The 72,089-nt window shown below is 39.8% G+C and overlaps 1 protein-coding gene across 1 annotated transcript; it reads left to right on the forward strand.

The window, feature by feature from the left end:
• Positions 1 to 36,757: 36,757 nt before the first annotated feature.
• On the forward strand, positions 36,758 to 46,713 carry SYT4 (synaptotagmin 4; the record flags this gene model as incomplete). The annotated part of the gene is made up of 4 exons (XM_082012860.1): positions 36,758 to 37,321; positions 40,121 to 40,935; positions 42,482 to 42,602; positions 46,406 to 46,713. The coding sequence occupies exons 1-4, from the start codon at positions 37,288 to 37,290 to the stop codon at positions 46,711 to 46,713; spliced, it is 1,278 nt and encodes a 425-aa protein (XP_081868986.1). The 5' UTR covers positions 36,758 to 37,287.
• Positions 46,714 to 72,089: the final 25,376 nt, after the last annotated feature.

The raw sequence follows: 72,089 nt of genomic DNA on the forward strand, positions 1-72,089 counted from the left end.
CGTTAAATTGGCATCAACTTGTGATCGGTCCTGTCATTTGATTTCGAAGTGATTTATTTTGTTAATCTGTTTCTAATTTGAACAGAGACAAAAAAAAAAAAAGTGGTTTTGCCAAAATTAATGGAAGAGTCTGGATCGATATAGCTATATTGGTTTATAATCAGACCCTAAATTACACTGGTGGAAACTTCCTGTATAAAGAAGCTCTTTTTATGGATTTGTGGAAGTATGAGATGTAGGCTGCAATATTTCTACTGTCGTGATATGAGGTCTTTTAACAATCTGATTTATGTCTATTCCTTAAGATTAGCGATCTGCCAAAATCATCTCAGCAAAGCATCCAGGGCTTTTCAAAAGACTTGGGGTTATTAGTAACCTTCTAACACCACCGCCTCCCCCCACTTATTTCCAATAAAATGCAAAGAAACTTCTTCTCACAGGAGACCACCAAGTTTGGTAGCAGGTAAGTAACCTCCAAATAATGCCCCACTTGTGTCAAAAGGTGTATTACAAACTGACTGCATTTATTAGTTAACCAATAGACACAATATCTAGGGTAGAGATATAGTGCTTGAAGCCATCCCACTGACTTTGAAGTACAGCGCAACTTCAGAAAGTGTTTCCAGTTCATTATATTTTGTAACTGCGATATTTTTATTACAGAGAATTGAACTTAACACTCATCAAAGGTGTCAGATTGACAGTGCTGGAAATGAGAAGCTTTCAGTTTAATCCAGAGAAGAGCTGGAATGAAGGAAGAGGCAAAATCAATACTGTCTTCCCAGAGGGATGTGCATCTCCTTCTGACTCTTGTCTTTGGAGGGAGAACTTCAGCGCTGGGGCAACCTCCCCACCACTGCTTTACAGTAACCACAGCAGACTAAATTGCTCTGGATTCTGCAGCTACGAGAAGAATGGTCATGTGCTCTCAGTTTCTAATCTCTCTTTAAAAATGGTCAAAGCCAAAAAATGTGGGAAATCGCATATATTTGCTGAACTTTGTCCAGATTTTTCTCATCAACACTCCATTGATTTGTGTTTGTTCCAATCCACCAAGTCTGCTGTGTAAATCAATGTAATAATACTGACTCCTCCCCTTGAATGATTATGTTCAATTATAGTTATGCCTCAAAAAAAGTGCAAAGATTATTTCAGAGATAGGTAATAAGAATGAGCAGACATTTGGCTACATAAAGCGAGAAGTATTTATAAAGCACCCATGATAAAAAAATGTAAAATAAGTAATATAAAACAGAAAGTACATCATCAGAAATCTCATAACCTATTTTCAGTTAATTCTTCACTCACCATCTTAAATTAGCATCTTTGTCTAAGAATACAAATATCATACTAGGCTAAACTCAGAAGTGATATTTAGGGGCTTTAAGTCTTTACAAACTCTTATGCAGAGCACAGCCAACACTGGAAAAGGTAACAGCGATGTGACTCATAAAAAAGTTCATTTTCAATATCCCATGGTATTGGTGAGTGTCTGAGTCAGAATTTACAGACTTTAGTTGGCTAACGTTAGGCTGACAGTCTAAAAGATGGTACAAGTTATGCCATCTTTCCCATTTATTTAGATCCCTGTTTCAGTTTGTCCCAATGAGGCTATCCATGTAAGGATGAATCTGGTTATGAAAAACAGAACTGTGTCAACAAATGACCACAGATGTTAAGGTTAGAAACCTCCTTTTTCAATCCCAGTCCTAAGAATCTCTCTGCTGATTCTTTTCTTGCTTCATAAGAAAATGTATTTCTGGAAACATCCATGTAGGCTAGTGACAACTAGGCTGAGTTGGGAGCTAGAGCTCAGTTGCAAGGAGTTCCTTTTTCTTTGTGTTCATACACCATGGTGAAATTTTGATCCATGAATTCAACTTTTTCCTCTTATTTCTCTGTTCTTCTGTCAAAACTATACCAGATTTGAAGAGCTGATCACTTTCCGCTATGTATATATATTTGAAAATGAAAGAGAGAACAATGATTGTTGAAGGGGAAAATAGAGCAGTTTGTTGTATGGTCTCCTCATGTGTGAAATACCGCTACATGCAGCCCTGGAGCCAGCAGAGTGTTTGGACTCCTCAGGGCTGGAGTGCCAGTAAGCATCAGTGTTTCTGGTGTGGAGCCAACGAGCTGCACAACATGCAGACTGCTCACTGGAAAGACGGCCACCAAAGTCAGCAGGACTGGCATCGAGAGCTGCGTGATCAGAGTGGTTACCCTCCTTGGGCACTGACTACAGCTCTCCTTTCGGCACTGGCGAGAAGTGACATCCGCAGTCTGCCAGGACAGATGGATGTTCTCTTGCAGATGGAGGTCTTGGGTATGACTTGCTGGAGAAGGAATGTCCCATGGTGGCATGTGTACAGCCATGTAAGCAGGCTGGAAATCAATTATGAGAGACTGCAAATCACCTGCCTTCTTTAGCATATATACAAGCTTTATTTCCAGAAGGCATTATATTGTCTCCCAGATTACATGTTTGCACCACTAAATATGACAACAACAAAAACTTCTTCTTTATTAATCCCCCTATAGAGATAACATAGCAGGCAGTATAGCTGGAGAGAGAAATCTCAGTTGCTTAAAATAAAAAAAATCAATATTCAGCAACTTAATTTAAATAAATAAAACAAAATGTAAAGACTCTATTGTGATTACATCACATATCATTTCTATGCTTTAATCTCTGTACTGCAGTATTCCTTTTGTTTCTTAGTTGTTGTTTTTTTCCCCCTCAGATGCTTAAATTATACCTGATTCTTTTCGTACTAGGGCCTCAAAGCATAAATGTAAGATCACAACACCTCTGTTGTGCAGGGAAGTATCAGTCACATCAATTTTGGCACAAGGCAAGCAGAAGCAGAGCCTTCAAAGGAATTGTCCAAGGACTGCCAGCAAATTAACTAAGTTATTACTAACTTAAGAATTGTTACTTGCCGGAGCAACAACTCTTCTTTAACCAATAGTCGGAAACAGAAGTTATGTGATGACCATGTCAGTAGAACTGTGCAACCTCTAAGTTGTAACAATATTTCAATAAACTACCAGGAGTACACTAGATTGTGGAATCCTACAAATGTTACTTGTTGTGTCAATATATTCCTACATATAAGGGATATTTTTTAAAAAATTTATATAATGAACAATTTAAAATAAGGAATTGAAAATTTGGACTAGTTCTGTGAAATAAAAGTTCTAAGTTACTTATTTTGGAGTGGAAACAGCACTGTATAAGTTACCTCCTAATTTTCAGAACAGTGTCCATTTCCAATGATTCATTTTGAAGCACGCTGGATAATTTGTATTCTGTTCAAATTCTGTATCATGCTTAAAATGAGATCTGGAGGGAAGGTGCCAAAGAAGAGCCTTTAAATAGCCATATGGAAATACATATGCACCCAGCTGCAAATAGAGGTACAAGATGATACAGACTGTCTGGAGCTCAGGATCAAATGGGAGTCTGGGGAACAGAGCGGCCCAGGTATCAGACAGCATTAGGCAGACATCTTTCTATACATGTTGAGTGTTTGTATTCCTTACAGCAGACCTACTGTTGAACAGAAATGTTCAGAAACAGTGAGACCATGACATAGATTTGGTGGGAGCAGACAAACAGCAGTCCAGGACTGTAGTAGCAGATGAATACCCTTCTCATGTATATGTATAGTTTAATGTCACAAAAATTATTGCAGAATTAAGAAACTGTGTATGGTAGCAGTGACATAAAATGAAAAAAGAGGAAATGCAAGATATTCACAAAATGCATCTCAAAATGCAAGAGATTCACAAAATGCATCTCGAAATGATGATTTCTTCCTGGTTAACCGAGCAGGTAAAAGATGAAGAAAGCATAGCCTTAATCTTTCTTTTCAATTCCACCTTCTTTATTTTGGTTAATTACTGCTTTGGTGTATACGTTGTATACCATTGTTATCACAGTGGTTTTCTATATTGTGATCTGGAAACAGTGCAATTCTACAAAGATGTGTGGTGCTAAAACGCAACATATAAAACACTGCCCCTGTGACCAGCTTCCAAATGCAACTCTTCGGAAGCAACCGCTCCAACCTTATTGGAGCAGCAGGAGTTGCATTCTTGCAAACATGGTTTTGGCATTTCCTCTCAAGGAACTAAGGGACCTTGCTGTTCCAGTGGCCTGAGCATCATTTTTGTGTGCAACATCAATAGGTCCATAAAGATTACCTGTTAATTAAGCTGACATCATTCACTGTAGTTCCTTCAATAAAAAAGGAATTTCAGTGAAGTCACACCACATTTAAGCTAGCTGAAGATCAGGTTTAATCTGCTGATAGAGTCTGTAGAACCTACCTGCAATCTTAGTTAAATACACCCCTTACTGGAGACCAGAAGAAAGTTTATTCATAACTTCTTCTGAGCTTTAGAGGCTGTAATCTTAAGTAAAGCTAAATACAAGGGTGATTTTTATCTCCCACATTCATTTAATTAAACAGGGTTCATAAACTGCCATCATTAATACTAAATCACCATTTTAAAAGTCTCTCTAACATTAAATTAACCTTTGATTCTACATTTTTCCTTTTATGTCATATTTGATAAATCTTGCAAGGGGATTAATGGATATGATTTGAATAGAGACAAACAGCCATCTGCAAAGTACAACAGGAAGTACAATTTCTTGCTATATGATTCAGAGAAGAGTCAGTAGTACAGATAAAATGTAGTTGCTAGAGGCGTGCCGATTTTAAGATGTGTGTTGAGCTTCTTATAGCATGCTATTTCTGTGATGTTCAAATAATGGAGTTTTATGACAAATTCTAGTTCAAATCAAGCCAAATCCCTCAATATTTAACTATGGATCATTTAATCTGACTTTCTGTATCTCTCTGACCTATTCATTCTGTGTCAATCACATTATCCTTCATCATTGATCACTGATGATGATTGATCATCATTAGCCTTCAAGATGGAAATTAGTCACAATTTTAAAAGTGAAATTCTCTGCTTTTGTCTTCTAGCCACTGTTTCTTGCCATCGCTCTCACTAAGCAAGAATCTCCTGTTACGCGCTATGCTCTCTTGACAGGCTTACAAATTGGAGATGTCACCTTTCTCAATCTTATTTTGATGAAGTAGTTCATCTAAACTCTTACACTGTCCATTGTAAGGCACATCTGGTAGATTCCCAAAGTGGTTTGTTCCTTTTTTATTTCATCACCAGTTTATAACTTCCTCTGTAAAGTATAAGCACAACAACTCTATGCAATATTCCATCACCTGCTTCAATACAGCCACACACAGAGGTTGTATAATTACCAGTTATCTGCTTATTAGTCCACTCCGTTATTGTTAACAATTTTTGCCACAAGATGGAGGGTGGAGAGAGAGAGACAGAAGTTTGGGTTTGACTGTTCATAGTAGTATCTAACTCAAATGCACGTCACTAATTAACCAACTCTCATCACTCTGTTAGCTAGTCTGGCCCTCATCATAGAATCATAGAATCATTTAGGTTGGAAAAGAGTCTTAAGATTATTGAGTCCAACTGTGAACCTAACATTGACAAGTCCACCATCAAACCATGTCCCTAGGCACCACATCTACACACCTTTTAAATATTTCCAACGATGGTGACTCAACCACTTCTCTGAGCAGCCTGTCCCAATGCTTGATAACCCTTTCAGTGAAGAAATTTTTCCTAATTTTCCCGTCTCAACTTGAGACCATTTCCTCTCGTCTATCTCTTGTTACTTAGGAGAAGATATTGACACCCACCTCACTACAACCTCTATTCAGGTAGTTGTAGAGAGCGATAAGGTCTGCCCTGCTTATGCGCCATCCCACCTTTACTAGCTTTTTTCTGCAGTGATTCCATTTTCAAGCAATGAATATGAAATAAGTATATTGAATTTTGGCACATCCAGTGATGATTTTCCATTAACAAACACTTATAAGTTTTTGATTAGCAAATTCACAACCCATTTAACATGTGACCTATAGATATTTGTATTCTAAGAATCACCTCTTCATCTGATAGAAGTCAAATGCCACACCAAAGTCTCCCTGTATTACATATACACAGCTACCTTTATCAACCAAATTTGTAATCTTATCAAATAATGAAATCTAAAGTATTTGACAAAACCTGTTTTCCATAAAACCACATTGACTGGCATGAATTACAGTCCCCTTTTTCTGATTCTCTATTAATGGAAAATCTTATTGACTTTTCCATTATATTGTCCGAGTTTGATGTCTGGGTAACTGGCCTATAATTTTTAGGACTATTCAGCTCATCCTCTATGAATATCAGTACCATAGTAGCACTCTTTCAGAACTGTAGGTTTTTCTAGGATTTAAAGTTTTTCTTTAAAGTGGCTATTTATTTCTTTATTATTTATTTCAGTCACCTACTTAAAAATTCATGGATGCAATTTATCTTAGTATGCAGAGTTTAATCATTTTTATTTCAGATTGATTATAAAGCTGTATCATATGATGCAGGCATCTCATTCTCTGCAGTGATGTTGTTGAACAAACTAATATTTATTTTGTCATTTCTTTGTTATTTTTATTTCATGGTTTTGAGTTCTTCCCCCCCCCCCCGAATCTGGATGGTTCTGTCATGAGGGCTATAATTTTTCTTGATAGTTAACACCATGTTTTCTAAATACCACTTTAATACTTTTCTTTCTATACCTTTTCTTGCCATCAGTTTCATATGGAATCTTCATGTTTATATTTGTGTGTATGTTCATTTAATGGTAAATAACATAATAATCACAAAGTTTTCATTGTCCAGTGGAATATTCTGATTTCTGAATATTTTTTCCTTTCATCATTGGTCTGTGTTACTTCTTCATGGCGTTTGTAGGAGTAATTAGGAAGTAATAATAGATATCCCAATGTTATCAGACCTAAGAAGGGCATGCCGTGTGACTTGCAAGTGTTTCTCCAATTTCTGTACAATTTTAGTCAGGAAACTTGTTCAAACTATGATGAGGAAATACAGATGTAGAACTCCAACACATTAGATCACATCAAAACTCAGAAACTATAAATGCACAGTTCATCTCTAAAAGCTCTTGTAATTGTTTCCTCCTTCTCTTGAAGGAAAGCTAATTTATCTCATGTTTGTTAAATGGAAGCACTGCCTAAACATGCAGTTACTATAACAACAACTGCATCAGAAATTCACACCCTGATTTACCCCAGTAAGGTGCTTATTAACCACCTTTTTTACGGTAGACTGGATTATGAGTGTATTTTCAAATGACTGGAGTGTGTAGCTATTCACAGACTATGCACGAGGCCATGCAAGGTCACCGTTTCAGCATACGAAAGAAAATAAATAACTCTCTCTCCACTCTCCTTCACCACCACAAATAGAGCCTCCTGCCTCACCATCCTCCCTTTTCATGTCGTTAATCACTTACCATGTTAGAATCCATTAACAAAGTTGTGTTTTCCACTGTGTTTGACAGCTGGTTTGTTGCACTCATATACCACTTGCTTTAGCTGGTTGAGTGGGTTCTCAGTTCTCAAGTTTGGTTTTCTGCAAAAACCCTGAACCTTCACACGTGCACAGCTGGGCTCTAGGACTTTGTTTTACACCGGCCATTCTGATCTTACCCTTCTCCTTGCTGCATGTCGTCTCTTGCATGGTGCTGCTGCCTCCATTTTCACCTCCCTGTCTTCTCATGAACCTGCTTTCTATCACCCTAAGTCATGGCCGTTTATGTAAGAGAATGGCTGGCTGGCTGGTGCAGGGAGAAGGAAGCTGTCCTGGCAAGAGGAAGGGCTTTAACTAGAGGAGGCTTTACTTCAGGACATGGTTTAGTGGGCACGGTGGTGTTGGGTTGATGGTTGGACTTGATGATCTTAAAGGTCTTTTCCAACCTTAAAAATTCTGCGATTCTGTGAGGCTATCGCGATCCACCACAAAATAGACTATCTCAGGCACTTGCAGTTTAAGGAGCAGCAACTCTGGTCCTTCTTTTCCTCGGTGACGCTGTTCTGGAAGCAGCCCAGCTTCGTGCCGGACAGATGTGGCTCAGCACCTGCATGCGACGCACGGAGTGGCTCCCCTGGGGTGCAGGGGCGACAAGGCTTGTGAGAGACCCAAGGCAGGAGCCAGATGTAAACATGGGAACCTGTATTTCTTTGGTTATCTCACCTGCAAAGACATTTTTTGGAAGAACTTGTTTTGGAACATTCGAGTTAAGCTGATGGTTTATACGAGGATAAGGAGAAAACGTTAGAGGCGAAGGGCTCCGCAGCGGGGGGTCGCGCCGGGGGCCCCTTCCTACAGCGGCCGAACCGCGCGGGCCAAAGCGCGGGCAGAGGGAGGCGGCGCCGGCCCCCCCCGCCCTCAGCCGGCGGCGCGAGCTCCTGGCGCGCGGCAGCGCTGGCTCCGCGCGGGCGGGGACGGCAGCGGCGGCGGCCAAAGCCCCGCACGTGCCAGCGCAGCCCCCGGCGGCGCGAGCGACCCGCCGCGCGGCGAACGGGGCGGGCGCACGGGGCGTGGCGCGGCAGCAGCGCGTGGCGCGGCGGTTGGCGCAGGCGGGGCGTGCGGGGAAGGTGTTTCGCCGAGGAGACCGGCTCCAGTGCAGACCCAGACGGGCGTAAACGCGCCTAACGGTCACTCGCCGAGACACTTCCCCCCCCCGCCCAAAGAAGCCCCGAGGCAGCGCAGCGACGAGGTCGAGCAAACAAAGCGGTGAGGGGGCGTATCCGGGCGTCACCCCAAGGCGCTGCAGGACGCAGCCGGCGGCGCGGGCAGGCGCTGGCAGCTCTGCTAGTGCCAGAGGTACGTTCGGGAAGTTCCCGGTCGGCGGGGAGCGAGGCGGTGGCCTTCTCGCTGCCAGCGCTTCCTCCGTTAGCGCGAGCGGGGCGCACGGGAGAGCCCGGCCGTGGCCAGGCGAAGGCAGTGACCGCTGCACCTGCCAGGGTGGACGTGGGAGCCCAGGCAGAACTCCCACGCAAACAGGCGGCTGCCCAGGGCACAGGCCGTGGGGAGTGCCGGAGCCTTGCGCTGACAACAAGTGGCAGCGAGGAGAGCCACTGGGTCTGCTGTGAACGGGTGGGCGACCCGCTCGGCCTGGTGGCAGAGCTGCGCGAGGAGGCTGAACAGGAGACAGACTGGTGGAGCCAGGCTCTGCCCTCCCTGAAACAGAATTGGGAGCACCAGAGAGCACCCAGGATCAAGGGGCCTCTGCACCCTGCCCCTGCCAAGCCAAAGGCAGAAGCTTAAGTAAAGAGAGCGAGTGGAGGCAAGTCCACAGTAGGGGCAGCAGGTGAAATCTCCTCTTGCCCACCTTGTCCCCCAGGTGCCTCTGAGCAACAAGTGCGAGGCTCTGGTTGAGAAAGAACAGCCAAATGAGGATGTGGGCAACAGGCAAGCTACACCAGAGTTTTCTACACAGTCGGACAGGCCTACTGCCCGTATCACCACCACATAGAAAAGGAAAAAAAGAAAGGTTGTAGTTGTACACGACGCTGCTCTGAGGGGAACAGAGAGCCCAATATGCCGTGTAGACCCTCCTCACAGCGAGGTCTGCTGTCTCCCTGGAGCCTGGGTGAAGGACATCACTAGGAAACTTCCTAGCTTAGTGAGGTCCACAGATTACTACCCACTACTTATTTTCCATGTGGGTGGAGAAGCAGCAGCAATTTGTAGTCCACGAACAGTTAAGAGAGAGTTTAGGGCCTTGGGACAGTTAGTGAGAGAATCTGGGGCACAGGTTATTTTTTCTTCCCTCCTTCCAGTTGAAAGCAGTGACACTGGAAGGAACAGGAAGATCCAGTCCATCAACACATGGCTCTGTGGCTGGTGTTACCACCACAATTTTGGGTTTTTTGATAATGGGATGGCGTACACAGCACCAGGAATGCTGGCATCAAACAGGAGAAACCTCTCTCAAAGGGGGAAGAGGGTCTTTGCCCAAGAGATAGTGGGGCTGATTGACAGGGCATTAAACTAGATGCGAAGGGGGAGGGTGATAATAATATCAAGATTGTCTATGACAGTCGATTGACTCCCTTCCTGAAATGCCTGTACACCAACGCACGCAGCGCGGGGAATAAACAGGAAGAACTAGAGATCTGTGTGCGGTCAGAGGGCCATGATGTCATTGCAATCACGGAGACATGGTGGGATAGCTCGCATGACTGGAATGTTGTCATGGATGGCTACGTCCTGTTTAGGAAAGATAGGCCAGGAAGGTGAGGTGGTTGTGTTGCTCTTTATGTACGTAAACAACTGGAATGTATTGAGCTCTGCCTAGGGGGGGATGAAGTACCTGTTGAAAGTTTATGGGTAAGAATCAAGGGGCAGGCTAATATGGCCAATATTGTTCTGGGTGTTAACTATAGACCACCAGACCAGGAAGAAGAAGTAGATGAAGCCTTCTACAAACAACTAGAAGTAGCCTCAAAATCACATGCCCTGGTGCTTATGGGTGACTTCAGTCACCCAGATATCTGTTGTAAAGTCCACATAGCTAGGCCACACAATCCAGAAGGTTCCTGCAGTGCACTGATGACAACTTTAGTCATCTCATTTTGCAAGGATCTTGGCTTACCAGGGTAGTAGATGCAGTAACTCAGTTACTCTAAAGAGCAGTGCTACTCATACTAGAACCCAGCACACTGAGCAGAGAAAAGAATGTGGTCCAGAAAGCCCTGCCAAATTCTGTTTTCACTCTGTCAGCCATACCCAAATGCCATTCCCAGGGTCCAGGCTTGCTTCTCACTTCCTTGTACCTATTTTCCCCCGCATGCTGTGATGCTCCTTCCCCTCTGACACAGTGTTTGTCTCTTCACAGTCCACCCTCTCATTTTCTACTGTTCGGTCTCCCATCCTCCTCTCAAGCATTCTTATGTGTGTTCATTTTTGTGTTTTAATACTCCCAATTGTGTTGATTTGGTGGTGTGCTCAGATTACAGTTCCCAGAAAGTCCTCTGACAGAGGCGAATTGTATGCCACAAACAAGTGATTCAGCCTTTCAAGAACCAAACGTGATATGTCTTCAGCTAAGCATTGAGGGCTGAGAGCTACTACATAAACCTTCTCTGGTCTGCCTTGGATAGAAACTCTTATCCTCAAAAAATCTCTACCTACACACTCCCTGTATACAACCCACTCCTTTTTTTTTACTTTTGTTTTAACTTCCCCCAAAGGATAGGAAATACACACAAAAGATGTAATAGTAATAGTGAACAATAGAACAATTTGAAGTGTAATTCAGATCTGGACAAACCAAAGTAGTTAGAATTTGTCAGCTTTCTTCAAAACTAATGGATTAGATCACTAACGAACTTCCACACAATATTATAATGTTGTAGAGTGGTTACAAGCAGCATGGTAAGCTTCTCCTTAATTGCTCATTTCAGACTGCTCTAAATGGTGAGTAGTTAAACTCTTAATGGAATTACAGCGTGTTATATATAAACACATGTTCTGGTTTCAGCTGCGATAGAGTTAATTTTCATCATAGAAGCTAGTATGAGGCTATGTTTTGGATTTGGGGTGAAAAAAATGTTGATAACGTGCTGATGTTTTCAGTTGTTGCTGAGCAGCCAAGGACTTTTCAGCCTTCCCTGCTCTGCCCTGCCAGGAGAAGGCTGGGGGTGCACGGGAAGCTGGGAGGGGACACAGCCAGGACAGCTGACCCAGGCTGGCCAAGGGGATATTCCATACCATACCACGTCATGCTTGGTATATGAACTAGGGGAGTTGGCTGGGGAGGGGCCGTGGCTCGGGAACTAACTGGGCATCGGTCAGCAGGTGATGAGCAATTATGCTGTGCATTGATTGTTTTGTATTTTCTTTCATCATTATTATTATCATTATTATTATTCTTTTGATTTTCCCTGTCCTATTAAACTGTCTTTATCTCAACCCACGAGTTTTACCCTTTTTCTTTTCTGATTCTCTCTTCCATCCTGCTGCAGGGGGAGAGTGAGTGAACGGCTGTGTTGTTGTTTTGGCTGCCTGCTGGATTAAACCACAAGAACATATAAGGTTCCTCAGTTGTGTCAGTTCTGTGTTTAAGCACAAGACTGAGGTGAGAAATGGGTAAGATTCTTCCCCACAACCCTTTCTGCCAGTAGTGGCACTTGTTCTGGTGTCCTTGCCCATTAACTGTGTCAATACTGGGAAATAGGATGAGCCAAGGACTTTACAAGGTGGCACAGATTGCACTGATATAGCTAGACTCTCTTTTCCAGATGCTCTATCCCAAAAGAGAAAAGACTCATCCAGGATAACTGCTGGGAAAAATTCCTGTCCCTTTCTGTTTTGCAGACTGTGCTTGGGCACTGGCTGGAAAAGCACTAACTGGCACAAGCTAAAACCATTCTGGTATTGTAGCAATTTTTAGTTTACATCACGGAAGCATAAACACAGGGATTTTCACCAGTAGATCCATGGGTACAGAAACATGCATTTGGAAAAACAGACATTAAAGAGATTTTGCTGGAAAAATTAGAAAATATCACATCTGTTCCTTAGGTGTCAGTCAGTTTTTAAAAATGTTTAGCATTTTCAGGTAATGTTGACCAGACCTGGGTGAGCCATTCATCCCTCTTCTTCCCACTCTTAAGAGAGATTGTCATCCTTAGCGTTATACATTTAAATACCATTTATCCAACACAGAGGGTGTTTTTCTTTTACCCTGTTTAATTTGAGCATCCTTGAAAGGTAACTTGAAAAGCTTCTAGAATACCTTCAGTGTTGTGGAGAGTTCATATTTTTCATTTTTCTTAAGCAGCTGAACTCCAGTAAATCCCATAGTTTTGGTCACTTATCCATTTTTCTTAGCCTGCTTTTACATTTCCAGATCCTTTCATATTGCCATGATTTGACAATATGCAATTATTTTATTTGTTTTGCATGTATATTAACCTGCAGGCAGCAGCTTTGCATCTAGTAAATGATTCTGTCAAAGAGAGACTTGGACAAAACAGACTTTTCTGGCAATATTCGTTGCCTGTAAAAAAGAATTACACAACAAACAGACATTTATTCCAGATCTAACTGCCTATTCATACAGTTCAACAGACTGTCAGATTAACTGTAATGGTGCCTTCTGGTGACTTTGAATAATACAACAGTCTGTGCCCTCTCAGGTTTTTTCGCCTGTTTCTGTTTAAACTGGATGTATTGGCTGTCCATGTTCAGGCTTTTGAAGTGCGGGGCTGTAGAGGTGGCCTCTGTGAGAAGAGGTTGAGGTTTCTCCCTACACAAATCTATTTTAATTGGCAATAAATTAAATTAATTTTCCCCAAGCAGAGTCCGTTTTGCCTGTGACAGTAAGTGGTGAGAAGTCTCCCTGCTTTTATCTTGACCCATGAGCTTGCTTCTGTTTTCCCCATCGTCCCGCTGAGGAGAGTGAGCAGCTGGCTGGGCTTCTGGCTGTTTGCCATGGCTAATCACCACAGTGCAGTTAAGACATAGCACTTGAAAGCAGAATGGATGCCTTTCTCCGATACAGAGATGTAAATTCAGCCCAGTTCACTTTAAATGTAAGCTCCTCCAGGTAAGCTTTAAGAATCCCTGAAACTCAAATCCCCTGACTATTCAAGTGGAAAAGCAAGCAAAGAAACACTATATGCACACTTGAATAATACATATGCATTTTATGTATGATGCTTTTTAAGAGCAAGAGAACATACCTTCATGTAACTTTTAGACAGAAAAGACAATTTTAGCTTTGTCATTAAACAATTTAAAAGCAAAAATTAACAGTCAAAGAAAAGGTTATACAACCCTTTACTGAATAAGAGGAAGGAATAAAGCAGCCAAGTGAACAACAAATGCAACCCAGCTGTTCCCTGGATTGTTCCACTGTGAACAACTTGCCCTCTGGCTTCTAATAATTACATTGCATATAATTTGGCAAGTGGCGTTTCTTCTTTAACTGAAAGCCAGAGAAAATGAGTGCAAAGCCCTATACACCACACAGTCCCTGAGAGTAAGTGGTCAATAGTGCAAGAGAAGTCTTACCTTCTGTACATAATCAAAATGAGAATAAATTATTAGCTTGACAAGTTTCAGAAGAACACAAATGATTTAGGATCTGAAGCTCCTATAGGCTTTAAATGAAATTTAATTTCTAAGTAAAGCTGTGTCTTGCTTATCAGTCAAAACATGTTTTATCAACCAGTACATTCAGATTAACTGAAACAATTTGTGAATTCAAAACAATTTCAGCTAATTGGCTGAATAGGAGGGAAAAAAAAGAATAGTTCTTCACTGACATTTCCCAATGGAGAAACAGTCATCTTTTCCAACTTTCAGTTACTACTGTTACTCATACTTTAAATATGAAAATTCTCAAAAATTTATAAGAAAATTCTCAAAGATTTTTAGGGTAGTTCTAATAATTTTCCTAATGTGTATGTCTGGGTTTCTGGATGTGCTTTTTCTTTCTAACTGGGGAGTGTGGGAAAACTTGTATTTAATTGCAAAAGTTTTTTCCAGATGTTTAATTTCCTTTTCACTTTTCATACTATTTATATGAACCATATATAGTCACACAAATGCAATTTTAATCTTACCTAATGCAAAATGTGATAAAAGTTTGTTTTGAAGCTTACTTTTTCCCACTTTTTAGTACATTTGTGAAAATACATATAAATTGAAAATAAAAATTAAATAGGTGTCTATTTCTGAATCATATGTAAAAATATTCAGTTCAATTAAAAGTCAGTCATCACTCCCTTTCTTTTGGAAAAATGTTAGTAACTAAATAGTTGGGAATGTTTATTCCAGTGGTGTAAATCAATCAGTGGAGCTCCGCTGATTTCAGTAGAACATGCTGATTAACTGTGAAGAAGACTCCAGCATTTGCTTTCCAAATCCAAGAGTGATAGGCTTTTGTAGGAAAAGATAGTTTCCCTGTCTGCTGCAGATATGGAGTCTTATACATACATAAAACATAAAAACACAGACCAGTGTGCCAACAGGTTTTTAATTATTTATCACACTCAGAACACAGAGTGTGATAACATTCCTGAAGTCACTTTCTGATTTGTTATAGCAGGTTTCCTTAATGAATGTTCAGCATTTGTTTGCTAAGCATGAATGTAAAATGGAGCAAAATAAGATCCTTGTCAAGGACCATTTAAATGGTAATGCCAGTATTGCAAAAGGTGATAGTCTGTGTCCCTTGTAAACGATTTATTCCTACTTGCCCTGCATACACTGCTTGCAAAGCTGACTGATTTAACACCTGCTGTTTTGGACTAAGATTTTTTTCTAAATGCCTGTATAAGAGGTACATATATTAAAGGTGTGCTTGCACCAGGGTGTGGATGCAACGGGGTCTTTTATAATTTAGGAGCTCTGTGGAGTTCTGTTTTCTCCCTTTCAGAGAAGATTACTTCAATTTTTTTTTTTTTAATATATGGTACAGGACTCGAGTTTTCAAACGCCAGGTATCTTGTGTGTGACACGCGGAAAAGTGCATGGGGGGCAAATTTATTTTGACACTGAGTGTGTCATCACCCAAAGTTACAGGTCTCTTCTGAAAAGACATATTATTTTCCTGTTCAATACAGGTACAAAATGAGATCCAAAATCCATGTGTGTCCATTGCCTATTTAGGCTATAAAAGTACAACTACAAAAGAGTTAATACTTTAGCTACATTTAAGGCATCTAAATATAAAAATGACCTTATTAAACTCATGTTCAGTTGAAATCCCAGGGTACCCAAGGGTATTACTGTATGGATACTTATTTTGGCAACCACTTGTCCAATGCCGCTCAGCCATCGGTCCCTTAGCTGTTCGCTGTTGTGCACAGGTGTACCAACTGCAGTGTTTGTTGGGTAGGTTATATTAACTGGATCTTTGAAATGTGCAGTGGATTCCTGTACATCCACTGATGCACAGGAATGCCTTTCAAAGCACAAGAAGAAAAAAGAGGATCTGAGGAACAGTACAATGTTTTTACATTTTGCCATTCAAATATTGCTGCTTGACAGTGTTTCTGGTACTGTACTGTGGCTGGCAACACAATTCAAGTGGAGTGGAAAGGGATGTTGGCCCCATGGAGCACATGAAAATTGCTGAGTGACTGGCAGCTTTCTTTTGCAAGAGATGCACGCAGAGAATCTCTGGATCTACCAAGACCATGCTGCAGCTATCATTCCTTTGCATTTCCAGTAACTGCATGTAGCACATGCTTTTTCCCTTTTTCAGGACACAAACAGCAGTGCATGTAACAGCAGTTTCCAAATTTTTCTCTCTCACCACATTTCAGAGTCATGACTCTATTCCTATTCCTATGTTGTGGCTTTAAATTTGGAAATGGATGAACTATACATATTTTGAGCATCCTCTTCCCTTCTGCTTTTATGCAGCCCTTCACTTGACTGTGATGCTTTCTTTTCCATCTTTGCCCTATGTACTTAAAGAAGAGAAGGAACAGATCTTAATTTATTAGCTAGGTCATAATTTTTCTACACAGCAAGGTTATCAACAAGTGTTGTTCCTCATTGCTTTTTGTGTAATCTATTTTCAGATGTCTCTAGTGAGGAAGGTATCGTTGACTCCTAGGTAATCTTTGCCAAGGTTTCAAAAATATTACCTTATTATGATCTCTGACACCATGAATAAATAATTTCTTTCATTTTCGCAGTACACTCTATGTAGTTGAAGGTTGTTGTGAGCTCTTTCTACTGTTACTCTTACAGCAAAACAACTGCAAGCTGTTCTGTTTTTCCTCCTAGAAAATGTTTTCTGAAATTGTGCTTGTTTTCTTGAATCCCTTCAGCTGGTCGACATTTCTTTTGAAATTCAGTGTCCCAAAGTGGATGAGCCTGCCCTCCTTTCTTAACTTCTCTGCCTTTGTTCCCAGACTTGAATATCTCCAAACAAGAGGTGATATGGAGGTAAACTGAAGCTGAAGCTGAAAAGCTGTTTTTAAAGGTTGTCTATTCTCTGATCTTTACAATAGAAAAGACTGCTCACACACCTTTGAAATGTTGTGTTCCTTTATGGTGGTAAAGGATGACTTGTGGTTCATATTTGCAGTTGAGCAAGAAGTTCTTAAGATAGCTCTCTCCTCTCTGAATAGAGCATTTCTTCTTACTTTAGCAAATTGTAAGATTTTTTTCTGATTATCTTGGAGCTTAAAACAACACTTTGATTGTTTTTCATACTCAACTTTTAACCAAACCAGAGTGCAGAAACAAGCATTCAATTCTGGGGGAACCTTGGAAATGTTTAAAAGAAAAGCTGTGTTTTGGTAGGTTTGTCTCAGATATTCAATATACTGTACACAATGAAGTTCATAAAAGTAGAATTTCTGGCTGAGAGTCACTCACTTTTAATTTGACATTTCTGGCTTAAGAGGACCTGGTTTGAACTTTTATGATTGCTGTATGCTCATAGGTGATAATTTCAGTGTCTACTTCTATCATAAATCTAAGAATGACTTAGTTGGGTCACTGTTTCTGGGTAGCATGTGTGTCTGTGGTAAGAATATATTAGGAATATTGCAAATAATTCTGCAGAAACTCAGCACATTGCTATGGAAGTGTGTCAGGTGAGCAGGAGTATGAGAGAAGAAAGGATTTGGGAAAAATAAAAGGATTTTCAGTCTCAAGTTAGAGGAAGAAGCAAGTATAGGAAAAAGAAAAACAGAGAAGTGTGATAGTGGCTCTAAATTAAGCATTTTAGGGGCTTTAATATGAATCTGTCACTGTATGCGTGATCGTTGTCGGTTTCAACTCTTGTATGAACCATGAGTTTGGGAATTCCTCCTTCTCTGAAAGCATCTAATTTTCCTAGTTTCCCCACTCCCCCACAGTACTGAATTCCAACTGGCTTTGGGACATTTTTCACCACTGAAGGGGGTCTGACCCCTCCTGTTTTCTCCAGACACTGTCTCCCATGTAGAGGAGAAAACCCACTCCTTTGGACTGAAACTTCATCCATCGAGGATCATGCATTCTGACCAGGGCAGAGTGAAGAGCACATATGCAAGGTGCACATCATAGGTACAGAAGCATTGATGTTTCTGAGGCACCAGTAATAGAACCAGCTCAGGTGACTGAAGCAGTTCACACATTTAAAAGCTGCTGCTTCAGACTAAATTCATCTCCATGCAGTTTTCTCATTCAGCTGGGAACATTTCATGGAGACAAATTGGCCACTTCACACTTCTGTGAACCTCCTAAATTACAGATGGATGTGGAGAGCCCTTTGCTTTCATCCTTCCTTTTAAAAGTCCTTTTTTCAATACTGGCAATGTCACTATGGCAAAAGCAGTGTTTTGTGATTAATTTTATATAGTAGTACACTGGAGAACTAGACTTCCTATAGTTAGGCTGAAGAAGAATTTCTGTCTTCTGCGACCCTTCTGAGGTATTTTGCAGTCTGGGTGACTGACAGGATTGGCTTAAAACTTGTTTCCTTTGGTAGTGATGTAAGCAGAGTTAAGAATTTAGGATAAGGGCTCCTGAAACAAAGTCCTCTCAAAAGTGAGATATATCTATTTTATAGTATATACATATATATTTTCTATATACTTATAAATATGAACATCTACATGTACATTAATATACATAATTCAGGATTTTGATATGTTTATCTGTGTGCATATAAAATAGTTCATAAATTTTGATGTTTTTACTCTTTTTAACAGCCCACTGGCTCTGTCTGCCTCCTTCCCAATGCACCCCAATTTGTACAGTCCTTCAGAGACATAGTTTGGAAACATTTAAAAAATATTTTGGGTAATAGCTTATTATTACTTTGGGTGGGAAGAAGAAGAAAGTCTAATCGGTCAGTTCTGCTATGTTCCAAGCAGTTCAATAAGACGTGATTTGGGCTTTTGTGCACACAGGCAGCACATATTTTAACCCTACTTATTTCACATGTCTTTAAGGAAAAAGAAAAAACCATCATCAGAGGACAACTGTTTGTGCATTGCTAAAATCTGTTCTGCATTTTATTTCTGGAAAATTAAATTGTAGAGAAATGTAGAATTAAGAAAAAAAAACAAAAAATGTATACAAAGGATTAATCTGACAAGATGGAAGAGGGGCAATTAAGGCTACACTAATGTATTTGTGGTTTACAGGAATGGCACTAAGTAGAATCGGCTGTGAAGGGAGAGAAGATTGTAAAGGTGTAAAGTGGGAGGAAGTGGAAGGGGTAAGAATAATTAGTCATGGAAGAGAAATAATAGTTTACATGTCATGGGTCATAGAAAGTCAGGGAAGCTTCCCAACACCACTTCCCTTTCATTTTTTGGGACCTTCAACAATGTAAGAATGAGGTACAGCTAGGTGGGGAGAGCATCTAGAACTTCACAAAGGAGTTCTAAAATTCCAAAGGTACATCCTAGATATATTTATTCTGTTCAAGCAGTGGAGAGCAAGACCTTGGATCGAGGCTGAAGTTCAAGTGGGGATGAAGATCCCAAGAAATACAGCTGTTAAGCATGCAGGTACAGAAGGTATCACCTTCATGAACTCAAACAGCAATGGGAAAAATTTCTAGTGAACAAGTTGACATTATATAAGAAAAATCAAGAACAGAGAAACAGAACTTAAGTACACCTAATTTCTATCTGCTGTGTCAGAACTCACGGTAAAAAGCCAACCCTGGAGACATGGATGCGGGTGAGCTACAAATTTTTTTTACCTCAGATACACTATTTGCTTCTATCCTGATATAAGGATATATAAGATACATATAAAAGAATATAAGAAGGAGCTGATTTTAATTATTTATTGCAGTGTAAGCTGGTTGCATCGAAAATGATTATCTGACCCAGAAGGATTATTAAATAAAACAATGCCTCCAGTAAAGTGTCTTGTGGTAATTATATATATCATTTTATCATGGGCTACTTCCAGAAAGTGTGTTTTCCAAATCAAGGCATTTAGCAGCATTCAGAAAATAACCTGCCTACTTGAGAAAAAAATTATTTAATCAAAACCTTCATAATATAGAAGCAGCATGAGTACAGATTCAAATTTTAATTCACTGCTTGAAAAATAAATAAGTTGTATTCAGGGAATGTTACATGAGGGATCCAACAGCTTATGCATACCACTGCAGGAAATAGCACCATATGAGATCATCCACTAATGGTTTCTTGCAGGAAAGAACCTAAAGTTCTACTAACTGCTTGACTAAGAGGGTTGGGGTCTTTTTTTAATGTGTTAGACATTGTTTGATTAATTTATTTCAAAATGGCATAAGCTGTAAAATGTGCAGAATATGGGAAACTCAGTTGTCATATACCTTTAATACAAAAGAAGAGTCACACAAACTACATTTCCCAGTGTGCATTTCTCCACCTTTCATGCATGGTCAGGCATAAGTTTTTTCTTTCCCTCCTCTCAACCCAGAATCATCAGCACTTTTGTCCCTGCATCCATCCTTAAGCTATTTATGTGAAATAAACCTACTTGGCTCCTTCCAGCCCTCAGACACATACACAACAGAAAGCACAGGAATGCTTAGTTAGAAAGATGTCTTACATTTTAGAGAAGTAGCATTGTTTGGTAGTTACGAGTTTAGGGTACCCAGTTTTTTGTTACGAAATATTGAAGAAAAGTATGTTTTCCCAAACGTTTGTCTGCCCATAATTTCTTTAACTCCAAAATCTATGCATCCTTAATATCCTGAAGACACCTGCTTGCAAATTTTTGCTGGACAACATCCTCATCTGTCACAGCACTGCTTTAACCACCAGAATCAGCAGAGATGCATCTTGACTGAAGTGTGGTCTTTTCCTTTCTCTCCTCCTATGAGTCCTTAAAATATGAGTCTAACCTTGTTCTTGTTTATACCCTATACAGAGGCTCAGGAGACCTCAGTTTTGCGGTGGCCACTCAATGCACAGTGACACCAAGAATTGTCTCCCTCCTACAGGAAGAAGAACCCCACTGCTGATGTGGATGCCATCACATAGATGGACCCTTTAGACTGTGTGGTTTTTCTTCTGAGTGATGTTGCAAGGGTCACTTCAGCTTCTCTCTTTGTTCCACCATAGGAATGGAAAACAGCACTTTCAGACTGAGAATAGCTTCATTTATACCTCCTTCGAAAAAGCAGAACAGCAATAAAACCAAAAAACTTTGGTTTCAGCAGGAACAGTACACATTTTGAGTCAGACTAATATTATTTTATTAGCTCTGACTGCAAGTCAGTGCCAGTCTGTGCGTCTTATTTCCTTACCCATTTCCATGTTGTTTTGCTGGTTGAAGTCACCCTATGCTGCTCCTTGCTTTCTCTGCCCTCCTACCCAAATTAATCAGCTTCTGCTTTTCCTTTCTACCTGCTTGCCTACAAAGCAAAGAAATATAGAATAACAACTTCTCAAAGCCTGACCTCTGAGCCAGTGTCAAGGGAGATTAGGAAGGACGATTAGTAAAAGCAGCATAGGTAGCAGTATGTCTCAATGTGTATGAGAGGGAATACCCATGTCTAAATGTTATCCCTGGATTTTGGCTGGCTTTAACAGCCACTTCAAACCCTTGCCTAGACTCTCATGATAATTCTTGTGTGATGAAAATTCTTATATGGTGAGCGTTTCTGTATAATGCAGACTCATAATGGTTGGAAGCCAGAATGTCCTTGAAAGACAGCAGATTTTTATAAAGTAACTCTTAGCATTTGTAGAGAACACATCATTTATTATCTTGGTTCTAACGTTTTTTTGAACTGTGGTCCATGAATCCTTGAGGTCTACTTCTTAGAGCTGCTCAAAAGATAGCAAGAACAGCCAACTTTTTGTGAAGAAGCTATTCAGTCTGTGCCTCCATAAGAATATTTTGAGGATTGACAAATCCTCACAAAAAGTTGATAGCTACTTCTTTAGTGTATTAGTTTCTAGCCAATATAGATGAATTATATCTATTTAATGATTTGAAACTTTCTGGTTCCATGGCATTTTCAAAAAAATGTGGCATTTTTTTCAGGTTAGTCACTGATGAGAGGCAGTGAAACCCCGTGACTCATAGGAAATTTAACTATGATGCTAGTGCTTCATTTGAGAGGTTCTCTTTCGTTTCAGTAAGTGCAGAATGAAACCCTTGCCTCTTAAAAAGTATTTGCAACTCTTACGTTGTAGTATTTGGCAAGTTTTGCTTAAAAGTTCATATTTGGCAGTTACCAGAACTGCTTTCTACTTAATTCCCTGACTCTGAGACTTGAATACCAATATCTAATTCAAATTTTAGCATTCACAAAACAGAGCGTACATGAAAACAGAGAAGTACTTAGTAATAATCTGATTCTGATTACATTAAGAAAACAGCTGACCAACCCCATACCCCTGTGCAGCATCTGTTCCACACATAAATGTATAAACCTATCAGGACTTATAAAAAGACAGACAGCTTCCAAAGGGTTGTTTAGAAACCAAAACCTGAACTCATACATTGCAAGGAATCAATCAGTGAAGCATTGCTTTGGTTCCAAAAGAGACTCTGAATAAGGGGTAGGCTATGAAATTATTCCTGCCACCAGATGCTGTTTGTCTGCTTCTGTGCTCTAATTGCTATCAATAATTAAACACAGGTCTCTGATTCATATGCACAGAGGCAGAGATTCTTAAATTAAACATTTTAAAGTCATTATAGTACATTTTATATGTTCAGCTAAACACTGCACTCAGGCTGATTATGATTAAATATACTGATACTAAATTACATATTGATTCCATAAATATCAATGGATACGCAGAACAAATAAGAAGATTCTTGGTAAATAGAAGGAACATTTTAATTTCAGATGACTAACAGAAAGCAGCTTATATTTATTTTTATATGTTACATTATGTTGCCCCTTGTGCAAAGAGATGGCATCTCCCAGTTGACTTGCAGAAAACACAAAATAATTTCCATCCTTTGGAAAACAACAAATGCAGACAATGTAGTATGCCCAAGTTTACGTGACAGCCACTTGAAAAGTCAAGTTTGAATGCAAGTGAACCTTGCACTTGTTAATCAGTCTGTGACAGGCATGATTTTTTCCAAAACTATGTCCCCAAGGTGATTCTCACTCTCTTTAATAGAACAGTCTGCAGTATGTCTGGAGAAAAAAAATCTACACTCTTTGAAACTGCCTGTGTTTACCCTTTGGCAGGCTGTACAATTTGATGACATATTTTCTTACGATGGTTGCTATTAGTCATACTATTGTCCTGCACAAAGGTTTGGCAGACTTTCAAACAGAGGTGTGATGATGAGCCATCTCTGGTGATTCACTCTTTCCACTATAGCCAGAGAGGTCAGTGCAGTATGACCCCTATCATCAGGTTTGCAAAGTACAGGTGCTCTGGAGTCTGATGCCACTGTTCAGATATTCTTCATCTGCTTGTCCCAGACCTTTGCAACTGTTGTCCTCTGTTTCCAGAATCCCACGAGTTGCTTTCTGTGACTTCTGGTCAGTATGAGAAAGGTTTAAACCACTCAGATGATACCTCTTGGATTTGAGATACAAGTTACTATCCAAGGCAAATCCTCATTTGAAATGTGCAGCTAAAAGTGAATCCTATTCAAGGTTGTATTAACTCGCTTTGTTTCCTTTGATAAGTTGCCACTGAACAACTCTGGGAAGATACAGATCAGGGGAACAGAGTCTGTTGGACAAATGTTACTGAAAGGCAACAATTTAAGTTAGACGTTGAAGGCTACATTCTTTTTGCAGAACAGCTCCTGATTTTATAGAGGCTTCACCATTGTACACTGTGGGTTGGAGATGAGTAGGTGACTTTCATTCTGAGACACTAGCAAAAAATCTTTGTAAAAATTATTTCATTTAAATTTCTCTTCCTTAACTTACACTCCCAATCATTTAAGCTCTCTCCTATAGGTTTTGTTGTCAGAAAGGGAAAATTGCATCTTCTGAAAGATTAGTTCAGAACCTACAATGACCAATGCAAATCAGCAGTTGTTTCTACAGTTAACCATATTCTGAAAGGAGCTGTTGTTGCTCAGGGTATGAGATAATTTAACTTTATTGCTTAACATGATATGGGTACTTAAACATAATTGTCTAATGTCGTTTGTCTTTTTAGATGCACTACGGTTTTATGTACATGCCTCCAGCTGCACGCCAAAAGGGCTTAGGTCTCTCCTAGGTCCTGTGTCATACTGACAAGCCCAACTGAATGTCTCAGATTTCTAGGATGTTGCAAATGGCATTTATGTTTAAGCAAACTGACTCATTGGCACACATCCCTTCTAGTTTATCGGTTGCTAGTAGAGTCCCATAAGAATTAATGTTCATCAAATATTTCAAACAATAATGTGCCACACAAACGAAAGTGTGGCATGTGTCATGACATAGTTAATAAAACTGGAAATCCTCAATTAGCTGTTGTGCGTTTTTGCATTGTAGCTAGACACTTCTGTTAGGCACTTTAAGAGGAAGAACAAGCAAAATGTGATGAAATATGGCTGAAATTCTAACACCGTCACAAGAATCTTTCTGAATAGTTTTAAAGTTGCAAACTTAAAGCACTATATATTGTTGTAAAACTAAGATATATTAAATGCTGGAATGTTTCTTAATGACTAACTCAGTGTGGCACTCTTATTTTACAATAGTTCTGCCATACAAAAAATTGCCAAAAAACCTGCTAGGTTTTCTGACAAGTTGATATTATTGTTCAGAACAGCTTAGTTACCTGCTATAAAGTTCAACTGACATTATTCATTTTAAGACCTTGTTTACTGCTGCTCACAACTCTACAAGCCTATAATTCTTTGGACTGAGAGACTTTGTGTACATATGGTGCATTGTGCATGGACTGAACACATTGTCACACCATACTAAAGTACTGCTGAAACTTTCTGGCCAAAACAACTCAAATACCCCCTATCTTAGGCAAGCTAGAGAAATAGGTACTGTGTTTTGTTCCCAGAAACCTCATAGTTAAAATCATATAAATGCAATCATTTTCTTTTCATAGTTGAATGTTCTAATACATACTGTGCATTTGGCAGGGATATGGCCTTTGCAAACTGCCTGAGTCACCTTAATTCAGTCCCTCCCTGGGAATGAATTAATGATGGGATTATGTACCATGGGTTCCCTGTCTGTTTCAGAAAACTGGTGTATATCCTAGGGATCAAGCTTGTGGAATAGTGCAGACTGCTGTTTGTAGGAGTCCATCTCATTTACTGAAAAAGTTGAAAGGTGAGCAGTAAACAAAGTTGGAGACTGAAATGAGAAAAAATATAACCTGAGAACTTAATGAAGTCCTGTTTGCAGTAGATTGGTGATTAATTACCTTTTATACAGGATTAATTGAAGGCTGGAAAGTGAGCTCACCTCTTTGTAGACCTAATAATGACAGTAGACCTAGTAATGACAGAAGGAAGAAATACCACAAAGGCTTCAATCAACAGATTTCAAGCATATTAGACATACTCTTAATGGTCAAAAATCCATTTGGAGACAAATCTTGTTTGAGGTGTAAATTCTCTGAAGTGTAACGAAGCACAAAACGTGTCCCCTTCCTCCTCCTGTGTTTAGGACATCTATAGTGGTAGTAGACAGGTGAATTTTGTAATTTCTGAAAGGAGATGAGTTTACCATCCATCTTTTTTCCTCACTGAAATATTCCACCTGTCCTATTACTTCTGTCTGGCCACTCATTCTAGAACTACATTCTTATGAGTTAAAAGGTATGACCACCTACCTTCCCCTTCCAAAGACGAGGCTGGACTTTCATCTCCTCCCCCACAAGACCTTCCTCCTTTCTGCCCCGTGCTTCCTACTTGCCAAAGATCATCTACTGCCTCCCCACACCCTTCCCTACGATTTTCCGTGTTCCTATTTTTTTTGGCCTGCGTATTGGGCAAGAGGCACCACAGGCAGTACTGTGAATGTGGTGACTGGTCATCTGCCTCTCAGCAGCTGAACTGGCCAGGCAGAACGTGTTCCTTTTTAGCAGCCACATGTAACCCTCGGGCTGCGTTTTTGTTCAGCTCAGTTGGAAGTACTTTAATATCTTCAAGATTTCTACTCCTCTGTCCAGTTTTGCTGATATTAGCCAAAGGGATCAAAAGTTATTGTGAGAAAGAGGGCTGACAGAAAGACTCAGTCATGGAGGTAGAAGTGATGCCATCACATCAGGTTTGTCCCCTTAGGAAATCAGACTAAAATGTGGGATGCTTTCAGTATTAAGAAATTTGATTGCTGCCCTGGAGAATTTCCTCACTGAATCTGCCACAGCTTTCTTACATGATGTTGGGCACATCACTTCAATCATCGAAGTATGATTTCAAATATGATATACAGTGGAGCTGATCTATGGCAACTAGAGCTGCAGTAACTAGGGGTTGTGCTTTAAAAACACATACACTACTATATAATTCTGAGAACTCTGAAAACATGGGTCCTTTGGGACTAGTGTGGGATACTGAAGTAGGGCAGACTCATGGCCTGAATTTTTCTAGCAGGCACTTAAGAAAACATTTGGGATCCTGAAATGATATTTGGGTGAAATTTAGAAGCTGAAGTTTAGCAAGACAGTTCTGAAAACCTAGGTTTACATTTTACTACTTGCTACTTGAGTGAAACTGGGGCCTTTAGTAAGATATTAAGAATTTGGGGGTTCTGATTATATTTTTTTCTTTTTGATTTCCAGTGATTTCTCAAAGCAAAAGACATGACCAGTCCTTGAAGAAAACCATTCCCGAGAACAAGGGCTCTCCAAGCATAGCTTGGTGGTGGGACTGGAACTGGTGTCAGTAGTGTCAAGGTCAGTCACAACGGTAGAAGCAGGAGGTTGTGGCTATCTGCTGGTCTAAAACTCATATCCTCCCAGTTCTTACCACAGCCTACAACCAATCAAATTATAAACACAGTCCCCAGTCCTTTTGCGTGCTCCTGTCATACTTTTCATGTTCAGCTTTTTATACTTTTCACTCTCATGAACTACATAGAGTTCATTCTGCCTTGTTGCTGTTGATGAGCTGACTAGGGTTAACAGTCCCTGGGCACATGTTTACACTGAAATTATTCTAAGAATACTTCTTTTTACAAGTTTTCTGTAGATGCTCATACAGTAAATGCTGTTGTCTCATCCCTCTTTGAAAGCAAAATGTACAGTAGACAATTGTAGCTATTGAGAATCTTACTATATTCATGTCGTCTTTTTTCACTATTTAACTTTTCTTGATTGCCATTGGAAAGAGGAGAGAAGATAGCTAAGGGAAAGGCATCCATTATTAGCAGCAAGAAGTACATGCTTTGTGCCTTTTGCTTTCCAGAAAGATAAAGACAATCCAGTTTCTATTGGGATTCCTTAAGAAAACCATTCCAAGTTGAAGTCATATACATAGGGCCGATTAGACAGAGAACATATGTTCATGACATTAATTTGAAAGCAAAACGTTCCATAAAAGAGGCAAGCAAATAAGATGAGGCTGGAAGGTGAAGGTAGATTTGTACTGATGCGTAATCATCTTCAATACATGTGTAATAAACTTACTACAGCTTTTGGTGACCATGTTAAGTAGTATCATATTTTGTGTCTGTAATCAAAGTGTCTGTTGTGCTTTCTAGAAGAAGTCATTCTACTGAAATACTACTCGTTTCTTTAAGACTAGGTTTGTGGGACACCTTACAACGTCCATCAGATAATGCTAGAAACTGTTGTTAGGCAAAACATGCTTGCTTTTTTAGGACATGGACATATACTACAGCTTAAAAAAAAAAAAGATCCAGATGTTTAAACTCAGATCTGGATTCTGGTTTCAGAAAGCTATGATTAGCACTTAAATATGTGATAATCTGAAACCTTGCCCCTTTCTGCTATTGACTGATTTTGTTTTAACATTGCATCTGTGATGAACCCAATGAAATCTTGAGTATCGCAGCATGGAGCATGTTAATCTGTAAGACCTTTCACTAATACCCTCTCCTTTGCACCTGAAAATCCAAGGAAGTCTATCTTAAACAAGGATTGAGAAAATAATTAATGTTAGAGAAGTAGCAGCATATTGTAATAATGAGAGCCTGAGTGAAATTTCCAAGAAAATGAATAATTTTATTTCCAGAACGAGGTTTGATTAGCATCTGGTAAGACAGACTTCGGGCTAAATGTGGAACAATGAGCATTAACCAAGAACCACTGCTCATTAAGTGAGCACTGCCCATTCTGAATGAGCCAAAGGTCCTGTGGATTGGTATAATTTGATATAGTATCGTAAGGTGCATAAACATGCACAAGACAAGTAAATTCAAGTACACAGCCTGGACTTGAATATGTCTGAATATTGAGTGCTGAACTGTTGGGATCACCCTCCATGGCTCGACCTTAAGGAGAAGGAGCTGTGGCGTTGATCTGCACGGCTCGACCAGTGTTCAATGATGAGATCCCATAGATCGTATCACGTCGGGGTCACCAGTTGCAGGAGAAGGATGGACTTCACAACTCTATGAGAGTTATATTCCGAAGCCGTTTATAGTCTTGTCTGACTCCAATATATATCATAATTTTTGCTTAGCCACTGCACACACACACTCATGATTGGTTACAGCTTGTTACACACATTATTGCAATTGGCTATATACAAAATATCATGCGCTGTCCATGCACCGCTCACACAGTCAAGATTTGCTGCTTGCAGGTGTTCCTGTACTCCTTTGCTTCTTCTTAGTTGCTTACCACAGCTCCTTCTCCTCAAGGCCAAGCCGTGCAGATATCCAGCTGTTTACCAGATTCTCAGTGCCACAGCTCCTTCTCCTTAAGGTCGAGCCGTGCAGATCAACGCCACCTGAAGGGGACCTACAAGAAAACTGGAGAGGGACTTTTTACAAGGGCATGTAGTCACAGGGCAAGGGGCAATGGCTTTAAACTGAAAGAAGGTAAATTTAGATTAGCTATAAGGGAGAAATTCTTCACTATGAGGGTGATGAGGCACTGGGACAGATTGCGCAGAGAAGTTGTGTATGTCCCATCCCTGGAAGTGTTCAAGACCAGGTTGGATGGGGCTTTGAGCAGCCTGGTCTAGTGGAAGATGTCCCTGCCCATGGCTTTGGGGTTGGAACTAGATGATCTTTAAGGTCCATTCCAACCCAAATCATTCTATGATTCTATACTTAAGAGTTTCCCTCATTAGCTTACATGAACATAGGATGTCATTCTAAGAATCCAGTTGAAAATTATTCAGGGAACCTCTATAAACTAATGGATATTTCCATTTCTTACAATCTTATGATAAAATTGAAAAATATTATATGGACTGGTATCTTTAACACTGCAAAGCTGGGGACAACTCAAATCCCCCTTTTCAGGAGGTTTGTAAGTGTCAGAGATGTAATGTAGATAGCACACAGAAGTATTGGGCATCATTTAAAACATAATATTGGAGGATATTTTCTGTCTGCTGCTTATGAAAATGGAAAATAAAAAAAACGCATAAACTTATTTTCTGCTGTTTCTTATTGAATTAAATAAAATGTATTGTTCCCCTTTTCTAACAATATGTCTTTTTATCTGACATAATTACCTGCTTACTTCAAAATCTTGTGAGAGGACACATAAAAACTTTGTTTATTCTTTTCAGAAATTAAAATATCTTCTTGACTTCAACATAAAAGGTCTAGACTGCTATCTTATTTTACTTTTATTTTTTATATATTACAGTGGTTGGCTCCTTTAAACTTATCTGCATGAAGTGAAAGCTGTATCAAGAGTTCTTCATGTGGTGAATAATCTCTAACAAAACTAGCTCCTGCGAAGTGATGCATACCATATTAAGCAGAAATTCAGTGGAGCAGAAATGTAGTTGTAGTTTCCCCTTTTGGCTTGTCAGCCACTGCTTGCATCACCACATTATTAATTTTTTGTCCTTGTCCTACAGAGCAGAGCAACCTCTTTTCCTCCCTTCTTTCATTCTCTCTCCCTCCTTGTGCTCTGCTTTTGAATTAGGTTGCAATAAAATTTGTCCAAATTCAGGCTTCAGATTTTATCCAAACAACCTTCCAGAAAACTTTACAGACATAATGAAGAGAAAATCTTCATTTCCACCTATTGCTGGTTAGTATGTGAATCATTTGGATGCAATGTACAGGAAGTTCATTAACACATTATAGTGGGATGTAAGTCATAGAAATAAGGGGGGGAAAGTACACAGTTTCTGACAGCGCTGAAGAATGGAATTCTTCACCATTTGGCAATTCATATGGAATAAAAACAAAGACCTCCCAACTGATCTCTTAAAGGCGTCTACTTTACTCTTCATAGTACTGACATTGAAATAATTTGACTCAAATTTCCTAATGTTATATTTAGTTAAATGAAAGCACTTCTCATGAATGCTTTTATCTGGATGGAGTGCTAGTTTTTCATCTACAGTTTCCATTTACTTCTCCACTGGCTCCAGAAGCTCCACCCCACCTTAAAAAATTCAGATTTTACTGACACTGTATTTCAGTTTTTACCTGGTGTGTTTCTCTTCCCCAAAGAGCACATGCTGTGTTGGGGAAACATCACTCAGAGCACAATATGTAACGGTATGATATCAGATTTTCAATTAATTTTGGCAGTACCTGATTTTTAAAAACTAAGCTCCACACATTGTAATATTAATTTGCATGCTTAAATTGAGGCAGGTTAGCCTTAAGAACTTCAGTCAAAGCTTTCACATGTGATGAAGACACCCACTAACTGCAGAATATTTGTGATCAAGTATTTACCTCTAGATCTGGATTTTTACGGGGTGTTTTTCCTTTAAAAAAAATCCTTTTCAGAATCCTCTCTGTCCCTTCCTCTCTTATTTACTGTGACTCCAGTTTCTTAAGTCTTATCTGTGTCTCAGTTCATGTGTGTGCATAACAATAAATGTTGCAGCATTGCTACAATTAAACTCGACAAATGTTAATAGTAACACCTTTGCTTGATTGTACCATGTAATCCCTGACGTCCAGATAAAGAGCTGACGAAAGAATGTGGTATATAACACATTAGTTGCCCTTGGTAAATCCCTCTATAGTGCAGAGTCTTCAGTCTGAGCTTCGGATAATTTCTCCACTCTGAGTCTCTAAATATTGAACCTCCCACTGGAGTGAAGCGCCTGTGCATCTAATATTCAGCTGCCATAGATACTATACTAAAACACTGCTTGGAAGGAAGATGGGAAAGTAGGCAGCCATAGTTGATGCATTACTCTAAGTGCTGCACTCGGGTTGCATATTTATTTTCCATCTCAGTACATCTTTACATTGGAAAAATGTCAATAGGTCCATTTCTTCCTTTAAAGAATGATGCCTGGGAAATTCCTGCAAGAAGAAGAGCACAGGAAAGACTTGAACCTGGTTATGAACTTTCTGGTGGAGTGCTCTAATGTCTGGTGTCCTAGAAGGAAATAAGACTTTCTAGATGCCTTTGGCACCTACTCCATCAGGCATGTGTGGAGAATGGATACAAAACAAGTGAGCAAGGTGAAAAAATTAACTATGTATTTGACTTGTTCATATACAAGGGCAAGTTTTCTTGAGTATGACCAGAAAACATTTTACAGGAAGTCCTTCTTACTGTTCTAAGGTTTCTTAAGATGTTCCCAGTCTTAAACATAAGTTCAGTAGGGATTACAAGGTTTGAATTTTAGATTAAAGCTCATAAAACTGGAGTTAGGTGTGGCTTAAGCACCTAAATCCCTGTTTTGGCATAGTCCTCAGTCCTTACATTTGTTAATTTAAAAAAAAAAAAAAAGTCTGTCTGTTAATTAAAGCTGAGATTTTTAAAGAAGTCTGAATGAATTAAGTTAGAAATTCAAATTAATTTGCGCTTTCTAATACCATAATACTGCTCTAAAATCTCAGCCTAATTCCCTAGTAGAATCTTTTTTCTTTATTTGAGTTATACTTTAGCTGCTAATGCTAAGTAAAAGGCAAAAGACATTCCCGATGTAAATAAGGTTCTGATTCTGTTTCCTATTTTCAGCATCATTGTTATCAAAACCTATACTTCAAGAGGAAATAAAATTGTCTTTTCCTCAACCAGCAGAGGCTACCAAGATGAAAGAGTATTTTATGTCCTGACATATCTATAGCCCTGGCTGAAAGTGGAAGAGTTGTCCTGACTCACCTGGATTGCAGAGCCTGTAAAACATACACAGACACAGTAATTTTACCAGTTCACACACAGTACCATTCATGAACCTTAGCACATTAAAACCAGTAGAATCTAGCTGTTGTCGAAATAAAACTGTCACCTGAAGTGATATATTGCCTGGAAAAAATTATCTTTAAAAAAAAGAAAAAAGGTAAGAAAATTCATAGGAATTATTAGTAGCTGCTGTCTCCAAAACCAAGATCTGCTTCTTGTTATCTTATTACATGAATGTACCTGTAACCTCCAGAGAGCTGTCTGCAGACACTTTGGAGAGACTGTGCATGCCAGTACATACAGACTGAAATCATTCTGGCGCCTTTGCTGCAAAAGTTTAACTGAACAGTGAAGGCTTTTTGTTTTCCCTTTCTTCATGCACCATGTGGAATTGCAGGGAGGTCTTAAAATGAAAAAAAAAGGAGAACAAAGTACATGTCATTGTGCACATAGCAAAACATTGTGCAAGCTGACCCAAATTATGAAGGGACAGCAATATTTCTCATTCTTGGATGAACCTTGTCATCAGTCAAACAACCAATGATGCTTCCTTAATATAAACATCACCACTAAACTACTGAAATTATATCCTTCGCCCAATCTTACAACCTCATTAAGACACTTGTCTACACAATGTCACTATACAGAAGAAAAATACTTGGTTTTGTTTTTTTTTTAGATTAATAAATGCAACAGTAACTGTAGACACCTCACTGAACCTTAGGAATGGAGGTCAGCCCTAAAACTAGCACACCAAACTTCATGTCTGTATGTGCAATAGGTGTTCTAAATTCCCACTAGAGAAAAGAAACATCTGGTCAATACAGCCAGTTGAGTCAAGGGAAAGGTCCTCCTCAGGCTAAAGCTGCTCCCTGGGGCATGACTCAATTTCATGTTTAAAACATTAATTTAGACTTCTACACATCTGTAGGTGAGCTAGGGGATTTATTCAGTTGCTTAAATGATGTTGTGTAAAGACATTTACAGACCTAAACCAACTACCTCTACCTCGCCTTCAGCTGCTACTCCATGTTTGTACAGGTCTCCTGTTCATCCTGTCTCGTACCAGCTAGTTCTGTATGGAAGCTTAAGGCTTTTCAGTGACTACAGACACATGTTCAGAGGCAATTCAGCCAAGGCTCAGAGCAAAAGGAATTAACCCCTAGATTTGTAGGCCTGAAATTAGGTGCCTAGATGTGGTGTATGGGCTAGAGGATGATTCAGTTACCTAAACCTATATATCTTGTGCCTTTTCAGGAACTCTGTGGTATCTGGTGTATCCGTATGGGACTGGTAAATCCCATATGGGACTGGTAAAGTCCAGAAAACATACACCATTCTGCAGCAGAAACTGGAGGTCATGCTAAAGTATTTGATGCAGCACTGGACAATAAAATGTGTGCAGCTGAATTCAGTCTCAACCCAGGGAGGAACATTAGGCCTGTAAGGCCAAACCAGCAGCAGACTGAGTCTTCAGGTTACAAGTCCAGACTTGTGGGTGTGTTGCACCCAAAGATACGCCTTAACGCAGCTAATGAGTGGTAAAGGTTGAGAGGTGAGACAAGAAAGGATGCTAGACCTTTTCCACTGTCTAACTGTGGAGCTATCTGAAGTGGAAATTAAGCAGAGTGTAATTACTTAAATCCCTTTGTAGATCCCTTTGAATTCGTTTGACTCAGAAACTTTGAACACTTGGCACTTCCCAAAATCAAGGACCTGTATCTGTGTTCTCACTGAGGTTTTATTTTGTAAGCACGGCTTCAGGGCTTGATTTTCATAGGTGCTGAATGGTATTAATGAATGTCTGTAGTTTGGCACGTGGCAAGTGCAGAACTCAAAACTAGATCAGTTTGCTGTAAATGTGAAACCCTGTCTTTAAGCTCTAGGGAAATATTTCACAGAGATGGAAAGGGGCTGTTTCACCAGCTTCACCTCACACATAGAAAGCCCTGATTACTATTTTTAAATGTTGGTTGATTGAGGGGGGGAATCTTGTTTAGAATAACTTCGTTGTTTTATTTTTTTAAAGGGAGAGGGTTAGGTTTTCTTCACATACAGGTTTGGGGATCTGAAGAACAGTGACAGTTCATTTGCAGGTGGAGGACCACCTTTTCCAGCCCCATATGCTTATTTGAGGACTATCTGCTTTGGGAAGTCTATGGACTCTGTCGCTTAGCAACCACCCTCCCTCTTCTTGGAGTGGCAAGAGGATGCTCTGCGCATGCATGTGCACCGGTAATCTGGTTTTCAGACCACCGAAGGCCTTGTTGTGATAGTCGGCCGGATCATATACAGAGATATTTTGCAGATGATCAGCCCATTTCAACTCGGTGCAGGCAAAACCTGAACCAGTTCTTTAAATGTTCTGTCTCTGAGCTGGAAGTATTTGAAATAATTTTATCTTGTTTGTTGGGAAAATTAAAGGATTACCTGGGCAGGGACTTCCTAGTCCTAGTTTTTACTGAAGGGCCTTACAAACTGTGTGAAGTCTTGCTAAAGTATCCTGCTAAAGCAGGGTGTTTTCTGAGAACAGAGGGAAATGTGAAGAACATATAGCCATAAAAATGGAGAGACATTACTGTTTCATGGGACTGAATGGAAAGATAGTCGCTTAATTGGTTAAGAAACACACAGCACTCACATAATGATTCTTTCCCTCTGGCCACTTGTCAGAAGTGTAATGATACAGCGGTGAGTTAGTTATGTATCTTTGTGTTACCTACATGGGTGTATGCTAGTCATCTGGTGTTGATGGGTCTAAGACGTACACTAGATGGTGCTTGCACAACACAGGGAGCAAAAAGTGCGTCTGTCTCAAGATGTGTCAGCAACTCAATGCTCCACCTCCTCCTCGAGTATTTTCTGTGATGTGCACTCTGTTCCATTAAGTGGAGTCATGTAATTAAATATAGAAGGTTCACGAGTGTTGTAGAGAAATGGTTATTTGCTATTTTACTAACCAATGCAATAAAGGGATAAAATCATTCATTTGCATATCTGTATATATGTTTACACATGCTTATGTATATACACAGTCTTGGCAGTTCCAAGTTTCTAAAGACAGAGAGCTGGTATCATGAAACCTTTTCTATATTGCTTTAAAGAGCTACACATGCACAGAACTGAGATGAAAGGAAGGGCTCTTTACTGTATGTTTTGTACAGCACCCAGCACCATACAGGTCTTAACTAGTGTCTAAAATCTAGCATGAACCACCAGGAATTTTGGAAAAAGAAAAAAAAAAAAAAAGGAGGAAGGAAATGTATCTTCCCCATTTCATCAACATTGTCACAGAAAAGAAGAAGAAAAATAAAAACCTGAATGCTGAAGGAAATTATCTTTGTGCACTATATAAAGACATATAAATTGTGTAAAAGTTTTTTATATACCCTTGGGACATCTGAAAAACTAAAGGGAAGAAACCCTGAATCAATCATTGTTATATTTCCATGTGCTCCATAAATTCTGTATTTTTCAACAAAGGATGTCTTGGATTGAATTCAAAAGATAAAAATAAAAAGTTTCAAAAATTATTGACAATAATTGAAGTGTCAACAGAACTTATATGCTTACCATATCCCAGACACAGGAGCAGGTTACAATAGTCTAACATCCCAGTTAAACATATTTAACTGTAAATTTGTTTAAGGATCTTGCTTATTTCAGTCATGTCTGGAAGCTCATATGCCTGGAATGTGGTCTAAAATCAAATGTAATTACTTTCAATGGATGCATATTTTGAGCAAGGCTAGATTTTGGACAGAGAAAGGGAAGTTGCCTTCCTATTTTAATTTTTATAAAATCTGAGGAGCTTCACTGGCGTCACTGTGAAGTAAGAATGTGCTTTAAAGTGGGCCAAGACATACTAGCTTCCAAGTGGCCCATCGAGGAGCAGGGTCACGCCAGACTATGCCTGCATCTGGATTTTGTTATTTGGAAGAGCAGCAACACCTGTTTCCCATTTATGCTGCAGAATTAGCAGTTGGGCTCCAAACTTGGCTGCTATGATTCCTTCTGAATCCAGGAGGAGTCAGATGCCAGGTGCTGGCTTGTGCAGCTCTGTTGCACCAGGATTTAGCTTGGGTTATTATATGCCGCATCAGTTCTAGTTACAGGCATCCCTGCTTTCTTGTTCTGTTCCCCCTCACTGGTCCTGCCTGCCAGGCCCCCCCCCATCCCCCCATGTTCTCAGTCCAGACTGGGAGACAGATGTCTAAACCTGGTAAAATCCAGGAGTATCTAGAGAGATCCAGCTCTTTCCTAGACCTAGGAAGGTCAAGAGGATTTCCGAAGTGGGAGCTGAGTGTTTTTGTGGGGGTGGATGGTGGGAAGAAGCAGGGAGGAGAGACAGGGAGAAGGCACATCAGGAGGTTTCATGATTCAAATCCAGTAAGTGTATCACATCAGTCATAGGTGAAATGCGTGCCTTGCAGTTGGAGCCAAGGTGTCTGGACCATCTGAGTTGGCATCTCCTTCATGTTGTTGTAGCCTGTCCGACTGATAGATAAATAAGCAATTAAATAAATCTTACCCCAGCAAAATAGACACACCCGTGTTTTACACAAGGGGCACTGAATCACAGACATTAGCATTTCACTGTCTGTGTCCGATGGAGGGTGGGAGCTCATATCCTGCAGCAGGGCAGTTAAAATAATCGATGAGTGCGTGTTCAATCCCCAGAAAGAGGATGGGGGAGAGGGAGGGGGGGAGAGAGAGAGAGGAAGGGAGGGTGTGGTGATTGGGGAGGGGGGATGGGAGGTGGGAAAGGTGCTGATTTCAGCCCTGTAGCGTCAGGATTGCGTCAATTTGGGTTTCAACGACGTCTTCAGTCTCGGAGCGGAGCTACTCAGAAAAGCCAAAACAGGAAGGGGGTTGCAAATCAGTGTGCAAAGGGGAGGACCGAAGCTTTCCCTCCCCCCTCTCCTCCAGCCCCCTCACAGCCTCCTCCTCCACCTTCCCCACTGCTCGTGTCTCTGGGTTTGGGGTTTTTTTGTTGTTTTCTTTTTCTTTTTTTTTTTTTTTAACCACGTTGGAAGAGACGGTTGCTCGGGCGCTGTGAGAGCCGGGAGACAGCAGGGCAGCGCGTTCGGCGCCCCGGGCAGGTCGCTCGGCACCCGGGGAGGCGGCTCCTCCCGCACCGCGGACAGCGGCTCCAGCACCGCGGACAGCGGCTCCAGCACCGCGGACAGCGCGCGCCGCCAACATGGCTCCGATCGCGGCCAGCCACCAGCAGTTCGGTAAGCGCGTCCCGGCCCCAAACTCCCCGCCAGCGGGTCTGGGGGCTGCTCCCCTCCCCGGGAGAAGCCCACACAGGCAGCGCCTGCTGAGCCACCCTGCGCCTGCCAGCACGCAGCTTGCTGGGAGGAACCTGATTTCTCCCAGGTCTCTTCGATCTCAGAAGTTGCGTGAATTTGCTTTCTTTCCCTTCTCTCTCTTTTCCTTCCTCCCTACCCTTTCCCCCCGCTAAAGCAGTGGGAAAGATGAAGAGGTTTGTGTAGATCTGTTTTTGGACAAGAGCGGCTTGGGGTTGTTGTCTCTGTCTTGGTTAAAGTAGTGTGGCTTCAGAGTTAAATGATGTAAATTCATCCTGTTCCACAGAGGAAATCTTGGTTCAAGCCATTCTTGGAATAACTGTCATTCCTTTTTTCTTGTTGAGGAGAAAGACTTGTCAACGGTTAGTTAAACTGAAAAGTAGTCTTGTAAAGGACATTGCTAGGAAGATGAAAATACAGGATCCCAGTGTTTTTAGCTGAACAGCTGCATCTTAATCAATCTGCATTCATTGAGAATAGTAATGATAACAATGAACTTTTCAATTTTGTCATTTGTATGGACTGGTTGTAAGGTGATTAACTGATATCCAAAGTTTCAGAGACAGTCATATATGTACACTAATAAAATAGATACATAAATAGCTTTACTTAGAAATGCAGTAAGAAATGTTTCTGAACTCTGCTTTACAAATATTGACTCTAGCCAATATATTTGCTCCAGCAGTGGTTTAATTCAAGGATTATTCCATTGACTTAAGTGAAGTGACTCCAGATTTATATCACGTAACTGAAATAATAACTTCTCCCAGAATCAATAGGTGATGTTTCCTATCAAAATACTGCCTTGAATGTTAACCAATTGATTTACATTATGACAAGAGCAAGAAATTCAGGTCGCAACACAATTAGTTGTAAATATAAAAACATTTTAGTTACCATTTCATCTTCTTTCCTACCCCACCCATCTGATGTTTCTAACCATACCTGTGACATCATGCTTGTCTAATTACTTATTTAAGAAATATAATTAATGTTTTAAACACCAAATTTATTCTATCACTGCTTTCAGCGGCTGTAGAATTAAAACACAGCATAATATCCATTACTATAAAAGTCTGTCATCTCATGAAAAAGTAGTGTAAATGTGCAAATTATTCTTAAAAGCTTTTAAAGTATTCTGATTAGTTTTCAGTTACTTGCTTTTTACTTTTATATCATGTAAATTTAAATTTCTGCAGCCCAGGGAATTCCTGAAACTCAGAGTCATGTGCTTAACTTAGAAAAAATACTTTTTCATTATATATATAATTTTCAGTCATTTCATTAAGTTCTTACAATTAAGTATGTAGACTGATACAGCTTGTAGGGAAAGGGAAAGTGACACGAATATTGTCAGAAGAAACTAATAGCCAGGCCTGATCCTTTCTGTGCTGGAACATTATGTCCTACTTTGCTCTCATATTATTGTTGTGGATTTTTTTGACTCATCCCACTAAAAAGCAAAGGTATAGTGGCAGCACATCTATCTGCCCAGCTTTTACTTGGATGAAGCTGATTTAATAATACATAGAGGGGGATAGTTTTGCTTTTCTCATGCAGACGATCTGCTAATGATTTGCGAGAGAACCAGAACTGTTACACAATTGCCTTTATGCATAAACAATGCCATTCCATTAATATTCTGCTGGTCTTCCAGTGTTGCAGGGAATAAAGATTAAGCTCTGATTGTTACATTGTGGGAGGTTTAAATGCACTTAGTAATGTTACTTATGGGCAAAATTGGATTTCCAATTAGTTGTGCTCATTTGCCCCTTCGATGCATGCTTTGAAGGACTAATGATACTCTGTATGTAACTAATGTATCCGCATGACAATTGAGGTTGTAACACTTGCTCAGTTTTCTCTTTATTCAGTTTAAGACTTATATTAAGATATAAGAGAATTATGTATTAATCTTTTTCTTATATACTCCTAAAAAGTAGTGACCCTTCCTGTAAACTCCCCATAGCTTTAATTCATAGTGTTGTAAATGCAAAGCTTAGTTGTTATCAGAGATACACTTAATAGTTTTTTCAGCTTTGGACTCACATGTGACTGGCCAATGTCACATCCATCTGGAAAAGACATTTAGTATATAATTATTCTAAATTTTCTTGATAGACTTCCTCCTGCAAAGTATTGAAAATCCCATTGAAACTGTTGAGTGTTATAACCTCCAATTAAGCTCAGTTCTTTCAAGAGATACCTCCAGGCAATTATGGGATCAGACCATAAAAAATGAGTTAATTGAGTGCACAGAGTATTCAAGGAAACATTGTGGAAAGCAGATGATGTATCTATAAGTAATGCATATTTCAGGATCTGTTTTGTCTAACCAAAAAAGCTCCATAAACTCAAAGCTGAAACATTTTGAGAGCTGATATTGTTCACAGACATATAAACTCAGAAACTACACACAGAGGAATGAGATAGTCGAGCAATTATTAATGGTTATTACTATTAGGATGGGGATAGTATTTTCCTCCCAAACACTCTGTGTATGGAAAAATACTAACACAACGAGTGTGCCTTAGTGGGGGACTACACATTCATGCCTGCAGGTGGCGAGCAATATGTACAATGCAAAGCACTTTCAGTCTGTCGATCCTGCTGCTATTACCTTCTCATATCAGTTTGTTTTACTAAATTATTACTTTATTAAATATCACACAGAGTCCAAGACATTGCTGCTTATGTGCTTGTTGCTATTTATTTGATTTGCAGATGAAATTCCTACAGTGGTTGGGATCTTTAGTGCATTTGGCCTTGTCTTCTCTGTCTCCCTTTTTGCTTGGATCTGCTGTCAACGTAAATCTTCCAAATCCAATAAGACCCCTCCATATAAGTTTGTCCATGTTCTGAAGGGGGTTGATATTTACCCTGAGAATCTCAACAGTAAGAAGAAGTTTGGAGCAGATGATAAAAGTGAAGCAAAGAACAAATCAGTGATGCCAAAGAATTCTCTCCATCTTGACCTGGAGAAGAGAGATCTAAATGGCAACTTCCCCAAAGCAACCTCTAAAATCGAGAGCTCTCCAGATCTTGAAAATTTGTCTCCCAAGCATTTTTCAGAAAGGAAGAAAGATTCAGTATCCCCTGATAGTTTAAAATCCATCACTTCCCTATCATCTGAAGATAAACAAGACAAGCTAGGAACTCTCTTTTTCTCCTTAGAGTACAACTTTGAGAAAAAGGCATTTGTAGTGAACATCAAAGAAGCACGTGGGCTGCCAGCAATGGATGAACAGTCAATGACTTCTGATCCCTACATCAAAATGACAATCCTGCCTGAGAAAAAGCACAAGGTGAAAACCAGAGTGCTGAGAAAAACCTTAGATCCAGCTTTCGATGAGACCTTCACGTTTTATGGGATCCCCTATAGCCAAATTCAAGACTTAACACTTCACTTTATGATCTTGAGCTTTGACAGGTTTTCCAGAGATGATGTCATTGGAGAAGTCCTCATTCCCCTCGCAGGAATTGAACTGTCAGAAGGAAGGCTGCTAATGGACAGAGAGATCATCAAAAGAAATGTTAGGGTAACATATTTTTTATTTAAAATTTAAAAGTGTTGTGCTAGTGTTAGCTCTGATTCTTGTGTAATGCTGCTACCATCTTGGAAAGAAAAGAGAGCAAGTTCATGATACAAGTCATTGAGATGCTTTCATAATGGCAGTATGAGGAAGCAATTACACAAATGTAATAAAAGAACATTACAGTGAGCATGCTGCAAGAAATTGCTAGTCTCCTAAAATCTACTTGCTTATTCAGGTTTGAGTGGACTCATTTACATTAGATCAACCACCCTCAATCCACATTAATTTGCTTTAAAAAGAAAGAATACCAAGTTTTATACATATTCCTCTTCTTTTCCCTCCCCTTTTCTGTTTGAAATCATGCTTTCTTAAAGCTTTTTGAAGTCAATGTAAATCTTTCACTTCAACTACATGGGTTTTATAGCAGATTCTTAAAGAATGTAGGTAGTCTTTAGTTAAGGAATTGGAACTTGTGGGAGACCATAGTGTTGATACAGTAGTATGTTCTTGCACTTCAGTGCTGTTAACTACCTTCTCGCTCAAGAATTGTGACAGAGGCTACAGTTCTACTAAGGATAGTAAGGCACGAGGGAGAAGCCAAAGCCTTACTGAAGTCAATGGCAAAACACACTGACTTCACTGGGCTAAAGATATTTCATACCATTTTGTTGCATTTCAGAATGTAAAGATCGTTTACAACCATCACAGCTGAATCAGAGAAATGCACATGCATCACACAAACGCCTCTTAATCTCTACTAAGGAAGTGGAATGTGTATTGACTTTCAATTTGATTGTTTTCAAGGAGCAAGCATGCTGCCAAATCAAATAAATGTCTACCAGACAACATACCTATAACTAATACTGTTATTTTACAATTCTATTGCTGTATTACAACAACTATTACTATGTCACTGATATTTTGTTGATAAGTTATTGGGGTTTGGGGTATATAGGGTATTATTTTTGCTTGCTTCCCTTGCCTCCCTCCTTTCTGTGAAATATTTAAACTACTCCTGCAAATTCAAATCTAATAATCAGAGAAAGTCTTTGATCTCATCTTTATTTCATGTATATTATACTACTTTAGAAAGTGTCAGGGATGAGGTTTCATTAACTGTTTGAATCCTTCCTGTTTGAAAACATTATAGTGAAGATTGTTCTATTTACCTTTATTCAATTTTAATTCTTTTTCAATGTATTTTTACAGAATTTTATTTTGCTTAAGATCTTTTTCTTTCACTGAGATTTTTTTCTCAGGGTGTAAGATTTCATCTCTAATCTCTGAAGGTAATGATGTCATGTCAACCTCTGTTTTCTTTTTTTTTTTTTAAGCTTAATAACCAACCATAATAAGAATTCTGTAACTACAGTACAGAGAAATTACATTTGCTATGTAAAGCAGCATAACTCTGTAAGTTGTATCCTTTTACACCATTTCAGAACATAGAGTTATGTGACGTTTTATAAATCTTCTTAATTCTGGTTTAAAGCTTGGTCGATATAATTGCATATACATTGTCATTTCTTTTTTTCTTTCATTTCCTCAGAAATCTTCAGGGCGTGGAGAATTACTGATCTCTCTCTGTTATCAGTCTACAACAAACACGCTCACTGTGGTTGTTTTAAAAGCCAGGCATCTACCTAAATCTGATGTGTCAGGATTATCAGGTAATGGTTTTACTAATGATATGCCCTAAGAATATAAAACAAACAGAAAGAAGACAGCTGAAATGTGGCATTTCAAAGACTAAAAATAGCCCATAAATATAGAAATGGTGTCTCTATTGTTTTTAGCCTATTACTTTTATTCATATCTAGGTCGAAGATTTATTTTCCAGGGTATTTATTTTACAAATTTCTTCTTCAATCATATGTTAAAAAAACATGACGTCAGAACCCATCTGCCATAAGTATGGGATGTTGTTTGCAGATACTAAAAGCTTTTATTTATGACAAAAAATCAGTTTATTTACGGAAGATCAGTATTGAGTGAGATCATCATATGGTTTATTTCAGCTTAGCACTGAGAAAAGCAACAGTTACATCTGTGCTGAATTTGTCCCACTGAGCCCTAACGTTCATTTGGCAAGGTGAAAAGGTGAAATATGCCAGTGCTGGAAGCAGGCTGTAATGTAACACCCATGCTTTACCACGAGCTGTACTTGGGGTGCACTAAGAAGGGATCACAGAATCACAGAATCACTAAGGTTGGAAAGGACCTTCAAGATCATCAAGTCCAGCCATTAACCCAACGTCACCATGTCCCCTAAACCATGTCCTGAAGCGCCACATCCACACGTTTTTTGAACACTTCCAGGGATGGCGACTCCACCACCTCCCTGGGCAGCCTATTCCAATGCCTGACCACCCTCTCAGTGAAGAAATTTTTCCTAATATCCAATCTAAACATCCCCTGGCGCAACTTGAGGCCATTTCCTCTCGTCCTATCACTAGTTACTTGGGAGAAGAGACCAACACCCTTGTTGTCACAACCACCTTTCAGGTAGTTGTAGAGAGCGATAAGGTGTCCTCTCAGCCTCCTCTTCTCTACACTGAACCACCCCAGTTCCCTCAGCTGCTCCTCATCAGACTTGTGCTCCAGACCCCTCACCAGCTTCGTTGCCCTTCTCTGGACATGCTCCAGCACCTCAACATCCTTCTTGTAGTGAGGGGCCCAACACTGAACACAGGATTCGAGGTGCAGCCTCACCAGGGCCGAGTACAGGGGCACAATCACTTCCCTACTCCTGCTGGCCACACTATTCCTGATACAGGCCAGGACGCTGTTGGCCTTCTTGGCCACCTGGGCACACTGCTGGCTCATGTTCAGCTGGCTGTCAACCAGCACCCCCAGGTCCCTTTCTGCCGGGCAGCTCTCCAGCCACTCCTCCCCAAGCCTGTAGCGTTGCATGGGGTTGTTGTGGCCGAAGTGCAGGACCCGGAATGATTTTTGCACTCTCTTCTCCTGGTCGTCTTGTGCCATTTCGCGTTCAGTGGGACGTCCTTTGAAGCCAATACTAGAATTGCACTTAGATGCACATTAATGCTAGATAACAGAATAAAATTTAAAGTACAATATACTAAGGATAAGACAACCACACAAGAAGAACAGTATGCAACAAAGTAACTATACAAACAGTAGCACATCTGCTGTTGATTGTGTACAGGACTGATACTCTTTCATTCCACAGGGTTTTTTTGAAAGAAGCAGAAGAGGAAGTAGCTTTGGGAACAACTGAATCATAATTACTACAGCAAATAATACAGTCTTTCTACTTCTCATACCAAGAAATACCGCAATTTACCTAGAAAGTTAACCCATCCTGAATCCAATACAACAAAGCTACAGATAACTCTCATTTACATGGTGGAGTTCCATTGAAATCCTTCTTTTTATCTCAATTTTATTCACATATCATGAGGTGAAAGGATATAATTGGAGCCTGACAGTTTACTCCCCTATAAGAGAGTATACATACTTTTAATAATCAGCCCCAAAATCAGAGCAGATAGTGAAGGTTTCATGAAGACAGCATGGCAGCTACCTGATCTCAACAGACCACATCTGGCTGAAGTTCACCCAGGTGAACTTGAATAACTTGAAAACACAAGCCCCCGTAGTCTCAGCAGTCACCTAGACCATATAACACATTCAAATTACACATTTTTTTACTACATCTCTTATAAGTAAGGCTGTAAATTCTGTTTGCTCTTTCGGCTTCCCTCAGTACAACCTTGCTAATTGTAACAGGAATACAGTATTTCTAAGATACACAGGCAGCCATACGACACCTGGACACCCAGTTTATTCAGAGAGTTCTTCATTATTTGCTGTCCACCAGCAAGGCCAGGTTCATTTGATATTTGGGTGTCAGCAACACACTGCACTGATGATAGGCTTCATTTCCTCTGTGACTTTCCCCAACGTAAACCTTGGACAAAGAGGAGGGTGAAATAGTGTTTCTATGGGGTCAGCTCAAATGTGTAACTCAGTCTCCTTAGGAAGATGGGAACTTTTTGTCTCAGAAGCTGTTCCATTCACACAACCTACTTGGTTTCCTTGATCATTGGTGTTGAGGTCTCCTAACAGACCCAATAAAATCCAGAGCAACATTCTAGCCTTAACTAGTAGATGGCCAGAAACAACAGTCGGAAAATGTCCTTTAAATAGAAATGAACAACAACAACGTGAATCCACTGATAGATATTGATCCTGATATTTTTAATGCTTTTGTGGCATATATTAATTCCAAAGCCAATGAACATTTTTATTACATTAAACACTATTTTTAAAGTGTTTATTTATGGTGATAGAGTATGAAAGTGAAAATGTATTCTATCATTCCTTATTTCTGTTAAACTTTTGTCAGTTCAAGGAAACAAGAAAGCTTTTCATCAGCCAACCATTTCAGTCTGATGATCTTGGCATAACATTTCTATATAAATTTCAGTTTTAATTTTACTTTTTAAGAAAACTATTCAACTATTCTTGATGTTTATTAGCTGATTGTTGACATAGACTATCTTCTCTGACTGTGTTCAGTAGAAAGGTTTTGTACTGCATCTTTGCACTATGAGAATTTGGAAACAGGCCCGTATTTGCACTGAAATAAATGCCAATGTACTTGAAAGGGATGATTTTTGAAGCGTTCTCTAGAATTCCTCTGAAGGAAGAAATATAACCATCGTTGAAGGAATCTTGCAACAGTTGATTAATTATGAGGCATGCAAACACTCAAAGTTGGTTGACAGCTAAAAATATGGATATTTTCCCTTCCCTCCTTCAATAGTAGTACAGCACAGACATAAAGTTAAGTACATATCCTAACAACAAACATACCCTTACATTTAAATTTTAGTGTTCAATTTGTTCAATAAAAATTGGTGGGAGCAATTTAATCAAGCTAATTGAACCACAACAGAAATCAATCATACCCATTCATCCATTCTCTCAGCATGAGCTTATTCCCTCCTTTCTGAGAGAAATTTCTCTCCTTTCTTCTCCTTTGCATGAGTCTTATTAACGCTAATGATTATCCCCTACTGGTAGAATGTGTGAAAAGCAGATTTCTGTTACACATAAATATGTAATGATACATATTTGTCAGGATCCATTAGAATTTTATGTACTTTCAGGCGACCTTTGCATTTAGCAGAGATGTTATTAGGATTAATGGACTACAAGGTAGGGTTTATCTCATGAAGGAGACACCTGTATTTGATCAGATGAATCACACCCTAAACTTCACTATCTTGATTACATCTTTGGTGACCATAAAGTGGGCGTAAAGGGACTAATTCAGATGTAAACACAAAAATTGGATGAGATTAATCATCTTTAATAACTCCAAACATCTCCTCATTGTGATATACTTCAGTTGGCAACTTACGGAATTTACCATAAACTAGATCAAGGAATTCCTAAACAACACTGTTCAACAGCTGATCTGTGCTCTTTCTTTTCTTTGCAGACCCTTATGTCAAAGTGAACCTGTACCATGCTAAGAAGAGAATTTCTAAAAAGAAAACCCATGTGAAGAAATGCACCCCCAATGCAGTGTTCAATGAATTGTTTGTCTTTGACATTCCTTGTGAGGGCCTTGATGATATCAGCATTGAATTTTTGGTTTTAGATTCAGATAGGGGGTCAAGGAATGAGGTCATTGGCCGGTTAATCTTGGGTTCTTCAGCAGAAGGAACAGGTGGAGAGCACTGGAAAGAAATTTGTGAATATCCTAGGAGACAAATTGCCAAATGGCATATGTTGTGTGATGGTTAGCAGCTTAGAGAGGGGTTGGAACTTGAAAAACTATATATATTTCCATAGGCAAGGAGCATTTTTCTTTCTTTGCTATGTATAATTACAGGCTTGTAACTACAAGAATTTTTTTGGGGGGTAGGGGGATAAAACCAGGATTGAATTATCAGAACAGAAGGTAACTAAATTTTCACAGTAAATAAAGGAATTTCTGTTTCATTAGACTTTAACACAATTGGGTCAGATTCATATTCTTATGGCATTTAAATAGCCTGAAACTTCTGAAGTGGTATAAACTTCAATAAGAACAGACTATGTCTGATGAGAAAGTCACTGGAAACCTTACTAGTATTGTTATACAGAAGAAGAAAACCTGATGAAAAGATATCACTAGATCTAAAAAAACCCACCTGTGGCTTATTGGGGAACGGGCTGAGTCTGTAAAAGCCATAGGGAATGAGGGTGAGTAGGAGGGGAATTCCTTCTGCTCCTCTGTAAAAAAAACCCTTCTTTTATGAAAATTCAATCATTATTTCTAAGATTTGGTTACTTATACTTCAATCATCCCAAAGACTGAAGAGATTTTCAGCAATTTGCTTTACATATCACATCATGTGCAACTAGTTGTTTTATGTGTGGAAATACTGTATAATTATTTACACTTGGATTTTTTAATATGTATATATATGACTTGTTTTATTACAGTGACTGAAAATAGATACATTCTACAAATCGTTGAGCAAGTTAACATATATTGTTTTGTTAAAAGGGCTCCTTTACGGGTGACTGCACATGTTACGGTGTAGCTAGAATTTGGGGTTAGATATGGCTTGCATTTTTTTCCTCTAGCAAGGATTACAATTTAAGCATTTCAAGCCATAGGAAAGCATTTTTATTGAGATGAGATAACATACAGGATATTTACAGTCAATGACCTTTGACCAATTAAATTTGAAGCCATTCGGTAATAGTTAAAGAAAAGTTGTTTCTTCTTTTGTTTCATTAAAAAAACAAACAAAATAGTGAGACAAAGAACAAAAGCTTATTCTGCTGTTTAACTTCCTGAGCTGTGACTAATGCCATTACAGTCAGCAAGGCTACTCCCAACTTAGGAAGTTTAATGCATTTTTAAACTTTTGCAGGATAGGAAACCAAGCTCACATTATAATTTATCCAATATTCTGTTAGAGAAACTACTTGAAAAGTGCATTTCACTTAGATTATATGCATTAATGTCCATTACTTATTGTACTGAAAATTGGTGGTAAGGGAAAGTAACACCCTGATTTCATGTTAGTGTGACATATGTATGTTTAAAATTAAACTGTGCCAGGCTGGGGAAGTATCAAGTATAACATAAACAAGTATATAAATAAAGCATTTAGACCTGTGAAATTCGCTCTTGGTCACACCAGACAGATTTTTAGGCTGTCAGAACTATAGCACAACTCTAAGAAGGTTATTTCCTGAAGTTTGTACACTGATTTCTGATACAGAATTGTTTGCAAATACTACTCCTACATCATTTTCAATTACAATATATATAAAGAAGAATATAATGATGTTAGTTGTTGACGTAAGGATTTAAAAAGTGGAAAACCGTTTTCAGTATTTTTGCATACGTATTTTGTCACGTGTAAACCCACTGAAGTGAATGAGACTATTTGGGAATTACGGTATTGCTCGATGTGAGTAAAGGTAATGGAACGGGCATGCCAGGTAAAAACCCATACACTGGATGTCAAATTACTTTCATTAAGCAACAGATCCAGGTCCTATTCAAAACTGTTGGAGATTTGTTGCCGACTTTTCCTGTTCTCATATGGCCAAATTATGTTTGCAGTAAAGGACACTTAAATATGAAATATGCAAGTAGACAAATAGCACTGGAAGAGTTCCACTGAGGCTCTTCCAGGTTTTGTGTTGGTATTTTCTCCAGTTTTTGAGAATGTGTTTGATATAACAGTGTTTATAAATTTCTGTAAAAATACATTTCAAAATAACATAAACATGCTTTTTATGATAACGCTCAATGTAAAAAAAACCCTGCGTATTCTATGTATAAAGGAGAGGAATCTTTTTTGCTTGTTTCCTTAGAAAGCTGATTAACTGCTTAAGGGCTGGAGTTTTCCAGCCACATTCAAGCAGAACTAATCCAAAGCCACCAAGTAAAAGGAAAGATGCCCATGGGCTTCAGTGGGGTTTGAACTGCAATCACAGAGCAAAACTCTTCTTGTGAGTCAACCCAGCAATGTCAGTGGGACCATGGATAAGGGGAGACACTGTTTGATCTAATGGAGATGGGGAGAGTTTAAGCCGGTACCACACAACCAGACTTGTTACAATTTCTAGTAAGGAAAGAACTTTATACTGAAAGTGATTGCATGGAAGAGTGGGACAGCTTGTAATCAAAAAAATTTGAGGTTTTGTACATTAGCCCATAAGTAGTACATTATCTCTAAAAATCAGATGACAGGAGTCATCTGGCTCCAATGCACACAAATTCTGACATTAGGAGAAAAAAAATCCACCCTTTTGAATTAATGATGGGCTGTGACCATCTCTCATTTTGCATCCAACAAGTCGTCATCAATTTTTTTTTTTTAAGTTTCTAGAGCAGCTTGAGGGTTAATATTTCTACCAGCTAAATGACAGTTGTTGGTGGGGGCAGGGGGTAGGAATGGGAAAGGGAAGCAAAGGCATTTTTATTAAATCTAAAAATAAACTGTAAATAGAACTTTGCTTTTCATTTAAAGCAATGTTTATCTTGGAAATTTGAGTAAAGACGACTTGTAACACATCTGTAAACCAGACAAGGCAGGAGCGAACGTAGACCTGTACTGGGATGAGAAATTCTGCTGTTTTATAAAGTATTCAATTCTCATTGTGAATATCTTGAACTCTGTTAAGGATACTGTACTGTATTAAACATGTAAAAAAATGATGTTTGTCTAAGTAGCTTACAAAAATAATAACTCCTTGAATGGGAGACTATCCATGTCTGGAGATCTGTCGTAACTAAATACCTGATTCGTTATGGTGTTGTAACTTAATAGAAGCTATTTGAGAGGAAGCATGGTGTATGAGATTTTGTAAATTATTTGTGCTGGTTCTGTATGTTGTGCCATGTGTGTAAGACAAGAATAAACTGCTGCTTTCGTTCATCCCGTCCCAAAACAATTATCCCACCCATGTATCTTTTCCAGAGATTTCTGCTGTTGTTGGTATTCACGGTCTACTCTCTCATGCTTCTATCAAAAAACATTTGCCTTGCAAAGTCTTCCTGTTCTCACAGAGGTGGATTAGACTTGTTCTGCCAAATACTACCTGGGCATATCACAAGTTCTTTATTTGTAGCTTCTTGCTGCATATTTACATTTGTCTTGAATTGTACTGTACACTCAGGCTAGAACATGAGACATGGCCCATGATAGAAAATCTCAGCCCTACATAGGCCTTACAGGGACTGATATACATATATAAACACGAATGAATTCTAACATATTAGGTGGAAGAAGTAAAATACAAGTCACATTACTATTGGAATCCTGGTGACGTTCCATTCATTTTCGAGAAGCAAAAAATATCCCTTGGAAAATCACACTGTACCACCTTTACTTCCTTTGCTGTAAGGAAACCATGTTAGGCGCCAGTTTGTCAAGTGAGTCTGGAAGCTGAGGTAGAGAAAGTATCTCTTTAAATGCTATATATGAATACAAACTTCATTGCTGTGGTCTCTAAGCTATTAGAATATTTTACCAGCACAGAACCTAAAGCTAAGGAAAGGAAGAAGGCAGCTGGAGGTGGGATACACACGGCTGTTTGATGATTCCCATTGTCAGTCTACCACCGATTACCTTGTCACAGAAATCAATGTTAAGATCCACTAGGCAAATGCAAGAAATGGAACATCTTCTGTGGGTATCAGCTGGTATATTCTCCCTGGCAAATCTCCTGTCGGCACGAGGCAGGTATCAAGTGTGAGACTGCTCTTTTCCACGCTATGCAGCCACTTCTTTTGTCTCCCTGACATTGTACGGTTCTCCTCAAACAACGGTGCTTCACATGGGTCACATTTCAGAGCTTCTTCAGGACAGAGATCAAGAATGTCTTTAGGTTTTCAAACTAGAGTTCAGCTGAGCCTCAGGGGAAGGCTCAAAGCTACTGTGCTGATTGCCATTTGTATCTCAAATTGCTGCAACACACAAGTCCTTCTCAAGAGAGCCCTTACAGATGTCCTCCTCTTTGCAGGAGATGTGATTCCTGAGGTGTAACACTATTGTGTAAGCCCCTTGTATTTATAGAGCATCATGGATAACAACATGCTGCACGCACAGTAATAATACATAACGTGAACAACAATTCTTTTCCTCAAACAAGATTCAAATATACTCCATGTAAGCTGCAACCTTCTTATCTGTGTTGTCTGCTTCATGAGGTCTCAGGAAGCTGCTGAACAACTCATGGCACTCTTACAGCTGCTATAACTGGCACTGGCACTTATTTGCTTTGCTCTGCTGATGATTCCTGAGCAATTACCTTAATTTAAAAAGTTTTACCCAGTTGTCACAGACTATTCCATAGCATCTCTTACCTGCCATCACTAAACAGCTCTTGTAACATAAATACCAGTATCAGCACAGGCTGGGGATGAAGGGATGGAGAGCAGCCCTGCTGAGAGGGACTTGGGGGTCCTGGGAGACAAAAAGCTGGACAGGAGCCAGCTCCCAGCCCAGAAGCCAACCATGTCCTGGGCTGCTCCCAAAGCCACGTGGCCAGCAGGAAGAGGGGGGGGATTCTGCCCCTCTGCCCCACTCTGGGGAGACCGCCCTGCAGGGCTGCGTCCAGCTCTGGAGCCCTCGGCACAGGAGAGACATGGACCTGCTGGAGCGGGGCCAGAGGAGGCCCCAGCAACGCTCCGAGGGCTGGAACCCCTCTGCTGGGAGGACAGGCTGGGAGAGCTGGGGGGGCTCAGCCTGGAGCAGAGAAGGCTCCGGGGAGACCTTCCTGCAGCTGCCAGGGCTGAGGGGGGCTGAGGAGAAAGATGGGGACAGGCTTTTTAGCAGGGCCTGTCGCGACAGGACAAGGGGTGATGGCTTTAAACTAAAAGAGGGCAGATTTTGACTAGACAGGAGGAAGAAATTTTATGAGGAGAGTGGTGAACCCCTGTCCCAGGTTGCCCAGAGAGGTGGTCGATGCCCCACCCCTGGGAACATCCCAGGTCAGGCTGAACGGGGCTCTGAGCAACCTGCTCTGGTTGCAGATGTCCCTGCTCACTGCAGGGGGGTTGGACTAGATGGCCTTGAAATGTCCCTTCCAACCCAAACTATTCTATGATTCTATGACTCTGGGTCTGGAGGCTTTGAGGCAGCTTTGGAGCACTGATTACAGTTGCAGCGTAGCAGAACCCTCTCGTTCATAAGAAAGAATCAAAGTCTATCAGAAGAGAAATGGGAGAAATTAAATTCTTTACTATGTTATCGTTATTTCTCTATTGTTATGCCAGTTTTGCTATTGTGCATCTGAAGTACTTTGTGCATGACCAGAGCATGTCCTGTAGTCAGAGATACGAACGCTCTGATTACACCACCAGCAACACCATCAGGTGTTGTCCTGACAGTTGAGTTTCCTGCTCGCGCCCTGTCGCCTCAGCAGCAGGACGCAGGAGACAACACCGAGGCCCCCAGGCCTTTCCCCCATCCCCAGAGCCCTGCAGCCACTCTTGACGTGCTCTGGATTACCCCTGACAGCACAGCTGGTGCCCAGACGGCAGAGCTGTAACATTCCAGGGATGGACAAACCTTGGCCATAGCCTGGATCCCCACCTCCTGGCAAGCACCGGACCTCCCGAGTTGTGGTGAGGGCAGGCCAGCAGCTGGGGCCTCTACACCCAGGCGGAGGGCATGTCTCCAGTAATCACCACCCGCCTTTACTCCTCTGTGAAGCCAGAACGTTTGAACTCACCTGGCTCTGATAAATTCCCGTTTACTCTTCTCGGTGACCAGGGCAAGCTGCTGCTTCTGAAGCTGCAGGTGGGGCCACCTGCTCCTGCGTTTTTTGCCAGAAGTGAGAAGTGTCAGCTTTCCCCACTCCGAGAGCCGCTCTCCGGCAAAGGCCAGACCCTCCCGGCTCCGTCCGGATCTGGGCCAAGAGAATTAGTAGCGTTTGCCACCGCAGAGCACGCTCCCCGTGTCCCAAGGCCGTTGTTCCGCAAGGCCCCGGCAGCCCTGCCCAGGGCTGTGGGGAAGAGCCAGGCTTCGGCACCCCGTGCCGTGCCAACCCCCGCTGCGACGCCCGCGTCCGCGGCTGCCGCTCGGGGCTCGGCCCTGCCCCGCAAGGCACCGAGCTCCGCACCGGCAGCCCGCGCCCGAGGGCGGCTTCCAGCGGCGGGAGCAAGGCCCGGAGCTGCCGCCGCGTGCGGGGCAGCGCGGGCAGCCGGCACCCGCCCGCCTGTCGGGACGGCGCTGCCGGCAGCCGCGGCCCTGTTCGCGGGCCCCGGGCCGCGGGGGGCCCCGAGGAGCCCGTCCGCAGCCGCCCCACGGCGGCACTGCTCCGGGGCGAGGCTGTAGGGAGACCGGTGGTCTGGCGTTTTTGCAAGCGGACGATGCGGCATGGGGCTTGGGTTTCAGCGAAAGAAGAGTTTAGGGTCCCACTGGGCGACAGAGAAGGGCTGTGTTACTGCAAGCAGCTTCGGAAGGGCGGTGGTGGCACGTAGGGCGGAGGTAGTGGTCGTCTGTAGCAGTTCTGAGTCGTAGCCTGCTGGATTATGACTTAATCGGCAAATATAAATTAGAATGGAGTGTTTGCAGTATAAGTTAATGTTGCAAAAAGATCCTTGTCTTTACTCCACGTAAGAAATACTGCGTTATGAAAGGCTCTAGATATAACAAAAAATAGAATTCAGCAAAAAACCCACAGATTCCAAGATGCAGAAGGTGAAAATGCACAAAGCAGCATGTTAAGATTATTTTCTTTTGAAATTGCTAGAGAAGAAGCATCTTATAAAACAATATCATTGTGGTTACGGTTCTTTTTTCTAACCAGCCAAGGGTGCTGTATGGTGACTGCAAAATTTAATTTAGTCGCGAAGACAATCACAGGGACAACCATGAATTTTCTCTGACAGATGCTGTAAATATTTTACGTGGCTCTGAAAACACAACTGGTTTTATGGAAACAAGAAGTATTTCACAGTATCACTAGCAATATTGATTACATTTCAGTAATGTCCTCCAAATGAGATTGCCTTTAGGATTGTGTGAATGAAAGTTTCTAGTTGGACACTGACAGATGTACAGGGAACCCTCTGTATGTCTGCATCTTAGGTGCCTGTGTACATTGATTTGTGGGGCAAATAAACAGTATTCTAGCCTCAATTTTCCTTTCGGTAGCGTGGGATAAAGCTTAACAACGTCAATAGTAGCTACTAACTTTTGTTATGAATTATTATCTTCACTGTTCTCCAGGGTTGTAATGCTGCTCTGGGGACTGCATTTTCTTGAGATAAATCCCTCAGAGCTGTATGCCGCAATGGATATATATGGAGAATAAAATAGCTGTGAATCACAAATAGGTGTATAACAATAGAGAATTATCCCAGGCTGAAATCAGAAGTGATATTAAGCAGCAGTAAAAGTTATAGATAAGTAAATCAGTGTGTGAAGAAAGTGCACATGAGTAAAAAGTTGTCAGCAGAGGGAAGGAGGTAAAAGTCTGATACTTCTTCAGAACAAGCAAAAATCAGGCGTAGTTGGCTCTGATACACATTTGTGTTGGTTGTTTTCCCCCTCATGCCCTCAACGAAAGCAATACACCCTCACTTTGGCCTGCTTTGATTCACAGCAGTCGATGGGCATTTGTTCTAATTTTAAGTTCTCTATGTGTGATTGGTGCTGAATTTGCTTTTAACAAGGGCTGCAAGGGCTGAGTATTGCATTTCGTTACAGGTACAAAAATTGCCTGAAGAACTGCCAAGGCTTTGCTGTTAAGAAGTGCCTGCAACAAGGCTGAGGCTGTCAGGTCTGGACCGATACGGTGATACCAGGAAGATCTGTTTGTCTCGGGTGTTCCTCTACTAACCAGGGAAAGCCCTTTGCTTTCATTCCTGGTCAGGAGGACCAAAGAGGGGAGTTCTGACCTAGGGTATGGTCAGAACAAGACGTTTGGTTTATCGCTCTGCTCCAGGCTTTGTGAATAAGTACCTGCACGCTTTATCATTCTTTTTCCCATTTGCCAACTGTCATTTTTGCTGCCCTAAATAAAAGGTATATCCTTTTATTTGACTAAGTCTTCGCCCAAATAGACAACCTACCTCTGTTAGTCCTTCCGTCCCCACTTCCAGTAGTCCCAGTTTTGCTACATCCATAGCCAAATTTGGAATTTCTGATACATTTTCCTAGGTAACCTCATCTTCACATTCTTTTACTGCTCGTCTTCTTGGACATGGCTGGCACTGCAAAACGTCACTCCCATGAAGGTCTCCAGTGCTTCCTTTCAATTTTCCCGCGATTTAGCCATTTCTGACTATAACTCCCCTTTAATCACTTATGATATCCAGCCATCCCTCATAATGTTATCTGCAACTTTTCTCAGCTTCTTACGTTACTCTTGGTCACGTTCAGTGATTTCTTACGTCACGTTCCTGTTAAGTTGGCTAAACTTCAGGCCAAGGCCTAGTCACTGTCTAATTATTTGTCTGTGGTCCTGACATTAACCGGTATGTTCCTTGTGTTCATGTGCTTTTGTAGGGTAGAAACTAAGGTTCAAGAATTACGCCTGGATTCTTGGTGTCCAAGATACCTGTGTTAAAAGACTAGCTAGTTAGTCTTGCCTTTTAGTAAAAGGAGAACGTTAGGCACCATCGGGTGATATTTTAGCTCTGATCTAAACCGTTACCATAGGAAGCACTGTGGCCCTCGGTCTAGTCCATAGGTGCTGTCGGGAAATGGCGAGAGCAGCGGCGCCCTTGGCTATGGGGAGCTGAGCGTGGCAGTAGGGCATGGCCGCAGCAGGCTGGGCTCAGTGGCCGCAGGGCTGAGCGAGGCAAGCCTGCAGACGGCAGCTGGGGTCAGCCGAGAACCTGCGTGTGCGAGGGTCCTGGCTGAGGCGGGGTAGGGCCATTAAAGCCTATTTAGTGCCCAAGAGGTCCCTTTAGAGGCATTTATATAAAGTTACGGTATCTCCCGACACTTAAGTTGGTCAAATGGTACCTGTCTCGAATCTTTCCTAAGCCTGTCCTTGTTGAATTATGTTTATTACTTTATTAGTAATTTGGATGAACTCCGTTACGTCACAGTTAATGCATAGATTCTGGGAAAAAAAAAATACATTACTTACTGTAACATATTCAACAGTAATTTTCTGTTTTTTCCCTGTCTCCCTAAAGCTGACATTACAAAGCCAGAGATCAAGATCTTCTGAGTGGAAAAGGATTGTTACCAAAATTATACGAGGCTCAAAAAATGTATTCTAGGGATGGAAATTTTCCTGTGATTTATTATTTTCCTGTTTAGAAGACTGGAATAGTTTGTGGAAAGGAAAGAATTTTCATAGATCTTTCAGAAGGAGAGTTTTTTAGACCTAAATTGAAGCAAGGAAATCAGTTTTTTAAATGTCTGTTACATTAATTGGACAGTTAAGTCATTTATGAGTTGAAGCATACTGGTTCAAGTTGTTAACCTGTCTGCCTCAGTCTCAGGTATCTATATCTGAGATCACCGCGGACTGAGGCATCACTTTCCTACTTGTGCTTTGGATGATATTCTGCTCTGGAACTACTCAAAACTTTCCTAGAAATTTCCCAGGGAGCAGGGATTTGGACCTAGGACACCCAGAGCTCAGAAAAGTGCCTAAGTACATCATACTAGATTTTCTTACCCCCTTCTTTTAATCTAATAATAATTTATAAGAACTAGAAGAAGATGTAGATATGGCACTTAGGGACATGGTTTAGCAGTGGACTTGGCACTGTTAGGTTTATAGTCGGACTCGATGATCTTAAAGGTCTTTTCCAACCTAAATGATTCTGTGATTCTAAGACGAATGTCCTGGTGCAGCGAAGTAACAGAGTCTGAAGATGCTGTGGGCTAAGAAAATAGTTCAATTCACACCAAAGTTAAAAAAAAAAAAAGGAAAACAAAACAAGCCCCAAACAACTTTCTTAAGAGTGCTTAGTTCAGAATGGAGAGGAAAATCAGATTATATTCAAGTTTGTCACTGCATTCTTTAGAAACCAGAATAACAAAAGTAACAGAATGGCCTTGGAGTTTCTACTTTGTAAAATTGGATACCTGACCTTTTAAAGTTAGAGGTGGCATAAAGGGGTTGTAATAAAGATCTAAGTGTAAATTAACAGGTGCTACATCTCCAGGTATTGACCCCAAGTATCCTAGTATTTTATTCTTGGGTACATCTGGGTGTGTGCAGAATCTTCAAGGAAAGGGCACAAAGAACTGGTGGCGACTTATCCCCAGCATTCATGCATGCTGCCCCTGTATGCATTTGATTTTTTTTTTATTTTTTTTTATTTTGACAATAGCTGATTGTTTTCAGTTTCACTTGCAAACCATACGTAGATGAGGATCTGTAAGAATTGCTACAAAAGCGATCAGGTTAGAAGTTGTGCTTGGCGTTTTTTGCCCTCTCAGTGGTAAGTTGCAACGTAGAAATGTAAGAGTTATAATACCAGAGCTAAGAAATATCTGCAGAAAGATTGTACTGTCAGCCAACATCAATTATTGTGATTAAAACCTGATGCAGAAATAATGCCTGTCCTAGAACCCCCTTGCTGATATCTTTGTTATATATACATGGCACTGCAAAATATCATTCATCCACAGCCACTTAACTGAATTTGCCCTTTTCCTAAATCTACAATATATAGTACCTATATAAAGCAGATAATGCTTGATATGAATCCTCTCTGAAATATGGTCCATAAAATTGATACAAAACAGCAACAAATTCAACACAAATAAATATTTGAATTGTAAAATATTTACAGTAAGTAATTTAGGCTTGTAATACCAATTTCCTATTATTTTTTCCTCGTATTTTTGTGTTAAATGCCAAAATTGGCTACAGTAGTGAATGAATGACAGAATTATAATGTTATATAGTGTTCATGTCACTTTTATTCTGTGCAATAAATTTAAATGAAATACACATTATCTGAATTGGTATCTGCTATCTGAACTGAAAACTAATGTGTTCTCCTATAGTCTTCATGCTGTAGTACCCCAGTTGTGCTTCATACTTGTCGTTTTTTCCTCCCTTGCCATTAAAAGCATCTAAAAATGGTATCTTGCACAGCCTCTTCTGGAACCCTACTGATCAGCCTGAATTGCTAATTCCCGATTGCATCAAGGTTACAGGAATTGCTCTAAACCCAAGAAAACTTGGTGGAAGGTAAGTCCCCCTAAAGCAGCCACGTAGCTGTCAGACTGCGAACGGGAGAGGTAACTTCTGCCTGTTGCAACCGGCCCCGCTCTGGCATCTTGCCTGGCTGGGCAGATACGCTGCTCCTCGGGCTCCTTTTCCCGAACACGCTCGGTCGGACCACGCGGTCAGCTGGCTTGATGAACGGCAGGAGGGAGTGGAAGCTGAGGGAAAACGAAGAGGTACGGGTTTCGAGAGCAAACACTTTCAGCGGTACCAAGACACGGATGCTGTTGATGGAGGGAACGTACTTCCCGCTACCAGGAGTTTTTCTTTAAGAAGACTTATAACACGTTCTTCTCACTTAGCCGGGTGTCAGACATGTCTTCACCAGTAAGAACTGGAAGGCGTAAACCAGGGTGTCATTATGATGACGAAGATTAAGTGTCTTCCCTGGTAAATGGGACAGTGCAGTAATGCGAGTAACAGGGGAGGTGGCCGGTAGACACGCCGGAGAGGTCCTGTGGGGCACAGACCCCACCTTCCCCGTGGCAGGCGATCCGTATTCAGAGATTTGCCGAACAGCTACAAGTAAGGCCAGAGAAGGGAAGAGGTCTCTGCTTAGCACTGTGCTGTGGGAGAGAGTGGAAAGCGGGTCCCCCTAAAAAAGTCTTGTTTGAAAAGTTTAATTACACCAGAAACCATATATGGAGCTGGTCGAAAAAAATAGTGATAAAATTCTGTCTGGGGGAAAAAAAACCCCAAAAACAAACAACCAAAAAAAACCCCAAACCCATTTTTTAGGAGACATCATTCATTCTGTTGACATTTTCAGGAATGGAAAAAAGAAATTTTTTTTCTTTTCAAAATAATGTTGGAACGATTTGATTTGCCAAGATGAGAATCATCTGTCTGATGACAGTCATCTTTGACTCCAGCTTCATGGTTTTGATGCATTTAGTAACGTTTTACAACGTTTTCCAACATTGCATTTGTATACCACAGTAAGTAGGAAATATACTTTGTCATCTTGACACTATATAAAGAAATTGTTTGAATGTTTATGAATAAAATGACTTCTGTTTATAGGTCTTAACAACGGTGCAGATGCAAAGATTTGAAGATTTCTAGTTTCAAATAATAACAGTTTTGGAATACTGTTTTTTCTTGTAGAACAAAAGTTATATTTTCTGAACATCTTTGTTGCTAGAAGTTCAATTCTGCAACTTTAACATCCTTAAAGCAAGAAGGTGAACCCCAGCCTACACCAGGAACTACTTAGTTTCCAGGGCTTTTCCAAGAGCGTTTTTCCATACTAGTGCACTGTGGTCCAGAGGGGAAAAGAACAGCATCCAAATTAAAAGCCGCCTTATCTGTCATCCCGTATGCAGTAAAAACAGGAAGAGAGAATTTTTGGGGAAGCTCAAGTTTTTAAGGTGATTACAGCCCTACCCTTTCAGACCACTCTTCTGGTGGCTGTGTTTCCTAGGGACAGCACAGAGAGCTCCTGCAGGGTTCGGGGCTGGAACACTGCTGTTTATTTGTGTCTTTGAGCTCAAGCTTGTTTTGCAGTTGTGGTTAAGAAACCCAACTGTTCTCTTGTCTTCCCTTAAGGGCAGAGGGGACTGAGACATAAAGTATTCTGCAAAATTTTCAGGGATCCCTGAACAGAGGCTCTCGACTATTTGAAGCCCAGCGGCTCGACAAAGAGATGTTTTCTTGTTGTTGCGGTTTGCAACGCTGTGATGGAACAGGATTCGGAGCCTCAAGGGGTGCGAGATAGGAATTAAACATGTAAATGTTGCGCAACTTTCCTCCACATAGTAGAGCAGTAATACACATGCGCTTCTAGCACCGTGTCATGAAAGAGATGGATAGAAGCCAGCAGAGCTATATCAGATGAATATCTGAAAACATGACTGCAAACTTTTCAGGTGGTGTTTTCGGATTGTCAGGAGCGTTCTACCTTTTAGAGTTCAAAATGAAGGACCGTGTGTGTGTTCTCAGGCTTTGCACTTTAACAATATAGCGTGTGCTATCACTGCCAGCAAGAAACGTCACTTACGTGGGGTTATGCTGTGACTTCTGATAAAACACTGGACTCCCAAATTGCTGCATCAATGTTTTTTGATACAAGGTACAAAACTTTATACAAGGAGGAAAATGTGGACGTTCTTGGTTGTCACACTTGCGGATTTGGTAACATGAGATGAATAGAAGAAAGAAAGTGCACTGCAGAGCGAAATAAGCAACATAAACCGTGGTTTCTCTTGGTCTTTCTGTCTGACAATCTAAAACTTTATTAGTTCTACTTGTTAAAAGGGAGCATCATTGAAGTTTACCACAAATACATGGTCTGTTCTCCCTTAATATCACCAGAACAGATCCTTAGAAAGAATAATGCATTAGGCAACCGTGAGTCTGAAAGTTATCGGACATTAGAGACAAAGAGTATAGGAAAGCTATTTTTATGAACTTTGAAAGGGAAAGCGTTCATGATCCTCATACACTTACTCACTCTCTGTAGCTCATTATCACTTAAACACAAGTACAGTATTAAAATGAACTTACAAACTTCTCAACTTCCTCTGCTGGCTTTCTGCCTGAATTTATAGGACTCTCTGTACATTTGAAGTGTTCCCAGTAATCACAGGGGACTAAGCCAATGCCAATTTGGAAATCAAGTTCTTTTTACAAGCTCATTCATTCTTTACCCCCTGCTCAGAGAAGAAATTCGGCTCTAACCCAGTCGCCAACATCAGACAGAATAGTTAGGGCAGTTGTCTACATAATGCATCAGAAAAGTAAGACAAAATCTTTTCGCTTTTGCATCTTGCATGTGCCTTCTTTCTCATTTGCTAGACAGGTAACAGATACACTGGGTGCCATTCAGTATGAGAAATAACGCCTGATATTTTAATTAAATAGAAAAAGACATTTTTCTGGCTTTACAAAATGGCTATTGATAATATTTAACAAAAATACATTTATTTTCCAGAATTATGTATTTGAAAGGGAATTCGGGGCAGCATTAAAAAAGACACTTGGAAAAGCAATAAAAGGTTGATATTGCAAGTTATCATTGTTTTTAAGAATGGTTCCATTTTTTTCACCCCACAAATTAATAACCTAGAAAATTAGCTCCATTTAGAGTGGTTTTCTGACTGAAGAGATGGATGAAAAGATAAAAGTGATATTTGAAATTATTGTCATCATGGTTACATGAATCCTTCATAAAGAAAACCAAACCACAAAATTGTTAATTCAGCAGAAAGACAGGAACCATAGCAGTTATTTTTGCAGAAGATACAGTAAGTACAATATAGAATATTATAGAATGGTTATATATTAATATAGAGTGAGAATTTGCATCTTAAAATTAATATATTGGATTAACGATATTAAAAACATTAAATATTTCATTACAACCACTATATACAGATGGAAATGTATTTTGATCAAAGCTGTTGCCAAACAATGTTAAGGACCTTATTTAGAGTTTTTCCACTCCCCTTAATGGGTGTGCGCTCTGGTTCCCATTTACGGATCCCCTTTATCCAGATTCCCATTTTATGGAAGAGTCATGTAGTTTTAGAAGGTCATGCTTAACCAGCATGCCCGGGGGGGAAGTGACACTACAGTCACGAGTGAAATAGAGACTTTGCTGTCCTTGGGCTTTTACTTTCAGTGGGATTGTGGAATGAATGAATATGTAATAACAGAAGACAAAAATATCAAGGATAATCTAGTAAAGAAAGCTTTTACTGGAATGATACTAACTAATCTTTTAATGAGCGAGGCAGTTATCTCCCTGTTTTTATGACTTTCTGTGGCGTAGACAAGTCGTGGCTTTTCCAGGTCAGATGCGTCCAACATTTATGCCATTGCTTGGATGAACTGGGAGAAGCAACGTTAAGGGTTTGCACCCCAGCTGTACCCACAAGGAAACAAGAAACTGAAGCTGGGAAGGATGAAGCCTTTTATTAACTGAAAAGCAAGTTGGCATAGAACAGTCTGCGCTGTCCTAAGGATGAGTAGATCCTCTTTCTATGAGTATAATTGGGATCACAAAGGAAAAGACGTAGTTCAAACCTTCCCCTAATAGAAGTGTCTGTCGTGTTTTCCCTTGGACAGGACAGGTGCCTACTCTAGCCTCGTGTTGCTCCCCTTCCATGTTGCACAAGCTAGATGAAGCTAGTGAAGAATTCAGCCGGGGTTTGAAGGCTTTCAAGATCATATCGAGAGGTGTTTAGAAACTACGTAGTAAGAAGAGAAGTTTTCTAAACTGTTCTCCCAGTGTTTGACAGACAATTAGGATTCAGACATAAAAAGTAAATTGTATTAATGTGATAACCTAATATAAAACTACATTAGACTTTTCTGCTATGAACAGTCATTGAGCTTCCAATTTGCACGCTGTGTTCAGTTGTGAAAAAACAAAATAAAAGGCAGCAGGCTGAAGAAGCAGGCGAAGCCATATCCACTATGAGATGCCTTCGATGGGAAGTGACGTTCAATGACCCGAGAAGGGCCTTCCAGCCCTCACTTCCAGAGAGGATCAAAGGAGATGTAGTTAAAGTATAATTTGGCTGGAGAAATTATTCTCAAATATGACACAGAAAAGTTATTAGTGCTTGAGTTTTCTGTTAATTTTACCAATGTATTGGCACTAAAAAGACATGTCTAATAAAATGATGAAATTTGAATTTGGTGAGCTTATATTAATTCATTAAAAACAATAGGTTCGTAGTGTCTTTATTGTAGCGGCAATTTGATATGCAAGAAACTTATTACAGAAAGTGACAGCCAAGGTGGATTTCTATAACTAAATCAGAACTCTAAGTCTTGACTTTACTTATGGGCCTAACTTACCACCACCTCCCCCACACAAAAATCATCCCTTTACTTGTAATCATCAGATTGCAACAGAAGACATGAGGGTAATCTAAAAAAAATCTCAGCGGTCTCTAGAGAGGAACAAAATTGGTACTAGGATGACCTTTAGAGGGAAATCTGGAAGGCTGTATAATCTGCTTGTCAGACTTTACTGAAAGATCAGACACTCATATTTATATGATCAGGCAGGTGTTCATGTAATGACCTGATTTATTCATCCATGCCAATACTGAGAATTATTTGTAAAAATTAAAAAATGGCAATGTGCAAAAGGAAAATACAGAACTGGAGAAGTCTGCATTGTTCAAAAACCTACTCTAACATGCAGAGAGAAAACACTTCCATAACTCTACGCATTGGTCCTAATTTTTTAGTGATTTTAATAGCGTACCATTAGTTTATGTTCCAAGGTTAAAAGCCCCTACCAATAGCAAAAAGTTCCTTCTGGCTTGCTACCTGAAACAAACATAATAATTCCGCATCTTAGGGGCCGAGGTGAGTATTAAAGTTGCAAAGGGTGTTAAGCAAAATATTTTCTCTCTTAACTATATTAAGATTAACATTTTTGGGTTTAACACTCACAGAGCTATAATGTTCCTCTGCATAGCAGCCAAGCACATCATTGGAACAGCGAAGAGGAGCTACGTTTGTGTTAAATTCAAATGCATCCAAACTGTAAAATGGTTTAAATTGTGCCTGGCATTAAACTCACACATTATGGATAATGTGCTTGGCCTAATGCCATCCTCTCTACTTGGACAGATGAACAAACACAAAAAGAATTTCAGCAGAGGATGTTTTTAAATGGTTTTAATGTTTGTAAATAAAGAGCTCCGAAAGCTACAGTCCTACAGGTCTGATTGGGAAAAAAAGGATAAACAAATGTGTCCCCTGTAGCTAGATAGACACTGTGCTGTTACCACCTGAGTGCCCAACAATTCCTCGGTAACTTTCCAGATAAGTAGACAGCCACAAACCCAGTGTTGTGGCTGAGACATCCTGTCACTGATAGACTTTTTGCTGACTCAGCGAAGATCTCAGGGAAGTCTGGCAGAGGTTCTCAATGCACTGGCTCAGAATTGGCTAAGTAAGGTACTATAATTTTTTTGCTTTAGTGCAGCTTTATTAAAATGTTTGATGTTGTGCTTAATTGTGAGTTGAATTGCACAGTATAAATATATCTTTGGAGGAAACAGTGCATCAGAGCTTCCAGCAGTTTCCTAGTCAAATCCTTGTCTTCCCTGTAGAATTGATCAATAGTGAAAGTTCATTCAGTTTAGTCTCACTCAACTACTTTCTACTAGAAAGAAAGTACATCTGAATATTTCTTAAGAGGGCCTCTATTTCCTTTAATTCACCACTCCTCTAAGTGTAGTCTGATTTTTTTTTGAGACAGTAAAAGAAAGTTGAGTATTCACTATATAACTCTCTCAAGACGACTCCCACTGCAGACTAGCCTACTTCATTGCAATATTGTTTTTTACCATTCAAAAAATGGCTATGGGATTCTTCCAATCTTCTGTACAAGGAAGTAGGTCATAGTCTTCCTTTTTCCTCTTTATCTCACATCAGCTCTTGTAGGGGCACTCGTGCAGAGAAAACATCTTCGTTTCTGTCCTGTGCCCAAGAATCCTCCTTCACTGTTTTAAACGCTCTTGCCTTGAACATTGTTCCTTATCTTGCTAAAATACCCAGTTCACCAAACTGGGTATTCTAGTCTCTTCCTAATGGACAAGAATTTATAATGAACGTAACTTTTCTCACTCAATGCTTTCTGGGCTTTTTGTTTTCTCGTGTGCATGGTTTGTTCATGGCTGGTTCGTTTGTTTGTGGGTTTTTTTAGTGCTCAGGAAGAGCATCCTAGAAGAGCAAAAGCAATGCTACGTAGGCCAAAAATGAATAAGTCTTTAGTGGTTTGGAAATCATCTGATTGATTTATGGAAGTCCCTACAAAACAGTTATTGTGCTGCAAACCTAATTGTTTCATTTGGTGCAGTTTTTCAGTGCATTCTGAAATATACTGTGTTGAAAAAACATTTAAATACATCAAGTCCAGATCTGTCCCTCTATCTTTTTTTTTAGTTTTGATTCCAATAAAGAGACACTGGTGGTGGCGGTGGTGGTGAAATAATATTGGTGCATGATATAGCCTCAAACTATTCCATTGCCTAGACTGTATAAAAAGTAGGAGAAACAAAGACTGTCTTGACAAGCTTCTTGTTTAGAATTCAAAGGAAAGAAATGCACAAAGAAATGACTTCAAGCCACTGGTCACAGGCTATAGGCTTTAACAGGGGGAAAACAGTGCCATATTTAGCCGTTCCGTGATTTTCAACATGGAACCTGTAGGTGTTTGGGAGAAATGGAGAATATTAAATAGGAAAGACGGGTAAGTGACAAGTCTCTTTCTTAGAATCTCAAATTTTCTGTACAGCATTTGCACCTCTCCTGGAAAGTTTTTGAACTCTGCAGTTCAAAAAAGAGTGAATAGTTTGATTTTAGCCTTTCACTTTAAACTCTTTCAGTGGCATCTTAAGCTGGTTAGACTTAATGTGATAGATTCTTCCAGTGCCAAATTTCAATACGGAGTACGGGATGTCCTCAGAGTCCATTTAGAGGTCTTCATGTATTCTAATGGACTAAGCTATCACAAAATCTACTGAGGGTGGTTGCTTGAGTCTGTGGAGCCAGAGGGCTTCCTGAATGTAGCAGTTGCTTCAGAATGAGCTGAAATAAATCTGGAGGATTCTGCAGCTGATGGTACTGGATAGTCTGGGCCCAAACTAAGTTACACTGTTAGTTCTTACTGATATTTCGGAGACAATTTTTCAATTTCATTTACCTTGGGTTTGCTTGATGCCACTGTATTGATCTTCACACCTACTGTGATTGCATCCATCAACACACCTAATACTTAGAAAGATTTGACTCATCTGTCCAGCTGAAATTAGTCAGCCAGTATTCCTTCTTAAGCAATAAATATAGCAAAGTTATCTTAGAAATGTACTTTAAAATAGCGTAAGTCCCCTTTGATGTCTGTCTGTCTTTTCAATCTAAAGGAACTTAAAGCCTCTATCATACACTGAGCAGTGAGGTTCAAGTGAGATAAATCACAACCATAACATTATTTTTTTTTTTTTCTCAGAGAAAGAGAGAGAAAGAAATATAGATAGATATGTGGGAAGAGAATCTTACTGGACTCGATGACTTTGCTCTTGTTTTCCCAGGGAGGTTTTCAGGATAGGCTTTATGATGTGCTGGGAGAGGAAATCCTACACCCAGCCTTCTAGCTTTTTTGAATAAACAGTAATTTAGTAGTATCCTCACATAAAATTAATTTGATATTAACATTGTTACATAAAAGTACAAGTTGCAAGTATACTATTGAAAATTATCATAGCTTAGTTATCATTCGAGTCTATTCTTATTTCCATGCTGTGGTTCTGAACTTATTTTTGGTTTTTGTCTGTATTTTTACATCTGTTACTTTCCTCTGTCTTAGTACCTGCGATAACCTTTAAAAAGGAAGAAATACAAATCATGTTGTTCCATATAATCATTGCAGCTGGAGAGCTACCAAGAGTTACACTTACAACCTGCAGACCTTTGTCTACTCAGTTGTTCAAAACTTACGGAAACTTTCAGGCTTCAGGCTACAATTTTATAATCCTGGCACGACCCTGATGGTTTTTTTCTAAAGCTAAGCACAACAACCAAAGTCTTTTTTCACTTTCAGTCCTTCGACGGTAAGCAGAGCCCCAGCACATTGTGAGCACGTTCATCACTAGAAGGCGAGTTGTGTTAATGGATCGCAGCTGTGATCACACCTCGTCCTCCAGTAACAAGTACCCATTGTCGCGCCTGCACATACAGCCACATAACTACAGACATGCAACAGGACTGGGTTCTTTCCTTCTATAAACAGTGGGTTTTGCCAACAGAATTAAATAATTTCTTATCTCTAATGTCTTTCTCGGAGAACTTAGTGTACTGCAGTGCTGTATGTTTTAGTACCACCGTTCACAACATGGGCGTACCACTACACAGGACTGTTAGAGAACGTGTCAGAGTGGAACTGGGGACAAAAGCCACCCCATGGATAGAACATTTTCTCACTAACATCTAATATTCTTCCATTGCAGCTCCCTCGATGGTTCATTTCCAAATCTGAGTTTAGGAATCTGAACCTACAGATTGAAATTAGAGGATACACTGTGCTACCAGGAGCTGTCTAGGGTGGACTCCTCCGTGTAGTATTTGCATTCCTGGTTTTTATCCAGTTTGCTCTGGGATGAGGTGAAAGGGGAAAGAGAAGTGGAGAATAGGATGTAGCAGATAATGCATTGAGGGTGTTGATTAAAGCAGAAAATACAGAGGCTTCTTCTGAGTTACTTTGTTGTTACCGTCACAGGGTCAAGATTTCTGGGCAGATTCGAGGAGGCACCTGCTATATTTTCTAAACTTCACTGTCCCTGACAAAGTAAATTGAACGAATGTCTTTACAAAAAGGTGTATTTCTTCGTTTCCTCCTTTGAGGCTTGGAGAGAACTTTCTCTCCGAAAGGATTTTTGTGTTATAAGGTTTAAACATATAATTGCAACTGAAAAGATTAAATTAACGTAAAGCTATGGCCTACTAAACTTTTGGTTCAGAAGCAACTTAGTATACACTTTGTAACTTCTCAGATTTTTTCCACAGTGTGTATACATCTATTTGGCATCATTAAAATGGACTATATGAGGTCATTACCACTTCAAAGAGGTATATCGACACTTTCCTACAGAACTGAAACAGAGTAATTTCACAGAAGCACTTTTTTCCCACCTACATGAGTATTTATAAGGTCTGTACTTATATTGAACCAGAAACTCTTTACTGTAAGAGCTATAACAACCTATAATCTGCTGACACACCTTGTAGCCTGTTAAGATATAGATTAGTGTATTCATGTGCAGTGGTTTGAAGGAACTTTTCAATTTCATTAGTAGGTCATTATTAGCGATCATTTTAATACCGGAATGTTTACAAGGCTAATAAGTACAGGAAGGACAATCCAAGCCAAGAAAGTGTAGGTACAGAATGCAAGACCTATTCAATGTTGTCCAATCAGATGAACTAAATGGAATGACACTGGGCTTTCATTGAATTAATGACTTGATAGCTCTATCCTTCTCTCCAAGGGTCGGATCCCACAAGGAAGTCTGGATTGCAACAACCCTACAATGATAGGAAGCAAAGCCTTAATCTAGTCACTTAAATACTGTTAGAACTTGAACAATTTTTTTATTTGTTAAGCTGAGCTCCCACTTCCTTTCTGTAGAAAATTAGCTCAGCAGGCTCACAGTCATCAGAATGCCACGATCTATAGTCAGAAATGGATCTGTGATTCCTCTCTAATGACAGAGTTTAAGAATGTGGAATACCTAGTGACAGCTGCTATATGAAAATAATCAGCCTTCAATCAGTGGGAATGATCTCACAGCAGGCTTATATTATTCAATAGCGAATGTTTAGAATAAAAATTTTATTGGTGCAGAAAGAAAAAAGAATTAAGCAATAAATAGCTTGTCAGAAACCCCATAGCAAGTTTGATTAGGGTTACACTGTTACAAACATACTCTAGAGACAGAGAATAATATTTCGGATTCTTTCATCCAAGATTGGAGCACGTTGCCATCTCTGTTGATTTAATTTCTTTTTCTTTTTTCATAAATGCTCAATAATAGGAAATGAATTATTTATGAAAATACACACTTGAAATGCTGACCTGCAACTTCAATATAACATTAAATATCAGCAATTTTACCACCCACAACTAACAAGCTCTTGTGGTTTCACTGAAAGTCACAGAGTTTTGCTACTGAGAGTTGTTGATGCCTCTATCTCAAGCCTTAGCTACTGCACCAGGTTCAGCAGAGGCCATAATAATAAGCACAACAAAAACAGCTGATGATATGGAACTGGACATTTACAACACATCCTTTTGCAATAAACTGAAATCATAACAATAACAATGATGCATTTTAAGTGCCTGAAAAAACCACAGAAAAGACATTAGATTCTGTGGTACTGCTCCGAGCTTGCAACATCTTTGATGAATAACCTTTTTATAACTAGAAAGGATGAACTAAGACCTGATCTATAAGCGATAATGAAATCAGTATCTTGTATGGGATGTAGAGTGTTTTTTATTGTCCATTTGCCCAAGTAGCTAGCATGGCAAGAGTGAATGTGTAGGGATAAACTGATCGCATTCCTTACTACTTTTTCATACAGTGATTGGCTTAACAGCAGTGGCAAATGATGAATCAATTAACTGAAAATAAGATTTTTCCCACCTTCTTTCATCTCTCATTTAGTAACCCTTTAGAAGTGCGAATTTAGATACAGCTCCCTAATTATTAGGGTCCCATGGAGGCCTCCTTTCTGTGCACTGAAGAGACTTACCACTCATAAACGCTAAGACACATTTTGGAAAAACAAGTCATTGGTTGAATGTCCTCTCTGGGGAACCCCACTGAACTCTTTGGAACTGAAACTAGATGGGATCCAACAGATTTTCCTAGAACATATACTATATTAATATGACACACATATAAATATATATTCAAATATTATTGGACTAAAGATACAGTGGCATTAACTGATTTTTTCAGAAAGAAAGCAAATCCTTGACAAAGGAGCTTTTATTACAATATGTGATATTTAAGAGTTTGTTCTTTGTCTCATTAACTTCATCTTATGTCAGCAAAAAAAGGTGCTATGAAAAACTGCATGTGAAGATTTTTGTAATGATTCTGTCTGATCACTTGACTTCAGGCAAGAACAACTGCAGTTATGCTCAAACCCAGGGACTGCTTTTGAAGTGCGATGATGTTTTCTGAATAGCCTTCTTGCGGCTATGAAATGATACAAAAAGAGAATGGAAAAAGAGCGCTGGCTCCCTCACAACCTCCATAAAGTCTCTTTCATCAAAACTATCCGAACCTAGCTTTATTTCAGATGAGAACCCAGTTATTTTTACTGTCTCTGCAACACTGTTTAAACTGTTTCACTGATTTTTTTTTCTTTTTTTTTTTTATTTAACTCTGCTAATGTTTTTGTCTATAGTAATTGTGTTCAAGTTGAGGGTATTTGGATGCCACTCAGGAAAGACATGTCCCAGAGCATTTGGTTACAAAACACATTAGTACATCATTCTGTTCCTTATTTCATATGATGAGTTGCCTGAAGGAGGATAAATGGCTCATAAAGTTCTCAATGGCCTAAAAGCAGGACCATCTGTTGAAGTCATCAGTGACTTTGTGGCTGAGCTTAGCAGCTGGGAAGCCTTCAATTCATCAGCTCTTCTTTAATCAGGTAGACATCTCTGAAGTCAGTGGGAATTATTGTAATAGATTCTCAAAGAGCTGAGACAATGATAAGAGCTTTCCCCATTTTGACATGATATCCACATTTCAACTCATTTCTATACGTGAGTGTACCTGGCACTCTCACGCTAAAACTGCTCCACATCTGTTCATGTTGTTCAGAGAGATTTGTTGGAATACTAGCAAGTGATAAAGATCCACTGGACCCTTAGTTCCGATACTGCTGGTAAATTTGAATAGTATTTCTAATGAATTATTGTTTGTGAATTGCATTACTCTTGCGAAGAGAAAGTGTGAAATGCTGGGGCAAAGTAAGGGGCTTCTTGCTGGAAGAAAAGAACAATGTAGTTTTCTTGGCTCCAGAAAGAACAGAAAGTTCTGTTTTCTGTTTCTACTTGAACCACAGAAATGTTTTCATGTGCAACTAGATTAATATTTTTTAAGCTGAATTTCAGACCTGAAGTCATATTTAAACTTTTTAGGCACTACGTGGGGAAAGTTCTGTGAATCGGAATGGAACACACAATAATGGATGTATTTCCTTAGTGCATACTAAGGAAACAATGGGGATAGGAGTGTGCCTTAAATCTACCTTCTCTGAGAGATGGATTGCTCTGAATTGTAATGTTATATATTCTCAGTGGATCTCACCTCAAAATGTGGGAAACTCATCCGTTACCTTTGAAACTTATTTCATGAAACTGAGGGAAAAGAGGGAGGTTGGTCATTCTTGCAAAAGATCTCAGCTGCTCTTTTCCCTACTTTCAGAGAGTAAATTATTATTTTTAAAAGTTATTTTAAGTAAAGTAATGTATTAAAATTATATTAAATAATGTAATTTAAAAAATAGAAAATCCCCTCCTTTTCTTGACAGGATTTAAACACAGAGCTTATTTTCTAAACCTCAGTATTGGCTGAAAGTGTAAATAACAACAGTTGTTAAATAATACATTTTGTCTTTTCATGCATTTGTCACAATTTTTTATGACTTGCTAACATATATGGCAAACCAGTTAGAGTTTGTAGTTCACCTCTACATTACCTGTGTCTCCTTTGCCTGGCAGCTATACTACACAAATCCCCATCAAAGTATTGGCATTGAAGTTTCAAAGGAGTCCTTAAGATGCAAAACTGTAACTCCCTTATGCACTGATAACATAATTCTGTTCACCTAAAGAGAAGAATTTGATAAAAATGCTGGAACACAAAGTGCTACTGAAACTTAAAATTAGTTTGATTTTCATATTAACAAATATGTGCAAAAACATATTAATGGTAAATGTCAAATCCGATATACTAAGGAAGATGAAATCTTGCAAAAAGTTCTTTACTCTTTTGTAAAAAAAAAAAAAGACTAGATCACAAATTTCCTTGCATTTCTAGAGTAAGTGCTAATGTTATTTTGATACATGTTCATTGTAGTGGTTTTTTTAGATTACAGTTACCTTCTGAGGCCCAACTCAAAGCCTACCAAAATGAAGGAGGAGAAATCCATTAACTGTGAAGGATTTCAATTGAAGGTTGTTATTTTGTTTTGCATTTCTCTGCTTATTATGCATCGGTTCAGCCCAGAAAGGGCAGAAATGATGAGACATAGGTATATCTGTCTTCTGTTTTAACATATGCATCATCATCTCTAATGCATAAGTCTTAGGAAATTATTAAATAAATATAATAATCTTGTGCTACTTGGCATTTTCTTCCTGAAGTTCCACAGCTTGAGGATAAAAGTGTTCTTGTGGGTCACAACAGCAT

This window comes from Phaethon aethereus, assembly GCF_964289735.1.
Source record: "Phaethon aethereus genome assembly, chromosome: Z".
Lineage (NCBI taxonomy): Eukaryota > Metazoa > Chordata > Aves > Phaethontiformes > Phaethontidae > Phaethon > Phaethon aethereus.